Source organism: Lolium rigidum, chromosome 3 (assembly GCF_022539505.1).
Source record: "Lolium rigidum isolate FL_2022 chromosome 3, APGP_CSIRO_Lrig_0.1, whole genome shotgun sequence".
Classification (NCBI taxonomy): Eukaryota; Viridiplantae; Streptophyta; class Magnoliopsida; order Poales; family Poaceae; genus Lolium; species Lolium rigidum.
In genome coordinates this window covers 86,800,848-86,872,161 of record NC_061510.1, presented here as the reverse complement: position 1 = coordinate 86,872,161, position 71,314 = coordinate 86,800,848, and the positions used below count along the sequence as shown (strand labels likewise).

Here is a 71,314-nt window from a genome sequence, read left to right as displayed (position 1 = left end):
ACTGAACATACATATACAAAGGTAAGAACGTGGCTACCGCACGCTAGTAGGGGCTGCTTAACGATCTGAGGACGACTAAACATCGGCAACGTCAGGCACTGCGGAGAAGGGGTGGCAGCTGAAGCCGCAAGAACATAGTCCCAATTTATTCCCTCATATGCTTTTTCAAAACTGAGTTCAAGAAAAAGGTCCTTCACTTTTTTCACTCGAACCTGGTAGAACTTGCAAAGTTTCAAAGCCATGACCCGGCATGTAACTAGCTCCGCTTGATAAACTATATTTTAACATCAATCGAAACAACTTTATCGTAGTTCCGCCTCTTTCGTCCATCTTACCCATTTTATTAGGTGGAACCTTTTGTCAAGTCCATATGATGATCCCACTCAGCGGGACAAGTAGGGGACTTCGCCTCAAGATTTCTCTATGGTGCGGGCCAATAAGAGATGTTATTATCTAGAATTCTACATATATACATTACAAACAGTTTTAGTTATGAAAAAATGTAAAGATGTTACAAATATTATAAGCTCAAGAATATAATATTTTATCTGCAACATTATTGTGTTCATATAAATTGCAAAAAATGTTCATGCGTATTGAAGAAAGAGTTCTTTTATTTTTAGATTAATGTTCATATAATAATATCTAAGTCTTATTTATTTAGAAATATTTTTATATACATAGATAAATGTACATATACATCAAAATGTATGTTAATTTAATTTTTAAAATTTTGTATACATAGGTTCACATACTTCAAAAAAAATTCATGTATGTACACAAAACAAAAAATTTAAAGGGACCAAAAAGTTAAAAAAAAGTAACAAAAACTCCACGTATCTATGGGGAAAATGGAAAATATTCATGTATTTGAAATGTGTTCATATTTTTGCTTAAAAATAAAAAATGGAAATTAAGGAAAGGAGTGAAAGAGGACTGGGTATGAAAAAAAAAACGGAAACACGGGAAAAATAGAAACAAGGAAATGGAAGAGGAAGAGGAAAAGAAAAAACACGGAGGTGGGCCAGCCCACTACAGACTTCCTTCATGCGTTGGCTGCACTACGTGCTGCTTGAGGTGTCAAACTAGAATTGCCCACCTATGATTTATTTGTAGGGCTTGTGATTCATGGGCCATTGACCACACTTCAACTTTGAAAGTCAGAACTTGGGGCCCAACACCACTAGGCTTGGTCCTACACTTTCTTTTTTGGATTGGAGGTTAAGACCCCTATTCTTTGCACTAAAGTGCACACAATATTTTTTTATTGTGTTATTCCACAAAATTTGACAAGACTAATACAATTAATTTGAAGCTACTATTCTGTCCAGATCGTGCATCAGCCATGTGCCCTGCTTCACACCAACGTGCATCATGTAAAATTGGATATCCCACCAAGCCGTTCAATGGCAACATGATAGCATTACCGGTTCAGCGGAACCTCAATTTACCATATACGCATGCTCCAGTAGTCTTCGTCGTCGTCCTCCGCGAGCTTGCCAGGCCTACCGTCGACGCAAAAACACCATCGTCCTACATCTGTCTGCCGCACCATGCCATTGAGACATGATGTCTTCAACACGAAGAAAACAAACGCTCCCCCTCAGACCCGCTCCAGCCAACACATGCTCCAAAAATAAGCCCTCGGGTGGGAGAGTGACGTCGAGCACCGATGTAGACTAAGATCTAGGGTTTCCCCGAAACAGCGTGAGCGAGGAGACGAGAGCCGAAAAATAATGTCTTCATCAAGGTAATGGCGCATACATGTCGCCATCTCCCACCATGACCGGACTCGGAGGTAAGTTTTCATTGGCTAGCATGCTTTCCCAACTCGCAGACCGATTGGAGGCCTTGCCGACGATGGATCTGGGTGGGTGCCTAGACCCATGACCCGCTACTTCCGCCCGCCATTGTTTCCCCCGCCCGTGATGGTGACTAATGTGGAGGGCTTTCACAGGCGTCTTACCCGCCACACTTGGATCCCTCTGTTGACAGCACACCATTAGTCTGAAGGAAGTCGCCACATCATCCTTCTATTCCAGCACCTTCGGCGTTGGGTCCCTCGCCACCGCAACCAATACACACAACAACGGCGATAGGTAGGGTCGTAAGGTGTGATTGTTGGTGGCTAGAGTTAGGCCCTCAAGTTCAAAATGAACCTCTCTCTCCACCCGAGTGAATGCCCTGCCACACCAGGCGCCCTGTTGGGATTCGTAGCATAGAAAACAAAAAAATTCCTACCGCGAGAACGAAATCCAAGCCAAGATGCAATCTAGTAGACGGTAGCAACGAGGGGATAACGAGACTAACCCTTGAAGATTTCCAAAGCCTACGAGATTAGATCTCGTTGTTGCAGAAGATGATCACTTGCCGCTTTCAAAAGCGCGTAGAAGATCTTGACGGTGCCACAATCGGGCAGCACCTCCGTACTCGATCACACGTTCGGTGTTGATGAAGACGACGTCCTCCTCCCCGTTCCAGCGGGCAGCGGAAGTAGTAGATCCTCCTCGGAATCCCGGCAGCACGACGGCGTGGTGGCGGTGGTAGTGGAGAAATCCGGTAGGGCTTCGCCTATGCGCTGCGGGAGTATTATGTGGAGGAGGAGAGGCTAGGGTTTGGGGAGAGGGGAGGGGCACTTGGGCGCCGGCCCTTGGATGCCCTAGGTGGTGCGGCCAAGCCATGCGGCAGCCCCCTTCCTCTCCTCCTCATTATATAGGTGGAACCCCAAGGGTTTGCCCAAAGTCTTCGAATAAGACCCCAACAGAAAAACTGCCTTATGGACGAAACCTAGAGGGATAGGGACTCTCCCCTTCCCCCTTTACTTGGCCGGCCAAGGAGGTGGAGTCCATCCCACTTGGTTGGCTGGTTAGGGTTTGTGGAGTCCCTCCGGGACTCCTCCTTTCATAGTGATTTATTCCGGATAATTCTAGAAACCACCTTCCATAAATTCACCGGATCATTTCCAAACATGGAAAGTGACTTCCTATATATGAATCTTATTCTCCGGACCATTCCGGAACTCCTCGTGATGTCCTGGATCCCATCCGAGACTCCGAACAAAAACTTCGAACTCCATTCCATATTCCATATCTACTTAAACAACATCAAACCTTAAGTGTGTCACCCTACGGTTCGCGAACTATGCAGACATGGTTGAGACCTCTCTCCGACCAATAACCAATAGCGGGATCTGGAGATCCATAATGGCTCCCACATATTCAACGATGACTTAGTGATCGACTGAACCATTCACATACGATACCGATTCCTTTTGTCACACGATATTTTACTTGTCCGAGGTTTGATCATTGGTATCTCTATACCTTGTTCAATCTCGTCTCCTGACAAGTACTCTTTACTCGTACCGTGGTATGTCATCTCTTATGAACCATTCATATGCTTGCAAGCTAATTAGACGACATTCCACCGAGAGGGCCCAGAGTATATCTATCCGTCATTGATGGCGTGTAACTCACACGTTCGTTGGGAACCCCAAGAGGAAGGTATGATGCGCACAGCAGCAAGTTTTCCCTCAGAAAGAAACCAAGGTTTATCGAACCAGGAGGAGCCAAGAAGCACGTTGAAGGTTGATGGCGGCGGGATGTAGTGCGGCGCAACACCGGGGATTCCGGCGCCAACGTGGAACCTGCACAACACAACCAAAGTACTTTGCCCCAACGAAACGAGTGAGGTTGTCAATCTCACCGGCTTGCTGTAACAAAGGATTAACCGTATTGTGTGGAAGATGATTGTTTGCAGAGAAAATAGTAAAACAAGTATTGCAGCAGATTTGTATTTCAGTATTAAAAGAATGGGCCGGGGTCCACAGTTCACAAGAGGTGTCTCTCCCATAAGATAAAAGCATGCTGGGTGAACAAATTACAGTCGGGCAATTGACAAATAGAGAGGGCATAACAATGCACATACATGTCATGATAAATATAGTGAGATTTAATTGGGCATTACGACAAAGTACATAGACCGCCATCCAACTGCATCTATGCCTAAAAAGTCCACCTTCGAGGTTATCGTCCGAACCCCTCCGGTATTAAGTTGCAAAGAAACGAGACAATTGCATTAAGTATGGTGCGTAATGTAATCAACAACTACATCCTCGGACATAGCGCCAATATTTTATCCCTAGTGGCAACAGCACAACACAACCTTAGAACTTTTCGTCCATCGTCCCGGTGTCAATGCGGGCATGAACCCACTATCGAGCATAAATACTCCCTCTTGGAGTTAAGAGCAAAAACTTGGCCGAGCCTCTACTAATAACGGAGAGCATGCAAGATCATAAACAACACATATGTAATAACTTGATAATTAACATAACATGGTATTCTCTATCCATCGGATCCCGACAAACACAACATAGAGTATTACAGATAGATGATCTTGATCATGTTAGGCAGCTCACAAGATCCAACAATGAAGCACAATGAGGAGAAGACAACCATATAGCTACTGCTATGGACCCATAGTCCAGGGGGTGAACTACTCACTCATCACTCCGGAGGCGACCATGGCGGTGTAGAGTCCTCCGGGAGATGAATCCCCTCTCCGGCAGGGTGCCGGAGGAGATCTCCAGAATCCCCCGAGATGGGATCGGCGGCGGCGGCGTCTCTGGAAGGTTTTCCGTATCGTGGTTTTTCGCGCATCAGGGATTTCGCGACGGAGGCTTTAAGTAGGCGGAAGGGCAGAGTCGGGGGGCTGACGAGGGGCCCACACCACAGGGCGGCGCGGGCCCCCCCTTGGACGCGCCGCCATGTGGTCTGGCCACCTCGTGGCCCCACTTCGTATGCTCTTCGGTCTTATGGAAGGTTCGTGACAAAATAGGACCCTGGGACTTGATTTCGTCCAATTCCGAGAATATTTCGTTACTAGGATTTCTGAAACCAAAAACAGCAGAAAACAGCAACTGGCACTTCGGCATCTTGTTAATAGGTTAGTTCCAGAAAATGCACGAATATGACATAAAGTGTGCATATAACATGTAGGAATCATCAATAATATGGCATGGAACATAAGAAATTATCGATACGTCGGAGACGTATCAGTCATCGGGATGGACAATATCCCACTCTTGATCCATATGCCTCAACTCATACTTTTCGAATACTTAATCCCACCTTTATAACCACTCATTTACGCAGTAGCATTTGATGTAATCAAAGTACCCTTCCGGCATAAGTGATTTACATGATCTCATCGTCGAAGGACTAGGTAACTATGTATCGAAAGCTTATAGCAAATGAACTTAATGACGTGATCTTATGCTACGCTTAATTGGGTGTGTCCATTACATCATTCATCAATGACATAACCTTGTTATTAATAACATCCAATGTTCATGACCACGAAACGATGATCATCTATTAATAAACAAGCTAGTTATACAAGAGGCTTACTAGGGACTCCTTGTTATTCACATAACACACATGTATCAATGTTTCGGTTAATACAATTATAGCATGGTATGTAAACATTATCATAAACTCAAAGATATATTATAATAACCATTTTATTATTGCCTCTTGGGCATATCTCCAATACACCCAACATCCCCTCATATTCTCTCCCTGTGCCCCCTTCCCCGTGTCGTCGCTGCCGAGGATGCCATCGAGCAAAACCCACGAGGCCCGACAGCGGTGGATCTGCTTGTGCACCAATCCAGGGCGCAATGGCGGTGCCCATTTGGAGACTGTAGTGATGGTGTTGTGGATGGTGGCGACCCGGGCGTGGCGGAAAATGTGCAAGTGGTGCATATTGTGGTGGTGGCGGCAAGATGGCGGGTCTAGGCGGCATGGCGCGATAGGGCCACGGTGACAGACGCGGTGTGATAGACTTGCGTAGGGTGGGGGTGATGTCTGGCGCCATGGCGCGGTGATGTTAGAACTGGCTATGCAGGTCTTTGCCCTGAAGACGGACCAAGGGTTGATGGTGGTGATGGCTTCTGAAGTGAGTGCACGAGATGCTCGACGAGAGTCTGCTAGGTGATGGTCCTGGTAATTAGTTGGTGGACGTTGTTTGTGTTTTTCGGCATAAGGCTTTTATGACACGTTCTTCACCTATTGTTGGGTTCATAGATGCCGAATGGTAGATTCGGGTTTGGCGATATATGATCTTAAGAGATCTTTAGTAAATAAAATCTAAAGAAAAAAATATGCATCATTTTGATGCAAGAGGCCGGATCTCAACGTTCTTTTTGGATAAAAGAATGAATATTTTCCTCGGATGAGGGATTACGTACCACATTTTCCACTATACCGGAGATGAACGGAACACATATTCGTGGGTGGTGTGTTCCTTTGATCTTCGATCTCTACAAGTCCTTAGATGTTTAGCGCGGTGCTCAAGCTCAAGGAGAACACCTATGGATGAGTGGATGCCATTGCGGCCCAAAGATGTTAGAGCATCTCCAGCCGCGTCCCCCAAAGCGTCTCCCAAACCGCGCCGGATTGAGCGTTTGGAGAACGTGTTTTGTTCGTGCCGTCTTTGGGGGACGTCGCTCCTCAGTCGCGTCCCCCAAACGCCGCCCCCAAACATTAAAAATAATTTAAATAGATAGAATAAAACTCTTTACTAATATTCAAATCGGTTCAACATAAACAAAATACATATAAAACTTCGAAAAAAGATAATTAAATTACATATAAATTATTTTAAACTACTACTTCTTCTTCGATGATGGCCCCGCCTCGTCGTCGTCGTCACGGTGGCGCTTCCTGCTTGTCACCTCTTCCGAAGAGGCGGTGTCGGCCGACGCGTCGGAGTCCTCCTCGTTGTCGCCGGTGCTCGCCGGCTGCGCCTTGGCCTTGGCGGTATTGGCCTTCGCGTCCGCCTCCGCCTTCGCACGGGCCACCGCCGCCTCCTCTGACCCTTCTTCCTCCGCGTCCTCCTCCACGCCCAGCCATTCCTCCGCGGCTGTCAAGTGGCGGGAGGGAATCGTCGTCGTTCGCCGGGCGTCGGAGCTTTCTCCCACCAATGGCGCCATCCAGCGAGGCTTTCCCTCGCTGGAGGTGTCGGACGGGAGCTCGGAGATGTAGCTCATCGTCGGCTCGGAGGTTGATACGTCTCCAGACGTATCGATAATTTCTTATGTTCCATGCCACATTATTGATGATATCTACATGTTTTATGCACACTTTATGTCATATTCGTGCATTTTACGGAACTAACCTATTAACAAGATGCGCAGAAGAGCCGATTCTGTCGTTTTCTGCTGTTTTTGGTTTCAGAAATCCTAGTAACGAAATATTCTCGGAATTGGACGAAATCAACGCCCGGGGTCCTATTTTGCCACGAAGCTTCCGGAAGACCGAAGAGGAGTCGAAGTGGGGCCACGAGGCGCCGCCAACATAGGGCGGCGCGGCCCGGGCCCCGGCCGCGCCGACCTGTGGTGTGGGGCCCTCGTGTGGCCCCCACGTTGCCCTTCCGCCTACTTAAAGCCTCCGTCGCGAAAACCCCGGTCCGAGAGCCACGATACGGAAAACCTTCCGGAGACGCCGCCGCCGCCAATCCCATCTCGGGGGATTCTGGTGATCTCCTCCGGCACCCTGCCGGAGAGGGGATTCATCTCCCGGAGGACTCTTCACCGCCATGGTCGCTTCCGGAGTGATGAGTGAGTAGTTCGCCCCTGGACTATGGGTCCATAGCAGTAGCTATATGGTTGTCTTCTCCTCATTGTGCTTCATTGTTGGATCTTGTGAGCTGCCTAACATGATCAAGATCATCTATCTTCAATACTATATGTTGTGTTTGTCGGGATCCGATGGATAGAGAATACTATGTTATGTTAATTATCAAGTTATTACCTATGTGTTGTTTATGATGTTGCATGCTCTCCGTTATTAGTAGAGGCTCTGGCCAAGTTTTTGCTCTTAAATCCAAGAGGGAGTATTTATGCTCGATAGTGGGTTCATGCCTCCATTGATACCTGGGACAGTGACAGAAAGTTCTAAGGTTGTGTTGTGTTGTTGCCACTAGGGATAAAAACATTGATGCTATGTCTAAGGATGTAGTTGTTGATTACATTACGCACCATACTTAATGCAATTGTCTGTTGCTTGCAACTTAATACTGGAAGGGGTTCGGATGATAACTCTGAAGGTGGACTTTTTAGGCATAGATGCGGTTGGATGGCGGTCTATGTACTTTGTCGTAATGCCCAATTAAATCTCACTATACTTATCATGACATGTATGTGCATTGTTATGCCCTCTCTATTTGTCAATTGCCCGACTGTAATTTGTTCACCCAACATGCCTTTATCTTATGGGAGAGACACCTCTAGTGAAATGTGGACCCCGGTCCATTCTTTTATACTTGAAATACAAATCTGCTTGCAATACTTGTTTTTACTATTTTCTTGCAAACAATCATCTTCCACACAATACGGTTAATCCTTTGTTACAGCAAGCCGGTGAGATTGACAACCTCCACTGTTTCGTTGGGGCAAAGTACTTTGGTTGTGTTGTGCAGGTTCCACGTTGGCGCCGGAATCTCCGGTGTTGCGCCGCACTACATCCCGCCGCCATCAACCTTCAACGTGCTTCTTGACTCCTACTTGGTTCGATTAAACCTTGGTTTCTTCCCTGAGGAAACTTGCCGCTGTGCGCATCAGACCTTCCTCTTGGGGTTCCCAACGGACGTGTCAATTACACGCATCTAGCAAATTTCTGGCGCCGTTGCCGGGGAGATCATGACACGCTGCAAGGGGAGTCTCCACTTCCCAATCTCTTTACTTTGTTTTTGTCTTGCTTTATTTTATTTACTACTTTGTTTGCTGCATTATATCAAAATACAAAAAAATTAGTTGCTAGTTTTACCTTATTTACTATCTTGTTTGCTATATCAAAAACACACAAAAAATTAGTTACTTGCATTTACTTTATCTAGTTTGCTTTATTTGCTACTACTAAAATGGCCACCCCTGAAAATACTAAGTTGTGTGATTTCACAACCACAAATAATAATGATTTCCTATGCACACCTATTGCTCCACCTGCTACTACAGCAGAATTCTTTGAAATTAAACCTGCTTTACTGAATCTTGTTATGCGAGAGCAATTTTCTGGTGTTAGTTCTGATGATGCTGTTGCCCATCTTAATAATTTTGTTGAACTATGTGAAATGCAAAAGTATAAAGATGTAGATGGTGATATTATTAAATTAAAATTGTTTCCTTTCTCATTAAGAGGAAGAGCTAAAGATTGGTTGCTATCTCTCGCCTAAGAATAGTATTGATTCCTGGACTAAATGCAACGATGCTTTTATTGGTAGATATTATCCCCCTGCTAAAATTATATCTTTGAGGAGTAGCATAATGAATTTTAAACAATTGGATAATGAACATGTTGCTCAAGCTACGGAAAGAATGAAATCTTTGGTTAAAAATTGTCCAACCCATGGACTGACTACTTGGATGATCATCCAAACCATCTATGCAGGACTAAATTTTTCTTCGCGGAATTTATTGGATTCAGCTGCTGGAGGTACCTTTATGTCCATAACTCTTGGTGAAACAACAAAGCTCCTTGATAATATGATGATTAATTACTCTAAATGGCACACGGAAAGAGCTCCACAAGGTAAGAAGGTAAATTTTGTTGAAGAATCATCTTCCTTGAATGATAAGATTGATGCTAGTATGTCTATGCTTGTGAATGATAGGACTAATGTTGATCCTAATAATGTTCCGTTAGCTTCATTGGTTTCCCAAGAAGAATATGTTGATGTAAACTTCATTAAAAATAGTAATTTCAACAACAATGCTTATCGGAATAATTCTAGTAATAACTATAGGCCATATCCTTATAATAATGGTAACGGTTATGCTAATTCTTATGGGAATTCTTACAAAAATAATAGGAATATACCCCCTGGACTTGAAGCTATGCTTAAAGAATTTATTAGTACACAAACTGCCTTTAACAAATCTGTTGAGGAAAAGTTTAATAAAATTGATATTCTCGCTTCTAGAGTTGATAGTCTTGCCTCTGATGTTAATCTTTTGAAATCGAAAGTTATGCCTAATAGGGATATTGAAAATAAAATTGTTACTACAGCAAATGCCATCCAAGTTAGAATTAATGAGAATATAAGATTAATGGCTGAACTGCGCGCTAGGTGGGATAGAGAAGAAAATGAAAAACTAGCTAAAGAGAAAAATGTAGCTAAAGTTTGGACTATTACCACCACTAGCAATGCTAATGATTCACATGTTGCTGCATCTCCTACCATCAATGGTAAAATAATTGGTGTTGGCAATGTTTCTACTCCTAGTGCAAAGCGCGCAAAATTACCTGAAACTGCTAAAACTGCTGAAACTGCCTGTGATAAAACTGCTGAAATTTTTTCCAACCTTGGGGATGATAATCCCATTGCTTTAGATTGTAATGACTTAGATTTTCATGATTTCCACATCTCTGAAGTTATAAAATTCTTACAAAAACTTGCTAAAAGTCCCAATGCTAGCGATGTAAACTTGGCTTTCACAAAACATATTACAAATGCTCTCATAAAAGCTAGAGAAGAGAAACTAAAACTTGAAACTTCTATTCCTAGAAAGCTAGAGGATGGTTGGGAGCCCATCATTAAAATGAGGGTCAAAGATTTTGATTGTAATGCTTTATGTGATCTTGGTGCAAGTATTTCGTTATGCCTAAGAAAGTCTATGATATGCTTGACTTGCCACCATTGAAAAACTCGTTATCCGGATGTTAATCTCGCTGATAATGCTAAAAAGAAACCTTTGGGGAAAGTTGATAATGTTCATATTATGGTTAACAATAACCTTGTCCCCGTTGATTTTGTTGTCTTGGATATTGAATGCAATGCATCTTGCCCCATTATATTGGGAAGACCTTTTCTTCGAACCGTTGGTGCTACTATTGATATGAAGGAAGGTAATATTAAATATCAATTTCCTCTCAAGAAAGGTATGGAACACTTCCCTAGAAAGAGAATGAAGTTACCTTATGATTCTATTATTAGAACAAATTATGATGTTGATGCTTCATCTCTTGATGTTACTTGATATACACTTTCTGCGCCTAGCTGAAAGGCGTTAAATAAAAGCGCTTATGGGAGACAACCCATGTTTTTACTACAGTATTTTTGTTTTGAATTTGAGTCTTGGAAGTTGTTTACTACTGTAGCAACCTCTCCTTATCTTAGTTTTATATTTTGTTGTGCCAAGTAAAGTCTTTGATAGTAAAGTAAATACTAGATTTGGATTACTTGCGCGAAACAGATTTCTTTGCTGTCACGAATCTGGGTCTAATTCTATGTAGGTAACTCAGAAAATTATGCCAATTTACGTGAGTGATCCTCAGATATGTACGCAACTTTTATTCAATTTGGGAATTTTCATTTGAGCAAGTATGGTGCCCTAATAAAATTCATCTTTACGGACTGTTCTGTTTTGACAGATTCTGCCTTTTATTTCGCATTGCCTCTTTTGCTATGTTGGATGAATTTCTTTGATCCATTAATGTCCAGTAGCTTTATGCAATGTCCAGAAGTGTTAAAAATGATTGTGTCACCTCTGAAAATGTGAAGGAAGTTTTCAAGGATCAAGACAGGAGTATGATACAATATGATCAAGGAGAGTGAAAGCTCTAAGATTGGGGATGCCCCGGTGGTTCACCCCTGCATATTCTAAGAAGACTCAAGCGTCTAAGCTTGGGGATGCCCAAGGCATCCCCTTCTTCATCGACAACATTATCAGGTTCCTCCCCTGAAACTATATTTTTATTCGGCAACATCTTATGTACTTTGCTTGGAGCGTCGATTTGTTTTTGTTTTTGTTTTGTTTGAATAAAATGGATCCTAGCATTCACTTTGTGGGAGAGAGACACGCTCCGTTGTAGCATATGGACAAGTATGTCCTTAGGCTTTACTCATAGTATTCATGGCGAAGTTTCTTCTTCGTTAAATTGTTATATGGTTGGAATTGGAAAATACTACATGTAGTAACTCTAAAATGTCTTGGATAATTTGATACTTGGCAATTATTGTGCTCATGTTTAAGCTCTTGCATCATATACTTTGCACCCATTAATGAAGAAACACTTAGAGCTTGCTAATTTGGTTTGCATATTTGGTTTCTCTAGAGTCTAGATAATATCTAGTATTGAGTTTTGAACAACAAGGAAGACGGTGTAGAGTCTTATAATGTTTACAATATGTCTTTTATGTGAGTTTTGCTGCACCGTTCATCCTTGTGTTTGTTTCAAATAACCTTGCTAGCCTAAACCTTGTATCGAGAGGGAATACTTCTCATGCATCCAAAATCCTTGAGCCAACCACTATGCCATTTGTGTCCACCATATCTACCTACTACATGGTATTTATCCGCCATTCCAAAGTAAATTGCTTGAGTGCTACCTTTAAAATTCCATCATTCACCTTTGCAATATATAGCTCATGGGACAAATAGCTTAAAAACTATTGTGGTATTGAATATGTACTTATGCACTTTATCTCTTATTAAGTTGCTTGTTGTGCGATAACCATGTTTCGGGGACGCCATCAACTATTCTTTGTTGAATATCATGTGAGTTGCTATGCATGTCCGTCTTGTCCGAAGTAAGAGAGATCTACCACCTTAATGGTTGGAGCATGCATATTGTTAGAGAAGAACATTGGGCCGCTAACTAAAGCCATGATTCATGGTGGAAGTTTCAGTTTTGGACATATATCCTCAATCTCATATGAGAATAATAATTGTTGCCACATGCTTATGCATTAAAGAGGAGTCCATTATCTGTTGTCCATGTTGTCCAGGTATGGATGTCTAAGTTGAGAATAATCAAAAGCGAGAAATCCAAAATGCGAGCTTTCTCCTTAGACCTTTGTACAGGCGGCATGGAGGTACCCCATTGTGACACTTGGTTAAAACATATGTATTGCAATGATCCGGTAGTCCAAGCTAATTAGGACAAGGTGCGGGCACTATTAGTATACTATGCATGAGACTTGCAACTTGTAAGATATAATTTACATAACTCATATGCTTTATTACTACCGTTGACAAAATTGTTTCATGTTTTCAAAATAAAAGCTCTAGCACAAATATAGCAATCGATGCTTTCCTCTTTGAAGGACCATTCTTTTTACTTTTATGTTGAGTCAGTTCACCTATTTCTCTCCACCTCAAGAAGCAAACACTTGTGTGAACTGTGCATTGATTCCTACATACTTGCATATTGCACTTGTTATATTACTCTATGTTGACAATTATCCATGAGATACACATGTTATAAGTTGAAAGCAACCGCTGAAACTTAATCTTCCTTTGTGTTGCTTCAATACCTTTACTTTGATTTATTGCTTTATGAGTTAACTCTTATGCAAGACTTATTGATGCTTGTCTTGAAGTACTATTCATGAAAAGTCTTTGCTTTATGATTCACTTGTTTACTCATGTCATTACCATTGTTTTGATCGCTGCATTCATTACATATGTTTACAAATAGTATGATCAAGGTTATGATGGCATGTCACTTGAGAAATTATCTTTTTATCGTTTTACCTGCTCGGGACGAGCAGAACTAAGCTTGGGGATGCTGATACGTCTCCGACGTATCGATAATTTCTTATGTTCCATGCCACATTATTGATGATATCTACATGTTTTATGCACACTTTATGTCATATTCGTGCATTTTCCGGAACTAACCTATTAACAAGATGCCGGAGAGCCGCTTGTTGTTTTCTCATTGTTTTTGGTTTCGAAATCCTAGTAACGAAATATTCTCGAATTGGACGAAATCAACGCCCATGGTCCTATTTTGCCACGAAGCTTCCGGAAGACCGAAGAGGAGTCGAAGTGGGGCCACGAGGCGCCGCCACCATAGAGCGGCGCGGCCCGTGCCCCGGCCGCGCCGACCTGTGGTGTGGGGCCCTCGTGTGGCCCCCACGTTGCTCTTCCGCCTACTTAAAGCCTCCGTCGCGAAAACCCCAGCATCGAGAGCCACGATACGGAAAACCTTCCCGCAGACGCCGCCGCCGCCAATCCCATCTCGGGGGATTCTGGTGATCTCCTCCGGCACCCGCCGGAGAGGGGATTCATCTCCCGGAGGACTCTTCACCGCCATGGTCGCCTCCGGAGTGATGAGTGAGTAGTTCGCCCCTGGACTATGGGTCCATAGCAGTAGCTAGATGGTTGTCTTCTCCTCATTGTGCTTCTTTGTTGGATCTTGTGAGCTGCCTAACATGATCAAGATCATCTATCTGTAATACTATATGTTGTGTTTGTCGGGATCCGATGGATAGAGAATACTATGTTATGTTAATTATCAAGTTATTACCTATGTGTTGTTTATGATCTTGCATGCTCTCCGTTATTAGTAGAGGCTCTGGCCAAGTTTTTGCTCTTAACTCCAAGAGGGAGTATTTATGCTCGATAGTGGGTTCATGCCTCCATTGATACCTGGGACAGTGACGAAAAGTTCTAATGTTGTGTTGTGTCTGTTGCCACTAGGGATAAAACATTGATGCTATGTCTAAGGATGTAGTTGTTGATTACATTACGCACCATACTTAATGCAATTGTATGTTGCTTGCAACTTAATACCGGAAGGGGTTCGGATGATAACCCGAAGGTGGACTTTTTAGGCATAGATGCAGTTGGATGGCGGTCTATGTACTTTGTCGTAATGCCCAATTAAATCTCACTATACTTATCATGACATGTATGTGCATTGTTATGCCCTCTCTATTTGTCAATTGCCCGACTGTAATTTGTTCACCCAACATGCCTTTATCTTATGGGAGAGACACCTCTAGTGAACTGTGGACCCCGGTCCATTCTTTTATACTGAAATACAAATCTGCTGCAATACTTGTTTTTACTATTTTCTTGCAAACAATCATCTTCCACACAATACGGTTAATCCTTTGTTACAGCAAGCCGGTGAGATTGACAACCTCACTGTTTCGTTGGGGCAAAGTACTTTGGTTGTGTTGTGCAGGTTCCACGTTGGCGCCGGAATCTCTGGTGTTGCGCCGCACTACATCCCGTCGCCATCAACCTTCAACGTGCTTCTTGACTCCTACTGGTTCGATTAAACCTTGGTTTCTTACTGAGGGAAACTTGCCGCTGTGCGCATCACACCTTCCTCTTGGGGTTCCCAACGGACGTGTCAATTACACGCATTAGAGGTGTCGGATGCGGCCGGTGAAGATCCAATAGCGCCGACGTACGGGTCTTATTGAGCGCGGATGAACGGCGGCGCAGAAGTCGAAAAGACCAGCGGTTGCTCTTCCGAGGAGTCCCGACTCCATTCCGGCGGTTGCCGCGTCGTCGACGCGGTTGCCAATGCGACGGTTCCGCTTCCCGGCAACTGCACCGTCGCTACGTAGGCGGCGGCTGAGCTTCCGAGCCGCTGACGCGTCAGGCCCGCGTCGGTTCGCCTCGCTTTTCGTTGTGTCCGGCGTGCCCGGAGCGTCCCCTATGGGACGGGGACGGGCTCGGGGCGCAGGACACCGTATGGGGGCGCGCCGGACAAAAATGGGCTTTGGAGGACGCGGCTGGAACGCATTTTTGGTCCGGCGCGCCCCGGGGGACGCTCTGGGGGATGCGGCTGGAGATGCTCTTACAAGGGACCAGAGCCTCGGATACGATGTGAATTCTATGTCGGGTTTTGTGTCGCTGTGTGAGGGCATGTGGTTAGGGCATCTCCAACCGCGCGACCCAAACGGACGCGCTGGGCCGTCCGTTTTGGGCCGTTTGGGTGGCCGAACGGACACCCGGACAGCGGCCCGCGTCCGCGTGTCCGTTTGGGTCGCACGCTGCGCCCAACGCGCGGACGCACCGCATATGTAATTGAAATAACAAAAATAAAAATAAAAAAGGAAAACAGCCAAAAATAACATTAAAGTAGTGGTTAATTAAACTTAGCCCTATTTTGGGCAATTTTTACACAAAAGAAAGCCCTATATGGGCTTTAAACTAAAAAAAAACCTAGACAGGGTTTGCGAGCACGGTGGCCGCCAGCAGTACTACTCCCAGTAGTACTCGTCATCGTCGGTGTCGATGACGATGACGCCCCCCGGCGGCGACGCGCTGTTCCGGCTCGACGCGCCGGAGGGCACCGGCGACTCCGGCCGGGGCTCCCACCGCGCCCTTTCCCGTGGGGAGCGCGGGTTCGGCGGGCTCGCCGGCCCGGGCAGCCGTGCCCTCCGCGCGGACTCCCCGCCGGAGCTGCTCCTCCGCTGCGGCCCGCGCGGCCACGCGCTCCTCCTCCGCCAGGCGCGCGGCCCGGCGCTCCTCGTCCTCCCGGAGCGCCGCCTGACGCGTAGCCTCCTCCTGACGGCGCGCCAGCTCGAGGAAGGCCCACGCCTCCGCCTGGGCGTCCTCCTGGGCCTTCTTGGCCGTCTCCTCCAGCGCGGAGGCGCGCAGCGCCTCGGCGAGGTTCGTCCATTTGGCCAGCTCGTCGAGGTCCTGCTGCTCGCGGGACGCCACGAGCGCCGCCTGCAGCTCCGGGTCGTTCTCCTCCTCCTGGGGCTGCGGCTGCGGCTGGGGCTGGGGCGCGGGCTCGTTGATGTAGAGGCCGCCGGGGCGGCGGCCAGCCCGCCTAGCAGGTGTGCCCGGGCTGCGCGCGAGGCCGCGCCGTCGCGGGTGTGAAGCATGTGCGCCGGCGCGCATCGTGCTCCACCTCGAACCACAAGTCCCAGCTTGGGACTTGCGTCGCCGTACGCGGGGTCCTCGGCGGAGGTCCGCCGGCAGCCGAGCGCGGCGCCTCCGGATCTCGGCGTAGCGGGCGCGGCCGGAGCCCGGGATGGGCGGCACCGGAACCCGATCCGGGCTCAGGTGCCAGCCGTGGGGAGGTGCACGTCCCCCACGGCATTGGGACGCCGGCGTCCCGAACATCCGCGCCACCGCTACGGTGACGTAGATCCGCTCGCGTCTGGGAGGCGCCGGCGGCCCCATTGTGAACGCCGGCGGCGCGACTTGCCGGCTGCTGCCGGCCTCGTGGTCGTTGGCAGATGGCTCGAACTCGCGCTTCGGGGCCATGGCGGCGCGGAAGCTTCGAGCTCCGCGCGTGCGGCCGGAGTGGAAAGTGGGGACCGGATAGGGACAGTCCCCTTCCCCGATCCACATTTAATAGGGACCGGGGCACCGACAGGTGGGCCAGCCACGCGGACAGGGCGGACACGCGAGGACGCCGCGTGCCATCTGCGGCCACGCAAACCCGGCCCAGATTTGGGCCGGATTTGCGTCGTTCCGGACGCCGGGGCCGTCCGCTTTTTTTTTTTAGATAAAAGGCAACAGCGTGCCCGACTTTAAATTAATAAAGCCCTCAGGTTTAACAAGGTTTACAGTGCTGCGGCATACAGCTTAGCCAAAAGTAACACCAGACTAGGGGAAGGACATAGGGGAAGGACAACGGTGATAAGACGAAACACAGGAAAAGCAGGGGCAAGCGCCAGGGCCAAGATAAGCTAAGTCTTCACTGGCTTGGTTGTCCTGGTCTCACGGCGGCGTATAGCTCCCTCAGCTTGTTCTCCACCCACCGGAGGCCCTCCCTGTCGCTTGGCTTTGCCTTGACGCTCCATAGCTGTATAAAGAGAGCAGCTTTGAAAATCACGTTAGCGGGATGGTTAATCACTTTCTTTTCAATAGTGAGTTTATTACGAATGTTCCACAGGGCCCAAGATTGGGCAAGAAAGAGAAACCACGAAGCCTACGGGCCCTTCCCGCAAGGTTGGAAAGAATAGCATGGAACCGTGGGAAATTTCCAGGATTCCGATTACAGATCGAGGATCTCACGGATTGCACTCCGGGCGAATTTTGCAATAGAGCAAGCGAAGAAAATATGGCCCGCATCTTCCATTTGGCCACAGAGGGCGCAGTTACCCGAGGCGGGGCCGTGGCGCGTCGCGATTTGCTTGCTCGGAGGGAAGTCTCGTCGAGGATGAGCTGCCAAGCGAAAATCTTAATCTTCAGCGGGACTTTGGCTGACCAGACGTCCTTGTGGAAAGCAACCGAAGCCCCTTGCGAAAGTTTGGCATACAAAGATTGAACGGAGAACTTGCCCGAAGGTTCTAAATGCCAAGAAACTTTGTCTTTGTCACTCGAAAGGGAGAAGGGTTCAATGAGCCTCCCCAGATTGCTCCATTGCCGCCGTCCTTCCAGATTGAGAGAGCGGCGGAAGGTGATATTGCTGTCCCCGGCATCTAGGGCCGCAGCCACCGTGAGGTTTGGGTTAGAGCAGATGTTGAAGAGGTCTGGGAACAGCTCTTTGATGGGTTGGTTACCGCACCACCGGTCATACCAAAACAAAGTGCGACGTCCATCCCCAATGACGTGTTTCGCACCCAGCTTGAAGAAGTGTTTAATTTTGTGAAGGCTTTTCCAAAATTGCGAGCCCCCGTGTCCGGTGCCCTCGAACAGGTTATCGGCGTCGCGGTATTTGGCCTTGATAATCGTCGCCCAGATAGAAGCCTCGTCTTGATACAGCTTCCAAATCCACTTGGATAGCAGAGCAATGTTCATCTTTTTTGAGTTAAGCAAGCCTAATCCTCCCGCGGATTTCGGCCGGCAAACCGAGGGCCAGTTGACCATATGGTATTTACGTTTGTTGCCCGCTCCTTCCCGGAAGAATTTGGAGCGGTGTGAGTCAAATCTAGCATGAATCCCATCATGTAGAAGGAAGAGACCCATGGCAAAAATGGGAATACTATCAAGGCACGCGTTGGACAGGATCAGGCGTCCCCGGAGGTGAGAAGTTTGTCGAGCCACGGTTCAATCCTGCCGGCCAGCTTGCGGACCAAGAACAACCATTGTTCCAGACGGAGCTTCCTGTCCGAGATAGGGAGTCCAAGATACATGAAAGGGAAGGCGCCGCATTTACAGTTCAGCTTATTTGCGACTCTTTGCTGTTCCTCCAAAGGCTGGCCCATAACAATGACTTCACTCTTATGATAGTTGATTTTCAAGCCGGACATGTCTTCGAAGCACATTAGCAAGAATTTGAGGTTGGCTATGTTGTCTTCCGTGTTTTGGATAAGGATGAGCGTATCATCCGCATATCGGAGGTGTGAGATCCCGCCGGGGATCGGGTGTGGTACCACACCTCGAAGGTGGCCTGCTGCCCCCGCGGCGGAGAGGATACCCGACAGAGCCTCGCCGATGAAGTTAAACAGGAGAGGAGATAACGGGTCCCCTTGGCGCACCCCTCTTTTGTTCCTGAAGTACGGGCCAATCGCACCGTTGATTGAAATGGACGTCTGCCCGCCGGAAACGAGCTGCAGAACTCTGTGGATATAGGCTTCTTCAAAGCCTTTGCACCGAAGCACTTCGGCCAGGAACTCCCAGTTAACCCGGTCGTAAGCCTTCTCGAAGTCGAGCTTAAGGAGAACCCCTCCTAATTTCTTAGAGCGCAACTCGTGCACAATCTCAAGGAGTGCGAGAGGGCCTTCCAACAAGTTCCTTCCTTTGATGAAGGCCGTCTGATTCAAACTGATGGTTTTTTGCGCAATGGGGTCTAGACGAAACGCAAACGCCTTAGACACGATTTTGAAGATCACGTTAATGAGGGCAATTGGGCGAAGCGGGCGACGTTGTCCGCCCACGGGACTTTGGGGATCAAAGTGAGGATGGCGAAATTAAGGCGAGATATGTCTATGCGTCCCAGACATAAAATCATTGAGAATGTGGAGAACCCCCGTTTAACATTGGGCCGAAACGTTTGAAAAACGGAACCGGAAACCGTCGGGGCCCGGAGCCGTGTCGGATTTCATCTCCCGGACGATGAGATCAAGCTCCTCCTCGAGAGAAAGTCAGCATCAGCTGGTTGTTGTCCTCGATCGAAACTTGGGCGTTTGGCGCCCAGGTCCTAGGGGATAGGGTACAGGATCGGCTCCCCTCCGATCCGAGCAGGGCACGGTAAAAGTCATAAATGGCAGCTTGAATCTTCCTGGGGTCGTTCGTGATCTCGTTCCCAATATTAAGCGAGGAAATCGAGCACTTACGTCTCCGTCCATTGGCTACCGCATGGAAGTAGGCCGTGTTGGCATCCCCCTGGAGGGCCCATTTGATCCTTCCTCTTTGGCGCCAATATTCTTCCTCCGCACTCACGATTTGGAGGAGTTGATCTTCAAGATAGTATCTAAGCGCCCAATCATCCTCATCCAGCCCACTCGGAATCGGCTTGCACATCCAGCTGCATGATTTGGGCCATCAGGTTTTCTTTCTCCCTTTTGCTAGCCATGCCCACGTTGCGAGCCCAACCTCGAAGATGTTGGCGAAGGCTACCAGAACATGAACTGCCACCAGTCAATGATATCCCGGCCTCCCACTTTGGCCGAGAGATTGTGCCAGACGTTGTGGAGCATGGGCATGAAGTCCTGGCGTTCGAACCATCCCGATTCGAAGAAGAAGCGATTACTTCGCTCCGGCCGCCCTTCGCCGGAGTCAAAGATGAGTGGGGTATGATCAGATCCCAGGCTCGTTTCCGCAGAGAGAGAGAGCACAGAGGGAAAAATCCTTCCAGAGACGGAGAAATGAAAACACGGTCGAGGACCGAACGAACTGGGTTGAGCTGTCGATTCGTCCAGGTAAACCGCGCCCCGGAGCGCGGAATTTCCCGAAGAGCCCAGGTCGCAATGTGCTCGTTAAAAAGATCAATGAGTCTCCAGTTCAGACGATCGTTGTTCTTGTCGCAAGCTGCCCTGATAAGGTTAAAGTCTCCGCCCATGAGGAGGGAGAGTTGGTTCTGGCCACCTTGGCCGAAATTTCCTCAAGGAAAGCCCCGGATCGCCCATGATCCGCAGGTCCGTAAATCCCAATGATCGTCACGATGCGCTTGTTCGCCCGATTGAGGATGGAGGTGCTAAGGTAGAATTGACCCATATCCACCACTCCAACCTCAAAGCTACTGTCGCGGACTCCCATGAGCATGCCCCCGGAATGCCCATTAGCCGGGAGCCAGCACCAGAAGAACTTGTCTCCCACTTCCAGGCTGCGGAGTTCCAAGTCTGTGAAGTCTTGCCTGATTGTTTCCTGGAGGATCACTATGTCAATCTTGTGCTCACGGAGGTAATCCTTCAGGAGAGTCCGTCGCCCCCTACGACCGAACCCCCGGATATTCCAGAATAGGCATCTCATTTGGAAACCTTCCCTAGAGCCCGTGCTTGGCGGGTTAGCGGTCTTGGTCCCACAGGGTATTGTTTCTTCATCACCTTCCTTTTCTTAGCTGGTTTGTCCTTAGGATCAGCGAAGGAGTTATCCTCCCCAATTTGTGCCACGAGACCCTTCTTGTGGCACACGGGGGTCCTGTTCGATCGTGGCCGCCGCCTGGGCCTTTGCCGCCTCAATCTCTGCGTTGTGTCTTGCCGCTGCCAGATCAGCTTGAGCAAGCTCCCTAGCTTGTAACAAGGAGATAATTTTCTCGGGAGGGCCCAGAGAGGAGGAAGGGAAGATAACACAGCTATCGTGCGCCACCGAGAGCAATTTATCAATAGGAACGGATTGGAAAGCGAGTAAAGTTGGATGCGTCGACGTTACCTGGCTTGGCGAGAGGAGAAGCGTTTTGGACGGCGGCGTGGCGGATGGCTCTGTCCAGCGACCGGCTCGTCCGCCACCCCCGCGCTCCTTGCGCTCTTCCTTAGTGCTTCAGCGGTGGAAATCTTGGTACGTGGCGCACGGGCCACCGACGCCCCGGCCGCGGAATGGGAGATTCTTCCAGAAGAGCTTGCGGAGTTGCTGAGACGTCCTTGATGGCAGGAGCCTGGTGCAGCGAAGTCTTTGTCACGTCCGTCCCAGGGACGTCGGTTTCCTCCGCGAAGAGATGAGACCCAGCGGCTTCCGACGCATGAGCTTCCTAGATGGGCGGTCATTGTTGCTTTTGCTGCGTCTTTCGCTGGCCCGAAGAGCGGAGGCCGTGGATTCCCCCGAAGCCGGGCTGTGCCAACCTATCTCTTGTTTCTCCTCGGCCCCCAAGGCCAGTGCCTTCCCCGGCGTGAGATATTGTCCCTCCTCAGTTTCTTCGCACGAGAGAGGTAGAAAGCTGTATCTGTTCCAGTGTCCGAATGTCGAGGGGACGAGGCAGGCGGGGAAACGAGCACTTGCTTGATTATGTTGGCCACAAGTGGGAAATATGTCACCATTCTCCGTGAGATTCGAACCATACCGAGTGAAAGCAGCTTGCCGGGAGCGTGATCATCTTGGACTGAGAGTCCTTGGAGCGACAGGCAGAGGGTGAGCAGGGAGAGGGGTACCCTTCAGTGGTCATTTGCGGAACAGATTTCCTCGCAAAGCCCTCCTTTCCCCCTGCCGGAGCGGAAGCAGGGGTGTTCTTGCTCTTGTCGGAGTGTTTCTTGCGTCTCTGGTCCCACCTGTCTTCGTCAGTCTCTTCCTGGTCTTCCTCTTTGTCATCTTCTCCGTTTCTGGCCGGTGGAGAGGGTGGGTCGTTGTTTGTTTCCGCCGCCAAGTCCTTGATGGGGACGATACGGATCCGGAAGCCTTGCATGTTCACAAACAGCGTGATGTGCTCTTGCAACTGAACAGGGACTTGGCATCCAAAAGCCATCTTGATGGGGCCATTGGGATTGTCAAGTGACTCCACGTCCACCGCGATGGGCCTGCCCACTTCGCGGGTGCTAAGGAGGAGGCGGTCGCGCGGCGAAGGGGGCGGAACTCCAATGAGGTGAACCCACACCTCTTCCAGCTTCTCCACCACCCGGCGGGTCGTCCGTGGGAACGAGTAACGATGGCCTTGGTCTTGCTCATGAGCAGGGTGATGCCGCCGCCTCGGATCGCCATCCGCGGACTTTCTTTGGACGGGAAGACAACGGAATAATCGGAGCCGTTCAGCTTGCGCACTGCCAAGACCAATTCTCATCAACCAAATCTTTGAGTTCATCCTCCAGCTGTTCTTCATTGAGGCCCTCTTTCTCAAGGATGATAAGGGCGGCGTTGGTTGCGGGTTGATACATCTCCTCATCGGGAACCTCACAGCAGACGAAACCTCGGCGGTTTCCTCCGAATCCCGCCCAGTAGGGATCCAGGCTCTTGGAAAAGGAGGCGCACATAGCTGTTGGATGACCGTGTTTCTTGCACTTCACACAGAAAGCTTCCGCGGTACATTCTGCCTGGACATGTCCTTGATTTCCGCAGTTGTAGCAAGTAATGTGGGTTGCGTCCTGGCCAGCGCTGTTGGACCCTCCAGCAGCCGGACCGGGAGCCGCCTGGGCGGTGCCGCCCCCGAGGAAGTCGAGGCGCGCGATGCTGTCTCTTCGTCCTCCCCGAGCATGGTCGCGCCCTCGCGGTCCGGCTTGGGGAGGAGGAGGTGGCGGGGAGGATATTGCGTGTGCTCGGATCTGCGGGGTTGGTTGTAACCGGAGCGCTCCCCGTCTCTCGGTAAGGTCGCGATGGGCTTGCCGGCGACGATGTTCTTCTTCTTCGCGTTCCGGACGCCGGCGGAGATCGCGGTCCCTGGATCTCTCGCGGTTGTCGTCGATGGCCTCGAACGGGCGCTTGCCCCCGTAGCTGCGCTCCCGCTCCATGGGGCTCGGGGACCGGACAAGCTCGCCGGGAGGAGGGGTCAGTGGAGTGGTGGAGGGATTTGGCGTGGCGGCGATTTCTGCGGATGTCTCGACCGGGAGCAGGAAAGCCAAGACCTGGATCTAGGGTTCCAGCTCGGAGCCACAGCCACTTAAGTACCGGCGGCGGAGGGGTAGAGTTGTCCCAGTTACACACTTTATCCAAGGAGGCGATCTCAGCCGTCGATCCCAGCCCTAAAGACACGTGTGAGCCATCCACAAACGACGCAGGCGAGTTGGGCTGTGCACCTGGCACCGAGGCCGGAGGCCCACCTCGCCCTTGGCCCAACGAGCCCGGCCGGCCCACGAGACGCGGTCTGCCGAGACGGGCCCGCCCGCTTCCATGGGGAGCAGGAACCCTAGATCCCCGCCGCCGGGCGGCGCCGCCGTCGCCGGCGCGGACAGGCAAACCTCCAAGGGCACAGACACCGTCCCGATGCGGATCTCCCGAGGCGGAGGCGGTAGAGACGGAGATCTCCCCGCTCACCATGAGAGGGAGAGGAGGGAAGTCCGTGCCGGCCGAAACAAAGATCGGCGGCGGGGACACCCGCCCGTCGGGGTCGCCGCGGAATCCGGAGGAGCAGGAGTGCAACGCGCCGGCGACGTGGGCTCCTCAGCCCGGGTCCCGTGAAGAAGCGGCCGAGCGAGATCGGAGCAGGACGGGGAGAAAACCGCGTCGACGTCGTCTTCGGAGAGATCCCCATCGGAGTTGGCCAGGAGGGCGGCGTACCTGTTGCCGGCCATCGTGGAGGACCTGTCGAGGTGCAGCTCGTCGGAGCGCCGACCCCGGCGGCGGCCGTCCGCCCACCGGAGGCGCAGGGAGAGGGGGGAGCCCGTGTCGCCCCCCAAGTCGCCCGCGCGTCGCCCATGACGCTGCGTGAGGCACATCGTCCTATCTATCCTCAACCTCTGGATCACTTTTTCAGAGCTGCTTCATGGCATGTGTACTAACTTAGCCGGCCGTCCGCTTTTGCGGTGCGTCCCTGCGTTGGGCCGGGTTTTTGTCCGGCTGGACCCATCCGAACGCGCGGGCGCGGGATGGGTCGCCCCGTTGGAGATGCCCTTAGCTCCCAGTGTGTTGCCGGAGAATTTGTATGCAGCAGTTTATCTTCTCGAGTACTGGTGGATAAGTGTCAACTGACCAGTCTGTGGACAAGCGCGTCATGTGCAATGATCCAAGAAGTCCTGAGACACCTGCTAAAATTTCTGTCCGTTGGCATGTGCTGCCGACTAGTCTCGAGGCTACACGCCGAAGTGTTCAGCAAATGTTCAGCCGGGCAACATATTTTACCCAGTTTTTCATTGGATCGACACCTTTTTAGTGGAATTATGCGAGCTGTGTGGGGTAAGTTGTAGAATCTGCCGTGTGTTCTTAATTTGTGCTTCAGGTGATGAACATGCATCCGAATGGGCTACCCCACATACCATGTGCCCCAGAAGAAATGCTCGCAACGGATTTGTGAGATGTCGAAGAAAAACGAGGAACAGCATCCCTAGCTTAGCTAGCTTGTACATTTTCATGGGCGACAGTGACGGTAGCTCCTGCCTTCACGTACGGGGCTGCGAAGGAAGGAAGAAGCCTAGATACTGTCTACACGTCCCTCTCGGCTGTCGCGACGACTTGGAGTCTTTCAACCGGATGTGATCCAGCAGCAGCAGCAGTTCCTTTCTCTCAAAGAAAACGGGTGGAAAGTGTTCTGATTTCTGAATCATTCAAACTCGAGAAACCACAAAAGGATAAGTATACAATAACAATCACCATCTTCTGGGAGCTAAATAATCGTGGCTCTCAGCATCTCCACCTCACTAAGCTATCGCAAATCCTCTTGTCAAACAATCACCGCGTCAAGCCATGCATAAACTTCAATATAGACGGACGTCACACAGGCCATACAATACATGTTTAGGGTTTTTCTACAAGCCACAGCAAAGCGTGCCAGACTAATTGTACAGTTTTACTAGTAGTGGTAGACGATTCTAAGCAAAACAAGTACTCCACTCTTACAAGCTTGCACTGCTTATTCTAGAAGCGTAGTGACGCGGCACTAGCACAAGTCCACAGGTGAGCTAGCTGCGGGGATCTTTGCATTTCTAACTGCCCGGCCGGGGAGACACAAGAAGCTACTCCCGGCCGGCCGCGCGCAAAGATCGCCAGCTCCGATCGACCTTGACGATAAGGGGTGGTCACCAGCACTGGTCGGTCTCCCAGGTCCGGCGGCGGCTCCCGGGGAACGACGGCGAGCGGGTGAGGTTTGGCGCGCAGCGGCGGCCGACTGCGGAGGGGATCATGGTCATGCCGCGGTCGTAGTCGGCGCGCTTGCTGGGGTCGGAGAGCGTGCTGTAGGCGGCGTGCACGCGTATGAAGTCGGCGGCGGGGTGCGGGGACACGTCTGGGTGGACGGCGCGCGCCAGGCGGCGGTAGGCTGCCTTGATGTCCCGGCAGCTGGCGCCGGCGTCGAGGCCAAGAACGTCGTAGAAGGTGTCGGAGGCGCCGCGCTCCAGCGTGGAAACGGCGGTGGCAGAAGTGGAGAAGGAAGTAGAGCGGGAGAAGGTGGCGCTGGGCCGGGCGAACGGGGCCGAGAGGAGCGGCGGCGGCTGGGCAACCGGGGAGGAAGGCGGCGAGGGCGAGAAGGAAGCGGAGCGGGAAAAGGACACGGAGCGGGAGAAGAAGCCAGAGGAGAGTGTGGGGCGTGGGGAGATCATGGTGGAGCTAGCACTGGATAGTGGATATGGCTGTAGATCTGGTATCAGTTTCGGCTGAGTGCAGTGCAGGAGCCGGAGATCTGAGCGGGGCTAGCCGTATTTAACACTGGACGAGGAGGCAATCAGACAAGGCTTTTGAGGTGGACTGGCTATTTGTTAACGCCGGGCAAGGCTCGCGTTGCTGTCCTTTTGGCCGGCCGTTCCGTCAACGTTTCGCTCTGGCCTGCTCCTATTGGCTGCTCCGAGGGTCATGACCAATGCACGGCCCTAAAGGGACTGCTTCATACCTTTAACTAGGTTTGGATGCTCCAAAATAGATTTGGATGAGGAAGTAAGCTCCTCTTCAGGAAGTGGGATCTTAAGGGCATCTCCAACGGGGCGACCCATCCTGCGCCCGCGCGTCCGAATGGATCGAGCCGGACAAAATCCCGGCCCAACGCGGGAACGCACCGCAAAAGCGGACGGCCGCGTCGTCCGGAACGACGCAAACCCGGCCCAAATCTGGGCTAGGTTTGCGTGACCGGATGGCACGCGCCGGCCGCTCGCGTCCGAGCGCTGGTCTCCTCGTCTCCCTTGGGCCCACCTGTCGGTGACCCGGGAGGCTATTAAATGGGGACTGGAGGGGATCTGGCCCTCCACTCCCGCAGCGAAACCGCCGCCATGGCCCCGAAGCGACGGTTCGCTTCCGGAGCCAACGACGACGAGGTGAGCAGCAGCCGTCGTCGTCCTGTTGATTGCCAAAACCCACCGGCGGGCAGCGGCCTTGTCAACACTGTAGAGCCGGGGGAGCCTAGAGCTGCGGCTGGCCGAGACCCCCGAGCGACGGCCCGCAATGCTCTTCGGTCACACGCGGCGTTGCGAAGTGCAAGGGCGTGCCACCGACCTATACCCGGTCGGGAAGGTGATGAGATTGCCTCGCTTAGTTCCTGCAGGGCATACATGTAAACGTTAAATACGAGCCTCGATCGGCTCTCAGGTTATCCTGTGAATCGGCTCAAAGAGCCGATCCACCCATGATCCGTACGGGGTGTACGAATACTCGGTGGTCCTGCTTGATCAAGATGAAGCTAATGAGATCTACGACGATTTAGGGTTTTCACCACATAATCGGATCATCCTACTCCGAGGTTGGGCCGGATGGCCACGCACGGTGCTCGTAAGCCGATCCTAAACAAGGCCGAAAAACCAACATGAAGTTGATCCTAGGAACATCCCGTTTAGGACTTGCGAACGCCACCCTACGTGCCACAGGATCCCCCCCCTTTGTAAGGCCAAACTATTGCAGATATTAAACTAATCCTTGTAGAACAAGGAGCACTCGTAACGGATCAGATCTACTAAATAATGATCAAGCGGGGTGCCGCCCCCACACCTGAGATAGGCGTGAGGACGGCTAGATATGCAAGGGTTGCACTACGTAAGCATGCTTAAACGAAGAACAATGCTAACCCTAACACATCTAATGATAACTACGTTGCTCGCCATCAAAAGCGCTTCGATACGAGCAACGCATGAACAACATGGGGCTTGTGCTGCCTAGATCGCAAGATGCGATCTAGGCGAGCATGTCGCTACCCGATAGAAACCCTCGAGACGAAGGAGTTGGCGATGCGCCGAGATTGGTTTGTTTTTGGGGTTGAACGTGAGTTGTTGTTTATTCCATAAACCCTAGGTACATATTTATAGTCCAGGGGACTTTCTAATGTGGGCATGCACTAAACCGTGCACGACTCAGATTCTATCTCTTATAATAAACTGCTAAGTAAAGATACACGGGCAATTCAGCCCAAGACCCTTCGTGCTGTGCCGCCTTAGAATCCTTTCACAGGTAATCAAGCACAAGCCCGGCCCACCTCTGGATTCGTCTAAAATCTGGTGATAACACATGCCCCCTGGTTTTGGAAATAACATTTCCAAAATCATTATGCTTTCCCTTCGAGAGGTCACGTCGTAGCGAGTAGAGCCGTTACGGCATCCGTCATCATTATGCCCTGTCTTCTCAGCTTCTCTAAAAATCCTGACGGCTTTAGCATCGATCCCTTGGAAGTTGTAATGGCATTAATCCTTCGCCAGATTCATCATTATTTAACCGCGCCGACTGGTTAGCTCTCTCTCATATCCTCTATTCCATCCCTGCTATCGGCACCAAAAACCCCCTCTTCCTGTAGCAATGTCTTCCTCTTCCTCTTCTTTCTCCAAACTCTTCCCCCAATCTTCGCCGAAGAAGAAGACCGAAGGCGATCTCCACCCCGCAGTGAATCCCTTCTCCTCCGACAAGGAGAAAAAGAAGGAGAAGCAGCGAAGGCCAAAGCCCCTCCTTCGCCCAGCTCCCGCCGAAGAAGCGCCCCCGCATGTGGGCGGACAGCGAGGACGAGGATGATGACGAAGAGGAAGAGGAGGAGGACGACTCTTCCTCCTCCATCGGGTACCCGCCGACCAAGCGCTTCCGCTCCTGGGCGGACAGCGAGGATGATGATGATGACGAGGAGGAAGAGGCCCCGGCCAAGGGCTGGGGCAGCAGCGACGAAGAGCTCCTCGGGAGCAGCGCCGATGACGTCGGCGGCGGCGATGACGAGGACAGCGACGACTAGTAGTATAGGACTAGTAGTAGCAGTGCACTAGGCACCAGATCCCTCTTTTGAGAGCCATCGGCTCTTTCTTGTAAAGCCGCTCCTTGGAATTAATGAAATTGTTCTTTCCATTTATCCTTTAATTGCTCCAATTTCATTCCCTCCGTTTGCCATGCTAAGACCGACAGCAACGCGTCGGACTTCTTTCCTTTCTTGCAGCAACAGCACAGTCCAAGCCCTGTACTAGGCGTCGGCTTTTCCTTCCCAGTTCCTGCCTGAGACGGCCATGATGCAGCCGCAGCCGAGGTAATCCTGATCGGCTCCCAAGAACAAGGCATCTTCCAGGCTTGTTGCCCCCCGAGTTTCTTCAGTCCCTGCCGGCCAGACAGGCTCCCTGACATTGATCTGATCATTGATCTGATCCACGCGCCCATCGTTGCTCCCGACATTGTTCTTGAAGAAATCTCCCTTGAGTCGATGGCCCCGCATCGGCTTTCATGTCCTTAAGTCGATGCCTGCTTGCATCGGCTGTGTTCGAAAATTTTCGAATTTTTTCACTTTTTTGTTTTTTTTTACAGCCGACCTGTGCATCGGCCCCCATATCTCAATACCCGTCAACAAAAGATGAGATGCTTCTGTTGTATACCCTCATATTTCCATATACCTGGGCGCCCCCCCGAGCCGATTCTGTCAAGAAAATTGATGGTATCGGCTCCGTTGGATAACATGTTGAACCCGGGCGAGAGGTAGGTGAGGACAATTTTGGCCGATTGCTTGGAATCGGCCTCCACGTTGCTTGTTCGTTGAAGGTTTTGTAAGTTCCCTTCGTAAATTTTTTGGGGCCGATCACAAGGATCGGCCTCTCCTGGTTTGCCCATTGGTTTGATCTTGCTACTTTGTCGAGGCTGGATGAAACCAACCCAACCTCCGACTTGATGCGCCTGCTGTCGTCCACCTTGTGTGCTCCGTAGAGGCGTGGAGCGCTACGCTCCGTCGGCAAGACGAGTACCATGTTTGTGCCAGCCGATGTCTCATCATCGGCTCTCCTCTGTTTAGGCGCCACTCCATTTTCCGTGGACGACCCTCTTCATCCGGGGTTCGCTGAACCTTTGCAGCCGAGATCGGGCCGTGCCTTTCTTAGCGTATGCGGGTACAACCTTTCGGCTTCCTCCGGGCCGCGCAATCGCTGAACCCTCGCGCTTCGGGAATGGCTGAGTCCGTCGGGGCACCACCTTGGCCGGTGGTACTGTCTTCTTCCACTTCTCCCTCGTCTTCGAATCTTCAAGATCTGCCCAACGAGGTGACTCGGCGCATTTGCTTTGTGGTGGGAGAGGCCCTAAGCGCTCGAACACGGACACGTTGGCTGCCTCCTTCTTTTTCGATTGCATTACGGGCAATTGCCGATTGTGGGCAATCGGCTCATTCCTGAATCCCAGCGGTGTACGAAGAAGGGCGGTCCCAATGCTCGGCGTTGTCGTCTTGCTCCCTTGATGCTTCCGTGGCATAGCGCTCATGCTCCTCCTCATCGTGATCCTGCCGACGATATCTTCCGGCTTCTCTAGCCAAACGATTTCCTCTATCAGCTGTAATAGGGGCGCCGGCGTTGACCATGCTGATTAACATATTTGTTGAGGAGGTGATCGAGAGAGGGCCGCTGATATCTTATATTCTTCACCTCTCCCTCCGTGACATAGCGCTTGCCATCATGACGGAGCCGATCGCATGGAGCGGCCTCATCCGTATCCTTGCTTGTGAGAGCAGCTGCCCTCATCTCCATCTTTGCCGAGTGGTTTCCGGGCCCTACCATGTTGATGCTTGAACGAGGGGCCTGGCTGGCAACTTTCAGGGTAGGTGGTTCCTACCATGTGAACGGCGGGGAAGGGTTGGGTGTCGACCTTCATGGCGTGCTGGTTGAAAATTAGCCGCCCCTTCTCTATCGCCGCTTGGATGTGCTGACGCCACACCGGCGGTCGTTGGTGGCATGGGAAAGCGAGTTGTGGAATTTGCGATACGGCTTTCCGTTTAGCTCTTTCGCCGTGGGGAACTTGAGACCTTCGAGGAACCGTCAAGCTGTTTCTCCTTGAGCGAGGAGGTCGAAGATTTGTTCGGTCTTGGTCACGTCAAAATCAAATCCCCTGGGCGGCCCTGGTGGCTTTACCCATTTGCAGGCCACAGGGGTTCCTCCCTGAGTCCACTCAGCCACTGCTATCTCTTGGCCTCCCGCAGGCATTTCATCCTCCTCCGTATCGACCATGACTACTGCACGCTTGAACTTGTCTTGGTACAGGTCGGGGTGGCGCTGTTCATATGCCGATAGTTTCTGAACCATGTGCGCCGGTGAGGGATAATCTGCTTGGGAGGCCATGTCCTTGAGCTGTGTTGCAAGGCCTGCTACTGCCAACTCGGCTGCTTCCTTTTCAGTTATACGAACCGAATAACATCGGTTCCTAAGATTCCTGAAGCGCTGGATGTATTCTGTCACCGTTTCCCCGCGCTTCTGACGTAATTGTGCTAGATCGGCAATGCCAGACTCGGAAGCTTCTGTATGGTATTGCATATGGAACTGTTCTTCCAATTGCTTCCAAGGCTGGATGGAGTTCGCTGGTAGAGAGGTGTACCATCCAAAAGCCGATCCCGTGAGGGGCTGTGAAAAGAGCCTCACGCGTAGCTGATCCGACACTGAAGCCGGTCCTAGTTGAGCCAAATATCGGCTGACGTGCTCGATGGAGCTGGAGCCATCCGATCCACTGAATTTGGAGAAGTCAGGGAGCCGATATTTTGGTGGCAGCGGGATCATCTCGTAATCGTCAGGGTACGGCTTGGAATAGCCGACCGCCCTTCTTTTCGGCATCATGCCGAACTGGTCTCTTAGTATGGTACTGATCTGATCCGCCGTGCTGGCCGTAGGAGTTGCACTGCGAAGATTTGCCGGGGTGGCGTACTTGGCCTGCCACGTTTGCTTTTCCGGCTACGAGCCGGCTGCGGGAGGCTGGGCTCGGGAGTTTCGTCGGTGTGGCGTATTTAGTTAGCCACGTACGCTCTGTCGCCGACGTTCCTCCTGTCTTCGCCGGAGTCCCCGATGTTGTGGCCTGGTTTGTGAGTGCCCGATCACCACAATCCGGCACATACATGCATGCGTACCCATGAGGGATCTCCTTAGGCGCCTCCATTAAGAGCCGGTAGTCACCTGGGGTCGCCACCAATTCGTAGACGAGGAATGCCGGTGTAGTCGGCACTTCAGCGAGGTGCTGCCAACGCAAATGGCAGCGGTGGACGGGACTGGAATGGCAATTCTCCTTGATGCGTCCCGAGAGCTGGTCCCGACGGCGAGTGCTGGTGGCTCATGATCTCCTGGATCACGCGCGAGCGACACGCTCCGGCACGTTAACCAAGTTCTCGAGTGGCGGTGTAGCGAGTGAGCCACCGGGTAGTTGATCTCCTCGCCGCGGACCCTGGTGCGTTCCTCCGACGGGGAAGAAAGGTCTATCCCATCGAGTGCACCTTCGGTGAGAACCCCTTCCATCCGATGCCACCGGAACGGGTTCTGCGAAAGAGCCGATGAGGTCGGCTTCGAGGGTAGCCTTGATCTCATTGTATTGCTTCTTGAGGTCGTCGGGCGGATCCTCGTAGGTGACTGGCGTGCCGTCCGCCATCGCGGATGTAGATGGCGATGTGGTTGATGTAGACGATGGTCCCACCGGGCGTGCCAGAATGTGTTGACTGCCAAAACCCACCGGCGGGCAGCGGCCTTGTCAGCACCTGTAGAGCCGGGGGAGCCTAGAGCTGCGGCTGGCTGAGACCCCCCGAGCGACGGCCCGCAATGCTCTTCTGGTCACACGCGGCGTTGCGAAGTGCAAGGCGTGCCACCGACCTATACCCGGTCGGGAAGGTGATGAGATTGCCTCGCTTAGTTCCTGCAGGGCATACATGTAAACGTTAAATACGAGCCTCGATCGGCTCTCAGGTTATCCTGTGAATCGGCTCAAAGAGCCGATCCACCCATGATCCGTACGGGGTGTACGAATACCTGGTGGTCCTGCTTGATCAAGATGAAGCTAATGAGATCTACGACGATTTAGGGTTTTCACCACATAATCGGATCATCCTACTCCGAGGTTGGGCCGGATGGCCACGCACGGTGCTCGTAAGCCGATCCTAAACAAGGCCAGAAAACCAACATGAAGTTGATCCTAGGAACATCCCGTTTAGGACTTGCGAACGCCACCCTACGTGCCACGAGGATCCTCCCCCTTTGTAAGGCCAAACTATTGCGGATATTAAACTAATCCTTGTAGAACAAGGAGCACTCGTAACGGATCAGATCTACTAAATAATGATCAAGCGGGGTGCCGCCCCACACCTGAGATAGGCGTGAGGATGGCTAGATATGCAAGGGTTGCACTACGTAAGCATGCTTAAACGAAGAACAATGCTAACCCTAACACATCTAATGATAACTACGTTGCTCGCCATCAAAAGCGCTTCGATACGAGCAACGCATGAACAACATGGGGCTTGTGCTTGCCTAGATCGCAAGATGCGATCTAGGCAGCATGTCGCTTACCTGATAGAAACCCTCGAGACGAAGGAGTTGGCGATGCGCCGAGATTGGTTTGTTTTTGGGGTTGAACATGAGTTGTTGTTTATTCCATAAACCCTAGGTACATATTTATAGTCCAGGGGACTTTCTAATGTGGGCATGCACTAAACCGTGCACGACTCAGATTCTATCTCTTATAATAAACTACTAAGTAAAGATACACGGGCAATTCAGCCCAAGACCCTTCGTGCCAGGCCGCCTTAGAATCCTTTCACAGGTAATCAGCACAAGCCCGGCCCACCTCTGGATTCGTCTAAAATCTGGTGATAACACGTCCGCCGGCGCTGCGGCCATCCGGCCGAAACCGAGGCGGCCTCCACTTCGGAGAGGCCGCCCGCGGCGGCGCGGCATTGCCGCAACCGCCGCTGCTGCTTCTCGAGCCCAAGCCCGAGTCCTCGGAGGAGGACCCGGACCTCCGCGCCGCGCTGCTCATCTCGGCGGCGGAGGAGGACGCGAAATGGTCGCACCTCCATGCGGCCATTCGCACCTCCGAGATGGAGGAAGCGGCCCGGCAGGCCGTGGAGGAAGCCGAGGGCTGGGAGCTCTACGCCCGGGCCCGCCGGGCGCGACGGGAGGAGGAGGAAGCGGCGCGGCGGGAGGAGGCCGGGCGTCGCGCCGACGAGGAGCGGCGCGAGGAGCAGCGGCGGCGGAGGCCGGCGCCGCGCGGAGGAGCGGCGGCGCCGGGGAGGCCGGGCGCCGCGCCCGGCGGAGAGGCAGCGGCGCCTCGGGGAGGAGGCGCCGCTCCGTGCGCCGCCGCATCCTCGGGTCGCTCCGGACCCCCGCTCGGCCTGGGAGGAGGCCTCGTGGTCTCCGTGGCCGGAGTCCCCGGCGCGGTCGAGCCACAACAGTGCCTCGCCGCCCGGGGACGTCGTCCACGACAACGACGACGCCGACGACGCCCACAGGGGCTAGGCGGCGCACCGGCGGCCACCGCGCCGCCGACCAAACCCTAATAGAGGGTTTTTATTAGTTTAAATTTTAAAGCTCATATAGGGGCTTCTTTTGTTAGTTATTTGCCCAAAGTAGGGCTATGTACAAATTTGCCCAAAATAGGGCATATGTTTAATCAAATTTCGTTTAAATTTGCTATTTTTCTTTTGTTTCGGTTTTTCTCCGATTATGCGCTGCGTCCGCGCGTTGGGCGCAGCGCGCAACCCAAACGGACACGCGGACGCGGGCCGCTGTCCGCGTGTCCGCTCGGCCACCCAAACGGCCCAGAACGGACGGCCCGGCGCGTCCGTTTGGGTCGCGCGGTTGGAGGTGTCCTAAGCCTGAAAAGTATGGTTTTTGGAGAGAGAAAGATACATAGTGTCATATTTGTGGAGTCCCTCTCTCTTTTTTCTAACTAAAGTCGTACCTTCCATTGAAGAGATAAAAGACAACTTTTTTACATGGAGCCCAACTAGTTATGCATGCCACCGTTGCTCATGCCCTTAGCGGCGTGCCTGTCATGTCATGTGGCCCTGGCTCTCCACTTTGTGAATTGTGACGCCGGGGACGAGTGTGGTTGAAGATGTCTGTCTTTTCGAATCCATTTGGTCTGCAGGCATGATCTATCGTTGCCACATCGTTGCCATTATCTGTAAGCATATAATATCAGCATAGTGGTACTCATGTGGGTGGGACTAATAGTTCCGCCTGCAATTACATGTTACGTAAGGGCCGACATCTGCATGCGCCACTCAAGATTAGGAAACACTTTCAGCTCAATTAACTTTAAAAGATAAACAAGTCACCGTCACTTTTACCGTTTCCTTGTCATACAAACAAACAAATTTGACAAAAGGAAACTGAGATTATTATATGGGAACCGAAATGGATGTACCCCTAGGGGATATGAAGTGGCCAATTTCATGTTGGCTCCTTTGTTTCTTATATTGCTATTGTTTTGTTTAGCACTTCCTTTTCTTTAACCCTCTTAATATGGAGCCGAGGCGCCGATTCCAGATATTTATCCATTCGCCTATGCATATAAGGTCAAATCTTGTCTCCAGTGAAATCTTTTCAAGTTTGATCAAGTCCATAACATCTTCATACTCTAGTCTACACATTTCCACCACAAAATATCCTCAACTTGGTGTCTTTGTCATCATGCACGCTAAAATACACCTTATAAAATAGAACCCATGGAGTATCAAATTAAGCACAAAAATAATCTTTAGAAAACAATAGAATAGTTTTGAAAATAATCTAATAACGTAGCAATGGACTTTACATATTGATGACTATGGATTTTATATAACTTATAAAAGCAAGGATAAGAGCAGTCCCACGGGTGTTCTTAAATGTTGTATCTATCACTCCACATCACATAGATTCAAAAAAAAAATACAATACCTCTCATAGAAGATACATAACACACACCAAAAATATATACACCACAGAATTTACATGTCACACGCAGACACTAACCGTAGTTCACCGAACTCCAGTTTAAATTGATGAACATGTCTTAGGGTTAGTTTCAGTATCTAATTACCATGCCATGTCATCATACTTGTATGCGCATTGCATTGTGCGATGTTTTGATTGTTGTTTTACCTTTCCGGTAGTTGCTTCTTCGCGATCAATAGAGAACATGTCCGAGACGATGAAGATCGACAATGATACAAATCAATAATTGTCCACCGACGAACAAGTCAAGTACAAGATCATCGAAGATCCATATTTTGTTTATCAGTGACAAAGGCAAGCCCTAACCTGGATGAAGGCGTTCCCCAAATCGGTTAACAGTTATTGATTTGTGTCATTATCGGTCTTCATCGTCTTCTAAGCCTATTTTTCGATAAAAGGGTATTTTATTACTTAAAAAGTTTAAGTGTTATACCCGACCTCTGCATAACTAAGATGCACACAGCCTCACACAATCCAAGGAATAAAGTGTATAAAAAAGCTCGATACATGAATATCGTGATGCAGTATCAACCCCTATGGTGGCGACGGACCAATCCTAAGATTATGCTGCCACCCATGTTGAGTAATAATAAACTCCATATGAGCACCAACAGGGACGCAACCAGGAATGTAACACAAGACATAAATATCTTGGAGGAGACCATATACTAGGTAAATTTGGGGGTCAAACATACATATTAACTAGGGGTTTGGGGGGGGGGGGGGTATGGAAGGAACTTATGCCCTACTAAATTTACCACTTATCGTCAATGGGAAATAAAACATCAAGTCTGATAAAAAACAATTTGTGGAGTTTGAAATGGACGTACGTACCTACAATATGAAGCGGAAAACTTCATGTTTAGCTCGTGTGTAGTTGGACGATAATAGGTGTAGAATGCTCGAGTATGGAACTGCTTCTATTTTTTTTGGTTTAGATGAGAATGGTATTGCTCATTGTGCAGCTTATAGTTACATTTTGTTTTATACCTTGCACATTTGTTGTACTGAAGTTCAATTAGTTATAAAATTTAATTATTTGATACCCGTTGGATTAAAACAACATTTCAGATTGTCAACTTTGAATTGAGTATCAAAATCTTAACTATATGATACACATGGCGTACAAGCCTAAAATTAAGAATCGGCCTTTCAATTGTTAACTGTTGACTTCTATCGAAACAAACAAATTTCTGTGGACGCCTCACTTCGTAAACAAACTCAACCAATTGATATAATAAGTTCGAATCAGGCTCTCCTCGCAAAAAAGAGAAGAAACAATTTCTTTAAGCATTGATGAGTTATTTGAGCTGTAGATTAATACTCCTATATTCTTAGACAAGATTGTGGTAGTCTAATCCAAGATCCTAGAATGTCCACGCTGAGATCATGATTACATAGGGAATATCATGTACAAATCATTTATAACAATAATTAAAGAATAAACAAACTTGTTACTTTAATATATATGCATAAAATCCACCAAATATACTGGGCTATGGTGTGAGTTCCCTCCATTGTTCTCAATTATTAAATTTTTAGAAAGCACAAATAATACCCATGGCCCAAAAGATACTATTGCTCAAACAACATGAAATGATTACTATGTAGTGCCAAATACTCGTATTTGCTACAAAGTTTTTTTTGTTTCACGGTCGGGGGAATTTTTTGGTATATGGAAATTGCATTGCATGCCTAATACATGAAAAGTGCATCATGAGTCTAGAAGACAAATTTACACACACCTAGCAAATACTCCAAAAGAGGTTAGTGGCATAACACCGGCCGATAAAACTCAAAAAACCATATTGCATAGAGGATATACGGAGTGTGGATGGAAGACGACATACCATCTTTTCCGAGGGCTTTATGTGGCTCCTTTGTCATATACGTAGACTAAGCTGGACAGATGCCCCCCCCTCCCTTTACCCCTCTGTCTCGGCTTATAGAATCTATGTGTATCCCTAGATCATCATTTTGACCAACTTAATATATAAATTGTACAACATAGAAATTATATTATTACAAAGTACAATATCTAAATTTTCTAACAATATATCTTGTATTATGTTGGTTAAATTTACAATTTAGAGACACGTGTAACTCCTATGAACCGGGGTGAAGGGAGTAGATAGCACGATCCAAGAAACCCGTATTAGTGGTCCGTTGATATGCGAGAGGAAAATTGTATAGTTGGCTTCTCGTCTCACTCCACATCTGATGGTTAACACGAGATTTACTGCGCAAAAATCACTATTCGACATTTGTTGTTAATCTTATGTGAATAGAAACCCAGTTTCACACCACATATTCATATTTATAATTGTAAAAGTAAATCTTTGCTTTTAAATACATGAATGATATGAATACTACTTTGCAAGTAATTGATAAAAATAACTAAAAGGCATGAGTTAGTGATGAATTTTCCTGGTTGACTAAAATCCAAATTCTAAAATAGCATCATCATCTGGTAAGAATAAGTTTAAAGAATTGGCGAATACACTATAATGCATAAGTGTGAGATGCAATCATTCTAAACGTAACTTAATCCCGATGATGTAGGAATAGTGAGTTGTAATAATTTCTTTATAATGTATTACACCACTTGTATATAATACCAAATTAACCAAAACCTTAATAAAAACCTTATTTGCGAAGCCACTCTAAAAGGGAAGTTGCGTCCAATTTGATGTGCAAGTCAGAACGATTCAATGGCAAACGTAAAGCGATAAAACCAAAAACTCACAAAATATGCATCTAGGCAGATCCATCTCAGCGAGCCGTTCAGCATGACTTCCGTCTCATCTAAGAGCATCTCTAGTGTCATCCTCCAGACAATGTTCGATAAACAAGTTGTACCAAGTGAATAAGGGGCGTAGGTGCATGTTGCCATTTTTGGGATGCATATGCCAGTCGCTTTCCCCAAACGGGATTATTGAGAAACTCCAGATTCAACAGAAATTTAAAATTTTATTATACATTAAGTTAAATAAAATTCAATTAAAACTTAATTTAAACTAAACCTAGACTAGACTAGTCCCTGTTGGTTGTACAACACGTTGCTAGGAGACTAGGGGCATGTTTGGTATTCTAAGCTCTCCTTGGCTCGTATGGGGAACGGCAGTTTTTGACCAGTTTTTTCTTTTTTTTAGCTCTTTCGGGTTGTTGCATAAACCGCTTCTCAAAGCACCCTCAGGCTAGGCCATAGAAAACCCCCCAAATCGGTTGTTTCTACCAGATGGGTTCTTTTCACTCGTGCGTCCAATGGATGCAACCTTCATGCACTGAGGACAGGTTATACTCACTCCCCCTTAAACTACTTCACACACCCTCTCTTCAAATCAACACAACCATACTCTTAACCAAAATAAGTTTTATATGAAAAAGATGTGTGTCGATTGTATGAATCAATTCCAACAATCATTTTAGAGTTTCGCCAATTGTAAATCATCAATTTTGCATCTGAAGTTTTGAGCGAATTTTTCCAAATTCGTTGCACACAACCAACCTTTTGAAATTTCCTTTAAGGAGTAGGTTCATCTCACCATTCCGCATGACTCTCGTGTTGAAAGATTTTTATTTCGGTGGACATAACGGATAGATAAATGACTCGCTAGTATACTGTAATTCATACGTACGTGTGAGTATACTTAAGTACTCTTGCTCAAATTCTCACTTATTATCTTCATAGACGGCGACGTGGTGATGATAGGTGAGAAGTGAGAGGTGATAATCCATGGTGGTGGCCATCCTCATCGTCGGTGGCGGCATGGCGTTATTTCCCCGCGCCGTGATATGTCCGGCTAACGTGAGTGACGACATGAACGGAGGCGTCAAGGTGATGCTTGTGACCGGCGTGAACGGCGGTGTCATGGTGGCGTACGACGACGTGGTTATGTTTGTGACCGGTGTGACCGGTGGTGTCATGGTGGTGTTTGGCGACGTTGCCGGCGACATGGTGATGCTTGTGACCGGCGTGAACCACGGTGTCATGTTGCTATATGGCAACTTGGTGATGCTTGTGACCGGTTGTGTCATGGTGGTATTCGGCGACGTCGTCAGCGACATGGTGATGCTTGTGATCGGCGTGAACGACGGTGTCATGGCGGTGTATGGCGACATCATGGTGCTTGTGACCGGCATGAACAACGGTGCCATAGTGGTGTCTGGATTCGTGATCAACGTAGCGATGCTTGTGATGGATGAGGTAAGATCACCATATTATCAATAAATAAGGCTACAAAGAGTATGCGACCAACCAAACAAAGTGACACTTAGATATTCACTGATGCAGCCAGACTATACCTGGCCATGGGCAGCCCGGCCCGGCCCGAAATTCCCAGACCAAGCCCGACCCGACCATGCCTGTGGGCCGGGCTTGGGCCAGATTTTTTGGCCCGATGGTCAGCATGGGCCGGGCCTGGGCCATCATTTTGCACCATTTAAGGAAGCGGCCCAGCCCGCGGCCCGACGGGCTTTCCTTATGATGGGCTGGGCTTGGGCCAAGATTTCCGACCCGACGGTCGGGCCGGTCCGGGCCTGGGCCGAGATTTTCCGCGTCGGGCCTTGGTCGGCCCGGCCCAAGGCCCGGCCCGAGAAATGGCTGAAATGCTCAGGTATAAGCCAGACCACTGAACGAAGAGCGTGCGGGAATCCGGCTGAGGTAACCAAACAGGCCCTATGAGTCTATGACGCTCCAAATTGCCCTTGCAGCCCTGTGGATAAATCTTCAGTTCGGCCTCTTCCATCCCGCAAACCGTACCGTGCAACTGTGCAGCCGCCGGCCGCCGCCGTGTGCAACCGTCAGCAGCTCAGGTCAGGTCCCTCTCCGGTTCCACCCCCGCAAACGGTACTGCGCAAGCAGCCACCGCCGGGCAGGAGGATGCTCTCGCTGCGGGCGCCGCCCCGTACATTCTCGCCCGCACCGTGGCGGCGACGGGGCCGCCACGGCCGTTTCGCCGCGCCGCGTTGTGCCAGTGCTGCAGCACCGGCGGCAACCCTAGAGACCGTTTCATCGCCGCCGGCAAGCCTCTCCTTTCCGATACTGGTACGCTGGCTGTACTTATGACGCCACCACTAACCTGTTCGGCGGTATGCCTCTGAGGGAACCATTCTTCAGTAATGTGCAGTCAGAGCTTTTATCATAAGTCGTTTGTTTAGGTTTTTTGGGCTACTTGATGCACAACAAGGTACCAGATTTGGTCAGCTACAAATTTGAGTTCCCGCTTGTCATTAGTATTTTACTGAATTCGAATTTACATGCTGCAAGTGCAAAGGATGCCTGTTTGGATTGTTAGGCATGCCACTCTTTCAGCAACCACTAACCTGTTCGGCTGTATGCCTTGGAGGGAACCAGTCTTCAGTAATGTAATAATGTGCAACCAGAGCTTTATCATAAGTCGTTTAGTTTAGTTTTTTGGCTACTTTGATGCACTACGAGGTACCATATTTGGCCAGCAACAAATTTGAGTTTCCGCTTGTCATTAGTATTTTACTGAATTCGAATTTACATGCTGCAAGTGCAAAAGAGGCCTGTTTGGATTGTTAGGCATGCCACTTTTTCAGCAAAGTCAACCCTGCCCATAACATCACTATGATGCCCTATCTAGCCATCTAGGCCTTTCGAAGGATAAAGACTGCTGGAATAGTTGATGCACTCGTTAAATGAACAGAAGTATAGCTGCTAAAATGACAGAAATAAGTTGAGTTAACCTACCTAAATTTGATTACTTAGTTTGATTGAATGTGCCCATGTGTAATTCTGTAAAAGATGAAGGTTGGCCTATTTGGTTTATATCCGATCTTGCGTTACAACAGTTTTCTGATCCGAAGCTTTATGTTTAGAATGCTCTATCAGGCCAATTTGCCACCTCCCTACTCTTACTTATTAAGGTTGCCACATGGATACTCAATACCAGTGATTACAGGCCCGCCACCCAATCAAATAATTCTAGCTGCACAGGACAAAGTGACTAGAGTTACTGAATCTCTGCAATTTCCTGCAATTTCTTACTAGATGATCGATTCAAAATTGTTCTCATGCTAGACTAATTTATTAAATGTATTTGTTTAGTATTATTTATTCGTTCATTTCTTCAATTCTGTAGGTGAATGGCTGCACTGGTAAAATGGGGGTATCTGTTGCTGAAGCAGCTACTAAAAGGGGCCTACACCTAGTTCCTGTTTCATTCAGTAGTAGAGAGAACCTTGATAAAACAGTTCAAATCGGTGGTACAGACATTGAGATATATGGTCCTTCTGCAAGAGAAGATGTTCTTGCATCCGTGATTGATGAATACCCAGATGTTGTGGTGGTGGACTACACGGCTCCTGATTCTGTGAACTGTAAAAGTTTTATCTTATAATTGGCATTTTTTTTTTTGCTTTATGATGCCATATAACTTGCTTAGGATGTTTATCACCACATTAGCTTCTGCAATCATGAAATTACTGTTCCAGAAATTCCTTTTCCAGGTGGTTATGCAAGTTTGTACAAAACATGCTTCTGTGTGTCTAATATCTGCAGAAATTGCAGCTGCTTGGTTCTCTTGGAAATTATTTGCAAGAATTTTGATGCATACGTTGTTGTTTGGTTTACATTAGGAAGTTAACCTTCAGCTTATATGACATGATATTACATTATTCTGATAAACTTGACAAATTTTACCTAGAATAGCTTAACTATTGTTTTGGATCTTGCTGGAAGTCTCAGGTTCTTAATCTGAGGTAGTTCCTCTCTATTGCCGAAGAGGGGTACAGAAAACAAACTAAAGACGCTTGGTTTTGGAGTCCATGTGTTGTTTCGTCTCCATCATTGCATCCGTCTTCATTTTTCTGGCTGTAAACACAAAGTACTATTGCCTTATGCAGCTAATGCTGAGCTTTATTGCAATCTTGGGGTGCCATTTGTAATGGGCACAACTGGCGGGAACAAGCAGTTACTATACAAAGCAGTGCAAGATTCAAATAACTATGCACTAATATCTCCACAAATGGGCAAACAGGTAAGCACTATCTAATCTAATGAGTATACTATTATCGCTTCTAAGTTATTGAAAACATAACCACACATATCATTTTCTTTCTCAGGTTGTTGCACTGCTTGCTGCAATGGAAACAATTGCAGAACGGTTTCCTGGGGCTTATTCAGGCTATCGCTTAGAGGTGCGATTCTACCTTGAAAAGTATCTTGGAAACTCAAGGTTCCGAAAGGAAGTGCCTGACAATATTAAATTCCCTTAAGATTCTAATTCAAGGACCAGTACTTTATCATTAGTCCACCTGAATGTCTTCAAGAGCAACTACTCAGTAATATAAGCTCCTTCGCATGTTTTGGAACTTTTTGTCTGGCCTGAGACATTTTGTTACTCCCTCCAACCCATATTACTAATTTGTACTAAATCTGCGACAATAATTAGGCCAAACACTGAACCTAAACTTGCATGTGGCATTGTGGAGTTCTAACTGTGAGAATGTTTGCAGGTGTTGGAATCCCATCAAGCTGGCAAGCTGGACACATCTGGTACAGCTAAAGATATGATTGCTTGTTTCGAGAAGTTAGGCATGTCGTGTGACATGGATCGGGTAAGCTTGCATTTTTGGGCTTGACAATGTATATATGATAAGTATTTTTAAACACATAGGAATGTGACCCTTATAACATACATCGTAGCCTTAAACTAGTCATTCTCAAATCCACTGTGAATTTGCCATACTTTTTTTTTTACGGAATTATAACTTTTCCTTGGAATGTCACTGATCTTCTCTTGAGCTTCTGTATGTTTAGACCTGATACCATAAATACTTCGTTGTTGGATTTTGTTGATATCATGTTAATGCAATGTAGATGAGAAATTATCTGTTCTTTTGACAAGAAGGTGGCATAGTATGTATAAGAAAGGCTGCTCTTACTGACTACTCTTTGGACTCCAGCCAAGCTGTTTCATGGGCTGCAGGATAAATTCTGAAACTGAAAACTCTATACATGATCATGGCTGCATCTCCTTGTTATATTCTTGGAAAAAAAATTAGTACATCAAATGGAGGGTATAAGTTCCCACTTTTGTCTCATTGCTCTTAAATGCTTGATAAGTCTTCTTGGGATTAAACATTTGATGATTGTATGTACTAGACGGTATGATGATTGTATCTAGGTCCATATCTTCGTCTATTTATACATTTCAAGCAATATTTAATATTTACCTGTTAGCGTCCTGAAGCTAGGATTGCAGGAGATGTATGGCGGTGCATGCTTTCTTTCTTCCTATTTTGTTGGAAAGGCAGACAGTCTGATGATTGATGAGGTTCACGGGTTTATTTTTCCTTCCTATCAGTAGTACAGTCAGCTCTTTGGATGTGCCACTTGCCACCAGCTGACTGGATATAAAGGATAGAATGAAAAAATGCGTTAAACTTATAGAAGTACCAATCCAGGGACTATTTTCCTGCTAGCTGCTGTCTTTTCCCTATCCTGATACTACTTATGGATATCATTGTTTTGCTGATTGTTACAACTAAGCAATAGACTTGTTAATTTCTGAAAATCATGAAAGCTCGTGTTATATTTAATATTGGTCATTACCTCTTATGCTAGCAGATAGTTAAGATTAGGGATCCTGAGCAACAGCTTTATATGGTGGGTGTCCCCGAAGAACACATTGGAGGGCATGCATTCCATTTGTATCATATGACTTCTCCGGATGACAGGTAATTACCATCCTCCTGAAATGCCATCTTTCCATTCAGGTTTGCTGATTATTCTATTTTCTCCTGTCAGTGTTTCACTTGAGATCCAGCACAATGTTTGTGGCCGTTCAATATATGCTGAAGGGTCAGTTGATGCTGCAGTATTTCTGTATAAGAAGGTTTGTGTATATCTTGCTTCATATGACTAGTGTCACGTGTTGCTTCACCTTACTCTTTCTTTGTAATTTAGGTACAATCAATGGATCCTAAGAGAATTTACAACATGATTGATGTCTTGGAAGCAGGCGATATGCGGTGAAGTTGACTGACTACCTCTTCATGAATATTTGCGAAATTTTGAATAGACTAGTGAGTAGCTGTGAAGTACTGGAGATGAATATAACCTAGTCGCACGGTCCTAGACTCCCAGTGAATGTTTTTTTCTAGTGAATCCCCATTATGTTTATTGAATTGCATACACCTGTATAGTTAGTCCAAAACCTTAAAACTGTACTAATGTTGGACAACGCAAGTCATGGCAGGCCGCAAATACTGTCAGCAGTGGTAACCAAGCTTGTAGTTTTTCTTGGCACCCCTGTGCTCATTGATCTACCCAAATTGTTTCACATATTTACGTGGCTACCGTCAGAGGGGTTAGCAAGAAGGGGAATGTACCAGCAATTAGGAGGTAAGAGGCCGGAGTAGCTGGACACATCAAGAAAAGAGAAGTAGGATACTATATATAAATGCCAATCATATTTCCAACTCATTACAACATATTAGTACATCAGAGTGAGAAGTAACAGTTCACACAAAATAGACTAGATTGAAGAACATACAATGCATAGCATCACACTCCTAACCCAGTAACACAAGTGCTCTCGAGCCGAACCAAGAATCAGCCTCACAAACTTATTCAGTAGAAAACAAAACCCCTTAGGGCCAATGAAACAATCCTGCATGGCCGGAACTGAAAGACCGAGCAACAGCTCAAACTGTCTATGGTTTCCCGTTCTGCATGGCAGGAGGGAAGAAGGGCAGTTTCTTGAGGAATGGGAGCATCTTCTTGAAGAGCTGTGGGTCGGTTACAGCATTGCGCTCGGACGGGGGGCCGTAGATCGGCGTGGGCGTTGGTGGCTTGGCGACAGGCGGGAGTGCGTGATCGTGGTCATGGTCATGGTCGTGGTCATGATCGTGATCGTGCTTGGGTGGGATGGGCTTACCAGGCAGGTGAGGGTGATCGTGGTCATGCTTGGGCGGCTTGATGCCAGGCAGGTGAGGGTGATCATGATCATGCTTGGGCGGCTTGATCATGGGCGGATGGCAGAGGAACGCCGAGGCGCATTCCGCTGACGGTTCGTGCACCTTCCCAGCGAGCGCCATGAAGGTCGTCTTGCTGCCGTGGCTGGGCTCTGCGGCGACGATCTTGGAGGGCTCCTGCCCGGGGCACGGCAAGTTCGACGCGCTGTGGAGCTGCGCTAGGCAGTCCTGCTGCAGCTCTCCGTCCTCGCCCACAAGGTCAGCAGCGAGAGGCACGCTGAAGGCGCCAGACTTGTCCAATTGCCCGACGACCTTGCTCTCGTACTCGCCCTTGCTGCTCTTGCACTTGACAACCACTTGAAGACCTGAGACAAGTTGATAACAAATCGATAAAACGGCTAATTAGATTCTGATTCCTTTGTGAAATGTGATGCTGTTGATCGCAAGCAAATTAACTTTGGCTTAGTTCTAGTGTGTCTTAACACTAGGAGTAGCTGAGTGAGCAGGTGTACCTTTGAAAGCTGCCTCGGCATTCATGTTCTTCCTGGTGCAGTCGGAGCACCTGGCCAGGCCGACCACCACTGGCGCTGTCTCGACGTGCGCAGCATCTGCGAGACCGATGACCAGCGCCACGGCGCAGACTCCGAACAGAAACTGCCGAGGCAGGAACTCCATGGTGTAACTCAACCACTCGCTGGGACTACGTAAGGAAACGGAAAGCTGTTGATGGATGTGGAACGCAGCGGGCATCGTTTATATAGGCGTCAAACGCCGGCGACAGGAGCGGCCCGGCGGTGAAACGAGTGAAGTCCGGCTAAAATTTGCGCCGGTTTTACAGATTACCCATTAATGTCGCCTCAATGTGATCACCGTTGCTTGAGTTCTACTCTTCCAGCCTACCTAGTACTGGCCGTTAAATGTTGAAGCGGGGTGCACTATTTGTGCACATGGATTGCCCCTTTCTATAAGGGCGCTGCTTGAGTAGTTGAGTGTTGTTAATGATTCTTCAATTTTGAGCAGCCAGTGGAGTTTAGTTTTCCCTGTTATGCATCTTCAGCAACGAGTGCACGCAGGAGCAGGGAAACCTGCTCAAATCAGCGCCACACAAACGACGCCCTGTTGCATTCTCCGCCTTCTCTCGCGTTATAGATACACTGGTGATTAGCCATCACAGGTTGCACTGAGTCACGTTACCAAGCTAGAAGAACGGCACGTCGATTTTCTTTATACAAATGGCACGACAACTATGGTGTCGTATATATAACAGTAAAAATGGCGGAAAGTTTGCAACTCATGACCAGACCAAAGCTGATAGGGCAAATGTGTTCGATCTTTCGATGAGAATATGATAGTGTCAATTTGTTGGTGGAATTTGTGCTTGACGATCCGACTACACGTGCAAAGCTCGTGCGCCAATGCAATCGCTAGGACAATCTCCGAGAGTTACTGATCTTGCGGATGCATGATCAGCCCGACCAGCGAGGGTCTTAATTCCTACCTGAAATCGAGAACAAGTAAGAACTAATATTGCAATCAGAATATCGCGGATGAAAATTGAAAGCTTTATTGAATAAGGTGGGTTTGCGAATAGTTGGTCTTGTTTTGGGTGTTGGCCTCAAAAGAAGTACAGGAGAGTTGCAACAATGGCCAACTTTTAACCTAATCAAAATCCGAGTCTAAACGTGACGGCTATGCGGGTATTTAAAGGAGGAAATGGTGGGGTTTCGACCAGCCATGCATATGGTGGCCGAACCAAATCCTAGAAGGCCTTTCCCCCTTCAATACAGACTCTAAACGGGGGCTGACTTAATTCCTGCGAAAATTACATGGACCTGCCCAAACTTAAAAGTGGCGCAGCACCATGTAACTATATGGACGAAATTATGAAGTGGAAAGCTATATATTTCGTCCATGTCTTCATCTCTTATTATGATGGCTTCAAAGTTCTGAAATCTCCAGTTGCAGCGTCCTCTTCAATCCTCATATGTTTACTGTCATCTCCTCCATGTGTGATTATGCTCCAATGCTTGTCCTTCTCATCCATGCTAGGTCCATCATTCCTAAGAGTAACAAACACATCTGATTTAGGAAGCATCATATTCACATGTATGTGAGGAATAGTTTCAAGAAACGAAAGTACCTGATAGTTAAGTTGTTTGGCACGAGCTCGAGTGATTGGTCCTTGTATTTGTGTGGTTGTAGGTACAGTGGTTGTATCAACAGATGTGATGCCCTCATCATGCTCCCCTTCTTGAATTGAAGTTGTCCTCGACGCAAGCTCATTTTCTTACCAAAGTAAGGCTTTAAATCTGCAATGTTAAATATAGGACTAACCGGAATTCTGCAGGAAGCTCAAGTTTGTATGCATTATCATTGATTTTCTCTAACACCTTAAAAGGACCAGCAGCGCATGACATTAACTTAAACTTGCGCAATTCAGGAAAACAATTTTTGCGCAAATGCAACCAAACAAGATCACCAACATCAAACACAACATGCTTTCTTCCTCTATCCCCAGCAATTTTATACTTAGCATTCATGCGTTCTATGTTGTTTTTAGTAGTCTCATGCAATTTTAATATCAGTTCAGCACGTTGTGTAGCATCCAAATTATTTTGCACCGAAGATGGTAAAGACAATAAAATCAATAGGTGCACGTGGAACAAAACCATACACAATCTCAAAAGGGCAAATCTTAGTGGTAGAATGCAGCGAACGATTGTAAGCAAATTCAATATGAGGCAACCATTTTTCCCACAATTTTAAGTTCTTCTTCAAAATAGCCCGTAACATAGTAGACAATGTTCTATTTACTACTTCAGTTTATCCATCAGTTTGGGGATAACATGTAGTACTAAACGGCAATATAGTCCCCAACTTAGCACATAAACATCTCCAAAAATGGCTAAGAAAGTTAGTATCACGATCAGAAACAATAGTATTTGGCACACCATGTAAACGAAAAATTTCGCGAAAGAACAAATCAGCAACATGTGTAGCATCATCAGTCTTGTGACATGGAATAAAGTGTGCCATCTTAGAAAACCGATCCACAACAACAACGATACTATCCCTCCCCTTGTATGTACGAGGCAATCCCAAAACGAAATCCATAGAAATATCCTTCCAAGGTACACTAGGAACAAGAAGAGGCATATATAAACCATGTGGATTAAGTCAAGACTTAGCTTTTTGACATGTAGTGCAGCGTGCCACAAATCTCTCAACATCTCGACGCATACGTGGCTAAAAGAAGTGTGAAGCAAGTACATCCTCCGTCTTCTTCACACCAAAGTGACCCATCAATCCTCATTCATGCGCCTCCCGCAACAACAAAAGACGAACGGAACTATGTGGGATGCATAGCTTGTTAGCACAGAACACAAATTCATCATTGAGGATGAATTTGTTCCATGTTCTACCATCTCTACAGTTCAGCAACAATTCTTTAAAATCAGCATTATGCAAGTATTGTTCCTTTATAGTTTCTAATCCAAAAATCTTGAATTCAAGTTGAGGCGCGACAAAGCATCAACAATAACATTATCTTTACCCTTTTTGTGTTTGATAACATAAGGAAAAGACTCAATAAATTCAACCCACTTTGCATGGCGACAATTCAACTTAGTTTGACTACGAATATGCTTCAAAGATTCATGATCACAATGTATAAAAAATTCTTTAGGCCATAAATAATGTTGCCAAGTTTCTAATGTCCGAACCAGCGCATAATTCTTTATCATAAGTAGAATAGTACAGACTAGGCCCACTCAATTTCTCACTAAAATATGCAACAAGTTTGCCCTCTTGTAATAACACACCTCCCAAACCAATTCCACTAGCATCACATTCAAGCTCAAAAGTCTTATTGAAATTAGGAAGTTGGAGTAATGGAGCATGTGTTAACTTATCTTTCAGTATCATGAATGCGTCTTGTTGTGCATCGCCCCAAACAAAGGGCACATCCTTCTTTGTAAGCTCATTCAGCGGCGCAACAATGGATCCAAAATCTTTCATAAAGCGCCTATAGAAATCAGGGAGGCCTAAAAAACTCCTCAGTTGTGTGACCGTCTTGGGATGCGGCCAACTCTCAATTGCCGCAATCTTGGCTGGATCAACTTCAATACCCTGCGCTGTAACAACATAGCCAAGAAACGCAACTCGATTGGTGCAAAATGTGCACTTCTCAAGATTACCATACAAACGTGCATCACGTAAAGAATTAAAAACAACACGTAAATGATTCAAATGATCCTCCAAAGATTTGCTATAAATTAGAATATCATCAAAGTATACCACCACAAAATGTCCAATAAAAGCATGTAAAACTTCGTTCATCAGTCTCATGAAAGTACTAGGAGCATTAGTTAATCCAAAAGACATTACTAACCACTCATATAAACCGAACTTAGTTTTAAACGTTGTTTTCCATTCATCTCCTAATTGCATACGAATCTGGTGGTAACCACTACGCAAATCAATTTTAGAGAACATAATAGAACCACTCAACTCATCAAGCATATCATCCAAACATAGTATAGGGTGACGGTATCGAATGATAATATTATTATTAGCTCTACAATCAGTACACATGCACGAAGAACCATCTTTCTTAGGTACCAAAATAATAGGAATAACACATGGACTAAGAAACTCACGAATGTAACCTTTATCTTGTAGAACTTGAATTTGTCGCTGAATATCTTTGGTCTCTTCAGGATTGGTACGACATGGCGCACGGTTGGGCAGCGAAGCTCCTAAAATCAAGTCAATCTGGTGTTCTATACCACAAATAGGTGGTAGTCCAGGTGGAATATCTTGTGGGAACACATCAATGAATTCCTGCAAAAGGTTAGCAACCGCAGGTGGTAAAGGAGGCATATCCTCAAATGAAAACATAACTTCTTTGAAAATAACAACATACATTGAGTAGTGTTCACATCAAGTTCAGCAATATCAGATTTGCTACCAAGAAAATAAGGATTTTTCAAACGAATTTCAGTAGCATGGTTCGAATCAGATGTAGTATTAGTCTTATGTGGCACAAAATCTGCAGCAACAATATGATTTTCACTCTTATGTTTCTCCTCGTTTTTTTCTCTACTAGCTCTACCAAGATCGTCTTTTAATATTTGTTCAGGAGTCATAGGTTTGAGACCAATTTTCTTTTCATCATGCATAAGAGAATACTGATTAGTTTTACCATTATGAACAGATTCTCTATCAAATCGCCAATGTCTACCAAGTAACAAAGAACAAGCTTGCATATGTATAACATCACAATCAACAAAATCAGAATATGTACCAATAGTAAAATGCACACGTGTAGTTCTTGTTACCTTGAGCTTCCGAGAGCTCTCAAACCATTGAATGTAATATGGGTGTGTGCGTTGTCTCATATGTAGAGAAAGCTTCTCCACTGATGCGCGTAGATGTACACGTCCGTTGGGAACCCCAAGAGGAAGGTATGATGCGCATAGCGGCAAGTTTTCCCTCAGAAAGAAACCAAGGTTATCGAACCAGTAGGAGCCAAGAAGCACGTGAAGGTTGTTGGTGGAGGAGTGTAGTGCGGCGCAACACCAGTGAAACCGGCGCCAACGTGGAACCTGCACAACACAATCAAAGTACTTTGTCCCAACGTGATAGTGAGGTTGTCAATCTCACCGGCTTGCTGAAAATAAAGGATTAAGCGTATCGAGTGGAAGATGGTGTTTGTTTGCAAAGAACAGTAAAAGCAGTAGAATGTATTCAGATGTAAAAGAATGGACCGGGGTCCATAGTTCACTAGAGGTGTCTCTCCAATAAGATAACTAACATGCTGGGTGAACAAATTACAGGCGGGCAATTGACAAATAAAGATTCAATACATATCAACGATGATTACTATGTGATTTAATCAGGGCATTACGACAAAGTACATAGACCGCTATCAAGCATGCATCTATGCCTAAATAATCCACCTTCAGGTTATCATCCGAACCCCTTCCAGTATTAAGTTGTAAACAACAGATAATTGCATTAAGTATGGTGCGTAATGTAATCAACACAAATATCCTTAGATAAACCATCAATGTTTTATCCCTAGTAGCAACAACACATCCACAACCTTAGAACTTTCTGTCACCGTCCTGCATTCAATGGAGGCATGAACCCACTATCGAGCATAAATACTCCCTCTTGGAGTTACAAGTATCAACTTGGCAGAGCCTCTACTAGCAACGGAGAGCATGCAAGAACATAAACAACACATATATGATAGATTGATAATCAACTTAACATAGTATTCTCTATTCATCGGATCCCACCAAACACAACATGTAGCATTACAAATAGATGATCTTGATCATGTTAGGCAGCTCACAAGATCTATAACAATGAAAGCACAAGCGGAGAAGACAACCATCTAGCTACCGCTATGGACCCATAGTCCAAGGATGAACTACTCACGCATCAATCCGGAGGCGGGCATGATGATGTAGAGCCCCTCCGGTGATGATTCCCCTCTCCGCAGGGTGCCGGAGGCGATCTCCCGAATCCCCCGAGATGGGATTGGCGGCGGCGGCCTCTCGGCAATGTTTTCCGTATCGTGGCTCTCGGCACGTGGGGTTTCGCGACGAAGGCTATTTGTAGGCGGAAGGGTAGGTCGAGGGCGTCACGAGGGGCCCACACAACGGGCCGCGCGGCCAGGGCCGGGCCACGCCGCCTCGGTGTCCGGCCACCTCGTGGCCCTACTTCGTCTCCCTTTCGGTCTTCCGGAAGCTTCGTGTAAAAATAGGCCCTCGGGCGTTGATTTCGTCCAATTCCGAGAATATTTCCTTACTAGGATTTCTGAAACCAAAATCAGCGAAAAACAAAGAATCGGCACTTCGGTATCTTGTTAATAGGTTAGTGCCGGAAAATGTATAATAATGTCTGTAAAGTATGTATAAAACATTCAAGTATTGTAATAAAAGTAGCATGGAACATAAGAAATTATAGATACGTTTGAGACGTATCAAGCATCCCCAAGCTTAGTTCCTACTCGTCCTCGAGTAGGTAAACGATAACACAAATAATTTCTGAAGTGACATGCTACCAACATAATCTTGATCAACATTATTGTAAAGCATATGAGATGAATGGAGTGATCTGAACAAAAGATTGCTAACAAAGATAATGACTAAACAAATGAATCATATAGCAAAACTTTTCATGAATAGTACTTTCAAGACAAGTATCAATAAGACTTGCATAAGAGCTAACTCATAAGCAATAAATTCAAAGTAGAATGCATTGAAGCAACACAAAGGATGATTAAGTTTCAGCGATTGCTTTCAACTTGTAACATGTATATCTCATGGATATTTGTCAACATAGAGTAATATAACAGGTGCAATAAGTAAACATGTAAGAATCAATGCACACAGTTAACACAAGTGTTTGCTTCTAAGATAGAAAGAAGTGGGTAAAATGACTCAACATAAAGTGAAAGAATGGCCCTTCGCAGAGGGAAGCATTGATTACTATTTTTGTGCTAGAGCTTTTGTTTTGAAAACATAGAAACAATTTTGTCAACGGTAGTAATAATTCATATGTGCTATGCATAATACTTCCTACAAGTTGCATGTCTCATGCATAGAGTACTAATAGTGCTCGCACCTTGTCCTACTTAGCTCGAAAACACGGATTATCATCGCATAACATATGTTTCAACCAAGTGTCACAAAGGGGTACCTCTATGCCGCATGTACAAATGTCTAAGGAGAAAGCACGCATTGGATTTCTCGCTTTTTATTATTCTCAACTTAGACATCCATACCGGGACAACATAGACAATGATAATGGACTCCTCTTTTAATGCTTAAGCATTCAACAACAGCTTAATATTCTCATAAGAGATTGAGGTTGTATGTCCAAACTGAAACTTCCACCATGATACATGGCTTTAGTTAGCGTCCCAATGTTCTTCTCTAACATATGCATACTCAAACCATTTGATCATGAAATCGCACTTACTTCAGACAAGACGAACATGCATAGCATCTCACATGATATCCAACAAAGGTAAAGTTGATGGCGTCCCCAGAAACATGGTTACCGCTCAATAAGAAACTTATAAGAATTAAGACACATAACTACATATTCATCACAACAATAGTTTTTAAGCTATTTGTCCCATGAGCTATATATTGTAAAGGTAAAGGAATGAAATTTTAAAGGTAGCACTCAAGTAATTTACTTTGGAATGGCAGAAAAATACCACATAGTAGGTAGATATGGTGGACACAAATGGCATGGGTTTTGGCTCAAGGTATTTGGATGCACGAGAAGCATTTCCTCTCAGTACAAGGTTTGGGCTAGCAAGGTTGTTTGAAGCAAACAAAAGTATGAACAGGTACAACAAAACTCACACAAGAACATATTGCAAGCATTATAAGGCTCTACACCGTCTTCCTTGTTGTTCAAACAATTTACCCGAAAAATATCTAGACTTAGAGAGACCAATCATGCAAACCAAATTAAACAAGCTCTACGGTAGTTCTTCATTAATAGATTAAACTACATGATGCAAGAGCTTAAACATGATCTATGCGAGCTCAAACAATTGCCAAATTGCCAAATCATATGCAGCATTTTCCGATTCCAACCAAATAGCAATTTAACAAAGCAATTAGCTTTCGCCATGAACATTAAAGCACAATTAAGAACACAAGGGTTCCATATGAAAAAGCGGAGCGTAATATCTCCAATATAAGAATGGTGGGATTCAACTTTATTCAAACAAAACGAAAATAAAAACAAACCGATGCTTCAAGTAAAGAACATAAGATGTGATGGAATAAAAATATAGTTTCACTAGAAGTGACCTGATAATGTTGTCGATGAAGAAGGGGATGCCTTGGGCATCCCCAAGCTTAGATGCTTGAGTCTTCTTAAAATATGCAGGGATGAACCACCGGGGCATCCCCAAGCTTAGACCTTTCACTCTTCTTGATCATAGTATATCATCCTCTTCTCTTGACCCTTGAAAACTTCCTTCACACAAACGTCAAGCAAACTCATTAGAGGGTTAGTGCATAACCAAAAATTCACACATTCAGAGGTGACACAATCATTCTTAACACTTCTGGACATTTCACAAAGCTTCTGAAAGTTAATGGAACAAAGAAACTCATTCAACATAGCAAAAGCGGCAATGCGAAATAAAAGACAGAATCTGTCAAAAACAGAACAGTCCGTAAAGACGAATCTTAAAGGGGCACTTAACTTGCTCAAATGGAAAAAATCAAAACTAATGAAAGTTGCGTACATATCTGAGGATCACGCTCGTAAATTCGCAGATTTTTTCGATTTTTTTACAGAGACTTCTGCGAGAATTCGTGACAGACAGCAATGCTGTTTCTGCGCAGCGATCCCAAATATAGCATCAACTTTAACATAGAAACTTTACTTGGCACAAAAACATGATAAGGAGAGGTTGCTACAGTAGTAAACATCTTCCAAGACTCAACAATACAGTAAATAAAATAAAACATGGGTTATCTCCCAAGAAGTGCTTTTTTTTAACGCCTTTCAGCTAGGCGCAGAAAGTGCAAATCAAGTAACATCAAGAGAAGAAGCATCAACATTATTACCTCGGGAGTTGGGAGTATCCTCTATAATGCATGTTATCTTATCTATGTAAGTTTCAGAGGCTCCCTTTTCATTACTCTTAGGCTTGCTATTCTCATCAAATAAATTTTCGGGAACAATCCAATCGTAATTCTTTTCTAGTGCTTCGAACATTCCTACAAGCTTGCAAGGTATTGATGTCTTAATGTCCCCTCCATCATTAACATTATTACTGTACTTTATCCTATCAATGTCCATCTTCTCAAGGGTACTAGCAAAGTTGGTGTAAGAACCAAGCATTTTATATTTAGTAAAGACTTTTCTAGCCTCTCTTGCTACACCACCAAATTCTTTTAGAAGAGTTTCTAAGACAAAATTTTTCTTTTCTCCTTCCTCCATATCAGAGAGTGTAAGAAACATATGCTGAATTATAGGATTGAGATTAACAAATTTAATTTCCAACATGTGTACTAGAGAAGCAACAGCAATTTCATAAGTAGGAGCAAGTTCTACCAAGTGTCTATCTTCAAAATCTTCAGCTATACTAACATGAGTGAAAAAATCTTCTATATTATCTCTTCCAATTATAGACCCTCGGCCTACCGGTATGTCTTTTAGAGTGTACTTAGGAGGAAACATGATGAAATAAGCAAAAAGTAAACTAAACAAGTAAAGCAAAGACAAGTAACTAATTTTTTTATGTTTTGATATAAAGAACAAGATAGTAAATAAAGTAAAGCTAGCAACTAATTTTTGTGTGTTTTGTTTAAGTGCAGCAAACAAAGTAGTAAATAAAATAAAGCAAGACAAAAAAAAAGTAAAGAGATTGGAAGTGGAGACTCCCCTTGCAGCGTGTCTTGATCTCCCCGGCAACGGCGCCAAAAAAAGTTGCTTGATGCGCGTAGATGTACACGTCCGTTGGGAACCCCAAGAGGAAGGTATGATGCGCACAGCGGAAAGTTTTTCCTCAGAAAGAAACCAAGGTTATCGAAACAGTAGGAGCCAAGAAGCACGTGAAGGTTGTTGGTGGAGGAGTGTAGTGCGGCGCAACACCAGTGAAACCGGCGCCAACGTGGAACCTGCACAACACAATCAAAGTACTTTGTCCCAACGTGACAGTGAGGTTGTCAATCTCACCGGCTTGCTGAAAACAAAGGATTAAGCGTATCGAGTGGAAGATGGTGTTTGTTTGCAAAGAACAATAAAAGCAGTTGAATGTATTCAGATGTAAAAGAATGGATCGGGGTCCACAGTTCACTAGAGGTGTCTCTCCAATAAGATAACTAACATGCTGGGTGAACAAATTACAGGCGGGCAATTGACAAATAAAGATTCAATACATATCAACGATGATTACTATGTGATTTAATCAGGGCATTACGACAAAGTACATAGACCGCTATCCAGCATGCATCTATGCCTAAATAATCCACCTTCAGGTTATCATCCGAACCCCTTCCAGTATTAAGTTGTAAACAACAGATAATTGCATTAAGTATGGTGCTTAATGTAATCAACACAAATATCCTTAGATAAAGCATCAATGTTTTATCCCTAGTAGCAACAGCACATCCACAACCTTAGAACTTTCGTCACTCGTCCCGCATTCAATGGAGGCATGAACCCACTATCGAGCATAAATACTCCCTCTTGGAGTTACAAGTATCAACTTGGCCGAGCCTCTACTAGCAACGGAGAGCATGCAAGAACATAAACAACACATATATGATAGATTGATAATCAACTTAACATAGTATTCTCTATTCATCGGATCCCACCAAACACAACATGTAGCATTACAAATAGATGATCTTGATCATGTTAGGCAGCTCACAAGATCTATAACAATGATAGCACAAGCGGAGAAGACAACCATCTAGCTACTGCTATGGACCCATAGTCCAAGGATGAACTACTCACGCATCAATCCGGAGGCGGGCATGATGATGTAGAGCCCCTCCGGTGATGATTCCCTGCCGGAGGCGATCTCCTGAATCCCCCGAGATGGGATTGGCGGCGGCGGCCTCTCAGTAATGTTTTCCGTATCGTGGCTCTCGGTACAGGGGGTTTCGCGACGAAGGCTATTTGTAGGCGGAAGGGTAGGTCAGGGGGCATCACGAGGGGCCCACACAACAGGGCCGTGCGGCCAGGGGCCAGGCCGCGCCGCCCTGGTGTCTGGCCACCTCGTGGCCTCACTTCGTCTCCCTTTCGGTCTTCTGGAAGCTTTGTGTAAAAATAGGCCCCTGGGCGTTGATTTCGTCCAATTCCGAGAATATTTCCTTACTAGGATTTCTGAAACCAAAAACAGCAGAAAAACAACAACTGGCACTTCGGCATCTTGTTAATAGGTTAGTGCCGGAAAATGTATAATAATGCTGTAAAGTATGTATAAAACATTCAAGTATTGTAATAAAAGTAGCATGGAACATAAGAAATTATAGATACGTTTGAGACGTATCATCCACCATGTCAACACTAGCCAGATTATTGTAGCTCCCTCCATCAATGATGATCCATATAGCTCGATTTTTTACAACGCCTCTTGTTTGAAATAGATTGTGGCGTTGATCATGCTCAGATTTGCTCAATTGCACGATCAACACACGTTGTGCAACTAAGCTCTTGTACTGATCACCATTGTCAACTTCCATTACCTCCATCTCTCTCTCAGAATCAGAATTGGCGCCATCACGTGCAGCAATAAGGGCCAATGTATCTTCATCAAAGTCACTTGCAGAATTATATTCTCCATCTTCATGCACCAACATGACACGTTTGGTCCTGCATTCTCTTTCTATGTGACCAAAACCCAAGCATTTGCGACACTGAATGTCGCGCATCTTCCCCGTGGAAGCCATCGAAGAGGAACTCCGAGGAGGACCAGAAGATGGTGGTGGAGTAGCAGCAGGTGATGTCCGTGATGCAGGCCCAGTGTACTTGGAGGTAGTAGGTGCTGGTGCAGCTCCACGAGATGGTGGCGCTGATTGTCGCGGAGACCATGACGATGTACGACCTGCAGAAGTATTAGTTATTCTCCATGATGGTTGACGATCCTGCACTTCACGTTCAGCTTTGCAAGCAAGATGAAACAAGCGAGTAATAGTGTTGTACTCCTTATAATCTAAAATATGCTCAATCTCTTTATTCAAACCACCAAAGAAACGTGCAAGCATAGCTTCATTATCCTCTACAATAACACAACGAATCATGCCAGTTTGCAATTCTTGATAATAGTCTTCTACTTAATTTTTTCCTTGTTCTAAACAAAACAATTTTCTAAGAAAATCACGTTGATAATGTGGAGAAACAAAACGAGTACGCATAGAAAGTTTTAAACCAACCTAAGTAGTAGGAATATTAGCATGATGTACTCTACAATGCTTAGACCACCAAATAGAAGCAAAATTTGTAAACTCACAAGTAGCAGCACTAACACGCAAATGATCACGGTAGCGTAAACATGCAAAGCGTTGCTCTACTTCCAATTCCCAAGTAAGATATGCATCAAGATTATATCTACCCTCAAACGGCGGAATATTCAATTTAAATTTAGCAACATGATCATCATCACGTACCGGCGTGGAGGTGGCCGAGCGTTGCGGTTCAATTGTCGTGGACGACCATGTGCAGGTTGTTCGACCTCATCGCCGTCCAGCACGTTCTCATCTACCAGCTCGTCGTCCCCTCCATAATCTTCATATCCTTCATCAGAAGGCACGTCAGGTGCGGCTGCAGCCGCAGGAGCGGTACCCGCAGGAACCTCCGCACGAGGAACGCGGCGTGCGCGTCGTAGCACGTTGTCACGAGGCTGCGGTAACCGAGCGAACACCTCCTGGAACTTGGCGTCGAGCTTGGAGTTGAAAGCTTCCTCGGGGCCATCCATCTTATCCAGCGCGTCAGTGAGTTTGGCGTCAACGTCACTAAGGCGCGCATCTACATCGTGGGCATGCCCACCCAAAAGGTGGGTGAATTGATCATGCAACTCTGCACTCGTCATCTTATCCGGGTCAACGGTCGCCGAATCTGTGCATGTCATGGTTAGTATGCAACAAGCAACAATGGATATGCCTATAAACTACGGAATATGGTGGTTCACGTGTAATCCGTCAAGCAAAATACGAAGCTCTTACAAGTTCTTACCAACAGGAGGAAGGCGATACAACAACCAACAATGATCATCGTTATCCCAAAGTTTGCCAAAGAGATTATTGGGTGTCGACACAGAGCACGTGGAGACAATATGTAGAGCTGTAGGCAGGCTAATATGGTAGCAAAAACAGCAATTATCAAAACATTAATGCAATATTCAAAGTATGCTCAACAACGGTACTGTGCTGGTCCTAGGCTAGATCGTACTAGAGACGCGAGCCTAGAACACTAACGAGGTCACGGCGCGACACACAAGCAACTTGCAGCGATGATGTGGCGAACCGAGATGCGAAATATCACTATGATGGCGAGTGTCTCAAACTGATTCCCGAGGTCTAAATTAAAACAGTATAGCCTTAGAAAAAAAATTGTCGAAATTTCTAGAATGTGCTCCAAAAAGCGCGCAGGCGCCAAAAAAATGTCGCTATAACGGCCACTGGCGAAAAGTGATCGCCAAGGTCAAAAACTAGTGTAGCCAGAAAAAATTTCGGAGGCGTTTCCAGACTTTTTTTTTGCTCTCCGTCACAATTCTTTACCGGCGACCGAAACTTATCTCACGGAAGTTTTTTCTACAGCACGAACGAAATTAGAAGGCAACAGCTATTAAGGAAAACAGAAAAACCTTAGTCTACACGGACTCTTTTGCGGCAGAGAAACAGGACGAAACCGTTTCAAGGTAGGAAACATGGTATATAGCAGATGTATATGGCGGTGGCGGAAGTATATGGCGGGTGTATATGGCGGTGACAGTGGTGATCTGCGTATCGTGCGAGTGGGCGGCGACGGCGTGACTAATATGACCAGAACTCGAAACTCTAAAGGAACTATATGCTAAGACCAGCAACTCGACACGAAGATGCAGACACAAATTTAACTGTACAAAACTGAAAAGACAATGCAAGGCGTGGTAGGAGCTATGGGGCAGATGATCTAAACCTAATAGATTTTTGGCTTTTTCGTGGGTTTATGGGTATGAAGGCAGATGCAATCTACACTAGGAAAACTGTAAAATCACACCGAGCAACCTGAAATCTGATACCACTTGATAGGGAAAAGGTGTCCGATCTTTCGATGAGAGTATGATAGTGTCGATTTGTTGGTGGAGTTCGTGCTTGACGATCCGACTACACGTGCAAAGCTCGTACGCCAATGCAATCGCTAGGACAATCTCCAGGAGTTACTGATCTTGCGGATGCACGATCTGCCTGACCAGCGAGGGTCTTAATTCCTATCTGAAATCGAGAACAACTAAGAACTAATATTGCAATCAGAATATTGCAGATGAAAGATGAAAGCTTTATTAAATAAGGTGGGATTCCGAATAGTTAGTCTTGTTCTGGACGTTGGCATCAAAAGAAGTACACGAGAGTTGCAGCAATGACTAACTTTTAATCTAATCAAAATCCGAGTCTAAACGTGACGGCTATGGAGGTATTTAAAGGAAGAAAAGGTGGGGTTTCGACCAGCCATGCATATGGTGGCCGGACCAAACCCTAGAAGGCCTTTCCCCCTTCAATATGGACTCTAAACAGGGGCTGACTTAATTCCCGCGAAAATTACATGGGCCTGGCCCAAACTTAAAAGTGACGCAGCACCATGTAACTATATTGACGAAATTATGAAGTGGAAAGCTCTATATTTCGTCCATGTCTTCATATCTTATTATGGTGGCTTCAAAGTTTTGAAATCTCCAGTTGCAGCGTCCTCTTCAATCCTCATATGTTTACTGTCATTTCCTCCATGTGTGATCATGCTGCAATGCTTGTCCTTCTCATCCATGATAGGTCCATCATTCCTAAGAGTAACAAACACATCTGATTTAGGCAGCATTATATTCACATGCATGTGAGGAATAGTTCCAAGAAACGAAAGTACCTGATAGTTAAGTTGTTTGGCACGAGCTCGAGTGATTGGTCCTTGTATTTGTGTGGTTGTAGGTACATTGGTTGTATCAAAAGATGGGATGCCCTCATCAAAAGCCTTGTCCTGGAAGGCCGACTGGGACCATTGTCAGTGACGCCCTTGGGTGCCAAGTACTTGTTGAAGGCATCATCATGGCGGTGTTCTTCCTCCGCTCGAGATTCTCCCGGGAAACCCTAGATCCAAATAAGGCAAGGCGGCGCTCTTGCGTCGTTTTCCTTTTGGGGTCTCGCCTTGGATGTTCAGCTAGCTTGAGGGACCAGTGTAGTAAATTGGTAGTTGGCGGCAGCAAGCTGCAGGGCCGATGCACCTACGACGGACAAGCGGATGCAATTAGGGTTTTGTTGAATTTCATGTGAAAATCCTGCATCGACAATGTTGGCGATGGCGTTGCTCTCGGTCCTCCTCCCCGGAGGCATCTTGTGGGGGCCCTTTGCCTCCCATGTTGGTGCTTCCTCTGCGTCTGCGATGTTCTGTTTTCGTCTTTGGCTAGGCGGTGAATGGCCCTAGAGCCAGCGTGGATGTTGCTCCGAATTTTTTCGACCGCCGTATTGTGTTGAGGTGTTTGGTTGTCGTCTTTAATCGCTAGGGCGACTTGGTCTTCGACTTGTGTGGAGGTGCAGCCTTGGGGCCGATGTGGTATGTTGTGTGTTGTATTGCTTTCAGCCAGGTTTTCTTATAAACTGTCCAACCTTTTGCGACTTAATCAATGAAAATGTATTGCCTAGGTTAGAAAAAAACAGAGGCTAAAAGTGATCTTTAATTGCCTCTCAAGTGGAGATTAATTTGGGGAGGTGCTCGGATGCATGTTCCTTCTAGCTGCACCTGGCTGTGGGCAATACTTGATTATCGTAGGCTTGTAGGGCATCTGATTAATTAGCTGCTGAACAAGACCTTGATGTATAGAACCACCATGTCGCCTTGTCCCGCTAACTGGCAGCGTGCTATCAAAACTCCAGTTTGGCACTGGTCGGGAACGCGTGGCCTGTCGCCACTCTGTATGAGAAGTTCCCCTGTTTACTTCTCTTTTCTGAATGCTCTGCTACCAACAACAGTGTTAAACAGGTACAACCAGTCTACCACTGATCTCTTGACAAATACTAAGCCCCTCCAACGACAGTACAAAAGTCGGAAGTGTTACCGATGAATTCTTCAGCTCCGAAATGCAAAGCTCTAGTTAGAATAGATCAGGACATCATTATGGAATAGCTCACACACTTTCTTTATTTCACAAACAAATCAGCGAACTAAAACACCAATGCCAACACAATGGCACAAACTAAACCAAACAACAAATCACTAAACAGAAAACAACATCAACAGAATCAACTAACATCACAGACATATCGATCCGCAAATGTCTGAGGGACCGATGCTCCCTCCTCGACGCAGGAGGCAAGTGTAGTAGTAGACCAGATCAGTTCTTGGGCTGCTTGTCCTCCTCGCCTAGCGGCGGGCACGGCTTCTTCTTGTGCATGAGCTTCTTCATCTTGGGGTGCTTGTGGAAGAAGGGCTCCGGCTCGTCCTCCGCCGGTGGCGCCGGAGGCTTCGGCGTTGGTGGCCCGTACGAGGGCGTCGGATCAGGAGTGGGCGTGGGCGTCGGGGGGCCGTAGGACGGCTCCGGCCTGGGCTGCGGCGGCGGCGGCGGGGGACCCATCATGAAGTGCTTCTTCTTCTTCTTGCACAGGCACGCGACGGGCGAGAAGACCGTGCCGTCTGCGACGGCGAGGTAGCCGGCGCCTTGGCTGCTGGGGCCGATCTTGGGAGGCGCCAGCCCGGCGCACGGCGTGTCGGGCGCGCTGTGGAGCTGGGCGAAGCAGTCGTGGCCCAACTCGTCGTCGTCGCGCTGGATGCCAGGCACGAGCGGGATGCTGAAGGCGCCATTGTCGTCGAGGAGTCCGAACATCTGCGTCTGGTAGGTCTGCCCAGCGCCGGACCTGCACTTGACGGCGACTAGAAGCCCTGCAGTGCGGGATGTGCAGAAAAAAAACAACTATTAGTAGAAGTTTGTGGTCGCGCTGTGGGCCGTCTAAATTTGAGAACTAAACTGCACTGTCGAGTTGATTATGATACGGCCCAACCTTGTATGCACAATAGCAAAGATGATACCCAGCTGGGCATTTCTGCTTCTGCAGCCTGCCTACTATGCATACCGGAATTGTGTTTTGGGCATAAAAACTTCTGCTACAGCTACATCTTACAGCCTATGTGAAAACTCCTAGTGAGTTTCTTGGACTAATTAAACTAGCACTACATTCACTACATGAATTGGTAAACTGCCGTTTTGTGAGAAGGCCAAAGTTTCCAGGGGCACACCGAGATGTATAGAACCAATTGCGCTTACCCTTGAAGGCATCCTCAGCGTTGACGTCGTTGGGGGAGCAGTCCAAGCACTTGACGGAGCCAACCACGACCGTCGGCGTCAGCGCGGCCGCACCGAAGCTGACGACGGCCGAGAGCACAACCAAGGCACCGAAGAGCACAGCAGCTCCACGAGCAGGAACCAGCCGAGCCCCCATGATGGCAGAACTCCTAGTCCTGCAGAAGAAGTGATCTGAGGAAGAAACAATGACGAATTTGGATGAAGAGAAGGGGTGGTCTGCATGGGTATATATAGGACGGCGTGACAGTGTTAGTGTGACCGGGCTCATGAGCTCTTGATGTTGGTACTGGCTTCTGCTCACGTGAAACAGCTTGAGGGGAAAGAAAAACTAGCGGTGGATTTACGGATTTCCTAGTGGAACGTCAGTACTCACTAACCAGTAGTACTGATCTAGTGATCATTTCCTCCGTGATTCTACCTTTCTTCCTAGCGACCGAGCTGTACTGTAATCAGCTTTTCCGAAAAGAGCGCTGTAATTACCTAGGCCTGATTCTGCATCGCTGTCAACGAAATCAATCGATGCCACCTGCCAGATGATGAACGTAATACAATTTGACCCAAAATTGTCTTTGAGGCTCTACTGGTGGCTGGCTGGCTGCATCTCTCTTGGACAGATCAGTCATGTGTTTTGCGCTTCCGTTTTGAGAAGAAAATGTGGAGGGGGTTTCTTCCCCTTGAACGAAGCCGGTGAAGTTTCAAATTTTCAAACGGGACAGAGAGTCGGTGCGTGCGGCTCTTCACTGATGTGGTGTGCTTCATCTGTCAGGGTGGCTCATAAGCAACGCACGGTTCATGGTTTATGTATGATAAAAGGGGGTTGGTTGGGTTGCAGCAACCATGTCCATGTGCGTGCCATGACTATGGTGACTGATGGCCGGAACACGGAAAAGGATACAAGCCGGGATCACGTACATTGCACAAGAGAAAGAAAGAAAATAATGGCGTGACATAACTGGCGTGTGCATAAAACTGAACTCCCGGACAATATCGTTTCAGTGTTTATCATAGTAGTATTAGGTAAGTGAGCCAACATGCTAGGCAAGTAGGCATTATGGCTGAGTAGTATGCACCGCCATGTTGGTGCTTCACACCAAGATGGACAACACTGTGATCGTGCAATATTTCTTGGAGCTTGCAAATGAATGTTCAACGTACGCTTGTAGCAGCACACACTGAGCAAAAATTTCCACTGCCCACCGTTGCCTGCAAAAATGCTAGGCATTGATCATGACCGCGTAGTCTGCATTTGCCATCTTGGTGCTTCACACCAAGATTGTGATTGTGCAAAAATGGCGTTTATTTCTTGGAACTTGCAAATGAATGCTTGGCTTACGCTCCTAGCGCAGTCTGATTAAATTTCCACCGCCCACCATTACATGCAACAAGCCACTGGACAAGTTCACACACTTGCATAAAAATAAAATGTCCACACACTGCATTTTCTTTGAGTATTTGAAGTCAAGAGATCCGAGAAATTGATCAAGGAGAAACTCTAGACCCCCTTACATATTTTACTAATTCTCTTTAAAGATAGCAAAATGCTCTTAACTATATGTAGTGACAGCAGTAAACACCATTTTCCAACATACTGTTACCCTCCAAAACCCCCCGACGGGTTTCGGTTAAGCAACACGAAGAGCCGGGAAGCTCCCAGGGCCGCTTAGTGGATCCCTGGCACCTCGCGTCGTCCCGCAAATCTTCTGGCGCGCGTCCTGGCGGTTGCTAGGGCGTGCCACCTGACCTATACCTGGTCAGGAAGGTGTTAGTGCTTCGATTGTTCCTGCATAGTAGACACGTGCACATTAAATGCGAGCCTTATCGGCTCTCAGGTTTCCCTGTGGATCGGCTCAAAGAGCCGATCGCCCCATGGTTCTTGATGGATTAGCAATGGCATGGGGATCCTGCTTGATCAGGACATAGCTAAAACGATCCACGACAGTTTAGGGTTTTCACCGCATAATCGGAACGTCCTACGTGCGATCGGGCCTAGCAGCTACGAGAGACGATGCAAACTACCCCTACGAGAGGCCTAAAAACCAACATGTGTTGATCCTCGGAACATCCCTCGCAGGGACGGTAAACAACGCCTAACGCACCACCGGATCGTCCGACCCCAGCATAAGGCCTAACTATGCAGATATTAAACTAATCCTTGCAGATGCAAGGAGCAACTATAACGGATCGGATCTACTAAGCATGATCAAGCAAGATGCTGCCCTTACGTCTGGATAGACGTAAGGGCAGCTAGATATGCAAGGGTTGCACTACGATAGCATGTTACGTGAAGAACAATGCTAACCCTAACACATCTAATGATAACTACGTTGCTCGCCATCAAAAAGGCTTCAGTACGAGCAACGCATGAACAATACTAAGCTTTACGCTGCCTAGATCGCGAGATGCGATCTAGGCAGCATGATGCTTACCGGTAGGAACCCTCGTAGGAAAGGGGTGGCGATGCGCCAAGATTGGTTTGTTTTGGTTGAACGGTGATTGTCCTCCTTTTCCGATAACCCTAGATACATATTTATAGTCCAAGGGACTTTCTAATTGGGGCGTGCACCTAACCGTGCACGGGCTAGACTCTATCTCTTTAATCTAAATTACAACACGATCTAATATGTTACAGATACATGGGCAATTAAGCCCGAACTCTTAGCGCCAGGCCGCTTCAAAGATGCTCCACGTGTGCGTCCTTCAAGTCCATCCTCAATTACGGCCCACCTCCTGATTTGGCCAAAATCGGGTGGTAACACATGCCCCCCTGGTTTTGATAATGATAATTGCAAAACCATCTGTTTTCCTCGAAGGGTCATGTCGTGGCAGAGCAGAACCGTCGCAGTTTTCTTTATGATGACGTTTTGCCTCCTCGCCTTCTCTGCACGACTTGACGGTTCTGGCACCACGTCCTCGGGAACTGCTTAAGCATTAAACCGTATATTCCCCCTTTTTATTCGGCCACTTCCTGTAGTTCTCTCCCTCATCCTCCTGGCACTAGCACTTCCAAAAAGCCCTCCTCTGCCGCCATGTCTTTCTCTTCTTCCTCTTCATCGGGTCTTTCTACCCAATCCTCCACCTCCCGCGAGCCGACGCCTGAATGGGACCCACAGGAGGCCCACGCGGCCAACATCCGCCGCGCCATAGCCGACGGGGACGAGTCGACCCATGACTCCTCCGTCTGGTCCGAGGACGACCAGTCCTTAACGGACGGGGAGAGCGACCTTCGCTTCCTTGCCAACGAGGAAGCGGTGGAGGCAAGCGACGACGACCGCTTTTCTTGGGACGGGGTCACCTCTTCTGAGGAGATGAAGGAGGAGGAGGAAGACGACGGCTCCTCCGACGAGCCGCCGGCCAAACGCCATTGCCCCTGGCCCGGGCACCTCAGCGACTTCGATAGCGAGGGCGATGATGCTGGCGAGGAAGATGAAGACAACGAGGGCCCTGCCGGCGGCCGCTACAGCGACGACGAGCCGGTCGGGAGCAGCGCCGACGGCGGTGATGGCGACGACGACGATGAGGGTAGCAATGACCCCTAGATAGGAGCTTAGCTTAGGGCCATCAGTAGTAGACGGGGCAATGTATCCCCTAGGACCTTCTTTTGAGAGCAATCAGCTCTTTATGTAAGAAATCTCGTTTATCAACGAAGAATTTCCCCAATGTGATCTTCCCGATTTCCTTTTATGATAATTTAGCCGATTGTCAATTCAGTCCATGCTCAATGAGCCGATGGCAGCACATCGGTCTCTTTCTTGATAATTCTCGAGATAAATCCATCCGGACCTCCATACTCCCGGTTAAACAGGGCCAAGCCACAACCGTGCAAACCCCAGAACTTGGAAATGCAGATCCAACTGAATGGGATGTTAGGCTTAGCGGCAAAATTCTTGCAATAATGTCCAGTCTCCTCATTAACTTTAAACTTCAGACATTCTTCTGCCGCATCCTTCTCATCCAGACCCTCTTTGCCTTCAGGAGGTCCCTAAGACCGTCGCTCGGATCAACTTGACTGTTGAAGCTAACACTTTTGCAGAACAGGCACCTTTGCCCTTAACTGCCCTTGCGATGCTCCATTTCTTTGCAGCAATAAGCTGGTCCAGAGCCCATCAACGATCATAGCTCCCTTCTCAGATTCCTCCTGCCAACAGGAATAGCCGATTTCGACACTATCGGCTCTTCAGAGTGAGGAATTTCCAAGGCCATCTGCCCCCCGAGCCTTGGTCAAGGCGAGAATGAAGGTGCACCAGCCGCATCGGACCACTATCAGCTTCTCAATTGTGGTGCAAAGAACCTTCGAGGTGAGCTGCCCCCCGAGCTTCTTCAGTCCAATAACGCAACCTCTGGTGAGAATGCAGTTCAGTTTAACTGGACGACCGTCGGTTGTTCTCATGATCCTGGCCTGATCCGCACGTCCATGCTGTTCTTGCTGTTGGCCGGGGCTGCGATCTTCAAACTTGCCGGCAAACACCAAAGGCTTAAACGAGAGAAAGGGCCGTCTTGGACGCCCAAACTGATGCTTCTATTGGTGCTGCCGAGCTCGAAGTCTTGCAAAAGGAGTTGGAAGTCCCTGAAGAGCGGGCCCGAATCGCCAAGCAATCCCAATGAGGGGTTCCTCCAGCAGATGACTGCTCTATTAGGCTTCCGCTTATCTATTAGGCTTCCGCTTATATCCCTTGAGTCGATGGCCGTGCATCGGCTTTGAATCCTTAAGTCGATGTCTACGCATCGGCTGTGCTCAAAATTTTTTGGATTTTCCATTTTTAAACCTTGAGCTGCTGGGTATTTGGCACCCGTTCCCAGCTTGGTATCCTCGTGTCTCCTCCATCTATGTGCCCCCCCGAGCCGATTCTGTCAAGTAATTGATGGTATCGGCTCTTCAGGCATCTTAGGATCAATGCCGAACACAGACGAAGGTATGTTGAAGATAATTTTGGCCGATTGCGGGAATCGGCCTCCCTTCTTGTTGCAATGCTTTGGCGATGATTGGCAACTTCCTATATTTTCATTGTAGCTACGTGGCCTTGGAGATAAGATCCTTTGCTTTTCATTTTTTTGAGGGCCGATCTCAGGGATCGGCCTTGCCACGTATGTCCAATGTCTTGGACGTGCTACTCTGTCAGGACTGCGGACACCATGTTTGTGTCAGCCGATGCCTGTGTATCGGCATCATCCGATGCCTGTGCATCGGCTTTCGCCTGTTTTGGGCGCCATACTTTCTTTGGCGGGCGCGCCTTCGTCTTCATGGTTTGCTGGATTTTCGCGGCCAGATCGGGCCGCGCTCTTCTCAACGTGTACAGGTACTGTGCCTCGGCTTCTTCCAAGTTTCGCAGCCGCTGCACCCGACGCTTCTGAGAATGGCTGAGTCCATCAGGGCACCACCTTGGCCGGTGATACCTATCTTCTTCTCCATCGGACTCCTCGAAGTCCTCTTCTTGAGATGACTCAGCTCGTTTACTCTGATGTGGTGGGAGAGGTCCTAGGCGCTTGAACACTGAAACTTCGTTGGCCCTCCTCCTTTGCTGCGTGCATTCTGGGCAATTCTCGATTGTTGGCAATCGGCTCATTCCTGAATCCCAGCAATGTTTGAAGAAGGGGCAGTCCCAGTGCCTGTCCACGTCGTCTTGCTCCCTTGACCTCCCTCTAGCGCGACGTTCGTACCCGTCGTTGTTCCTATCGTGCTGACGATACCTCCTGACTGCATCAGACCGACGATGTCTTTCATCGTCTTCGTCGTAGCGCCGACGTCGGTCGTACTGCTGATCATGTTTGTTGAGGAGATGCATCACCTCTTCCTCAGTCAGGTTCCGTCTGTCATCACCTTGGGGCCGGTCGCGTGGAACGGCCTCCTCTTTATCTTTTCCACGAGAGTGGCTGCTTTCTGCTTTGTCCTTACCATGGCGGCTCCCAAACCCTGCCATATTGACATCGAAAGAGAACCCTAGTTCTCTTATGGAGTGGCTTAGGTCCACCATGTTGACATCCGGAAACGGACGCCTGTCTACCTTCATGGCAAACTGTCCGAAAGTTAATCGGCCTCGCTTCTATCGCCATCCGGATTTGTGCGCGCAGTACTTTGCAGTCGTTGGTGGTGTGCGTGAACGTATGATGCCACTTGCAGTATGGCCTCTTGTTCATTTCCTGTGCCGTAGGGATCTTGTGGCCTTCGGGTAGCTTCAACTGTTTCTCTTTCAGCAGCAGATCAAAGATCTGCTCAGTCTTGGTCACATCGAAGTCCAACCCTCTTGGAGGCCCTGGTGGGTTCACCCATTGGCAGGACACAGGCACTGGCGTCCGAGTCCACTCGGCTACTGCAACTTCCTGATCTTCCGTAGAATCTTCATCTTCATCGGCATTGACCAGGCTGATCGCGCGCTTGAACTTGTCTTGGTACGGTTCCGGATGGCGCTGCTCATATAAGGTCGGTCTCGCTGACCAGGTGCGTCGACGAGTTGTACTCGACTTGGAACGTCGGATCCTTGAATGACGCCGCAAGGCTCGCCACGGCCAGCTCGATCGCTTCCTTCTCGGTTATATGAACCGAATAGCATCGGTTCTTGACGGTTCTGAAACGCTGAATGTACTCAGCCACTTGTCTCTCCTCGCTTCTCGCCGAACCTGTGCTAGTTCGGCAATACCAGCTTTCGGTAGTTTCCGAATGGTATTGGGTGTGGAACAGTTCCTCCAGCTGCTTCCATGATTGCACCGAATTTGGCTGCAAAGAAGTGTACCACCCGAAAGTCTGGACCGGTGAGGGATTGCGAGAAGCACCTCACCGTAGCGATCTGATGCCGAAGCCATGCCCAGCTGGGTCAGGTATCGGCTCACGTGCTCGATGGAGCTAGACCCTTCTAACCCACTGAATTTGGTGAAGTCCGGGAGCCGGTACTTAGGTGGCAGTGGGATCAGGTCAAACTCATTGGGGTACGGCTTGGAATAGTCGATTGTCTTCTTTTTCGGCAAAATGCCGAATTGGTCTCTCAAGACCGCGCTGATCTGGTCTGCGGTGGAGGTAGTAGCAGCTGAGTTTTCATGGACTGGGGTAGTGGCATACTTGGCTAGCCACGCTTGTTTCTCAGCTTCTGCTCCTAGACTCCCCGCTGCTGCAGTTGTTCTTCCTGCCGGAACAAGTGCTCCTGCTCCGGCAATCCCTCCTGGTGGAGCCTGGATCGCCTGCGTCCAGTTGTTGCAGTTCGGAACGTACGTGCACACGTATCCGTGTGGGATCTCCTTGGGCGGCTCGTGTAGGAATTGATAGTCGCCCGGGTCGCCCCCAATCTTGTGGACGACGTATGCCGGTGAGCCTTGTTGCTGCGGAGCCGCTACTGCGTACGGCAGAGGCGGCCTGGTGTGGAGTTGCATCTCTCCCTGGTGAAGGAGAGTAACGACGCTCCATGATCTCTTGCACCACACGGAGCGCAACGCGCTCCAAAGTGTTCACCAGGCTCTCGGAGTGCCGATGCAGTGAATGGGCCACCATGTAGTTGATCTCCTGACGCAGGGCTCTGG

The 71,314-nt window shown here is 47.8% G+C and overlaps 4 protein-coding genes across 4 annotated transcripts; 1 reads left to right on the top strand and 3 right to left on the bottom strand.

The window, feature by feature from the left end:
• Positions 1-25,391: 25,391 nt before the first annotated feature.
• On the bottom strand, positions 25,392-26,371 carry LOC124697311 (chaperone protein dnaJ 11, chloroplastic-like). The gene is made up of 2 exons (XM_047229920.1): positions 25,697-26,371; positions 25,392-25,664 (listed from the first exon to the last, which is right to left on the bottom strand). Exon 1 carries the CDS (start codon positions 26,257-26,259, stop codon positions 25,741-25,743), a length of 519 nt encoding a protein of 172 aa, XP_047085876.1. The 5' UTR covers positions 26,260-26,371; the 3' UTR covers positions 25,392-25,664; positions 25,697-25,740.
• Positions 26,372-40,690: 14,319 nt separating this feature from the next.
• On the top strand, positions 40,691-45,120 carry LOC124697310 (probable 4-hydroxy-tetrahydrodipicolinate reductase 2, chloroplastic). Its single transcript, XM_047229919.1, has 8 exons — positions 40,691-40,870; positions 41,931-42,168; positions 42,694-42,827; positions 42,913-42,987; positions 43,306-43,407; positions 44,420-44,529; positions 44,600-44,687; positions 44,759-45,120. The coding sequence occupies exons 1-8, from the start codon at positions 40,706-40,708 to the stop codon at positions 44,825-44,827; spliced, it is 981 nt and encodes a 326-aa protein (XP_047085875.1). The 5' UTR covers positions 40,691-40,705; the 3' UTR covers positions 44,828-45,120.
• A 387-nt stretch (positions 45,121-45,507) lies between these two features.
• On the bottom strand, positions 45,508-46,443 carry LOC124697319 (proline-rich protein 4-like). Its single transcript, XM_047229927.1, has 2 exons — positions 46,281-46,443; positions 45,508-46,133 (listed from the first exon to the last, which is right to left on the bottom strand). Exons 1-2 carry the CDS (start codon positions 46,441-46,443, stop codon positions 45,508-45,510), a joined length of 789 nt encoding a protein of 262 aa, XP_047085883.1.
• Positions 46,444-62,845: 16,402 nt separating this feature from the next.
• LOC124698627 (proline-rich protein 4-like) lies at positions 62,846-63,947 on the bottom strand. The gene is made up of 2 exons (XM_047231107.1): positions 63,773-63,947; positions 62,846-63,390 (listed from the first exon to the last, which is right to left on the bottom strand). Exons 1-2 carry the CDS (start codon positions 63,945-63,947, stop codon positions 62,846-62,848), a joined length of 720 nt encoding a protein of 239 aa, XP_047087063.1.
• Between the last annotated feature and the right edge of the window lie 7,367 nt (positions 63,948-71,314).

Excerpts from the sequence above, each read along its gene's own strand:
- LOC124697311 (XM_047229920.1), bottom strand. The coding sequence starts at position 26,259 with ATGATCTCCCCACGCCCCACACTCTCCTCTGGCTTCTTCTCCCGCTCC.
- LOC124697310 (XM_047229919.1), top strand. The coding sequence starts at position 40,706 with ATGCTCTCGCTGCGGGCGCCGCCCCGTACATTCTCGCCCGCACCGTGG. Across the intron at positions 42,828-42,912 it reads CTCCACAAATGGGCAAACAG|GTTGTTGCACTGCTTGCTGC; the intron begins GTAAGCACTATC and ends TTTCTTTCTCAG. Across the intron at positions 42,988-43,305 it reads ATTCAGGCTATCGCTTAGAG|GTGTTGGAATCCCATCAAGC; the intron begins GTGCGATTCTAC and ends GAATGTTTGCAG.
- LOC124697319 (XM_047229927.1), bottom strand. The coding sequence starts at position 46,443 with ATGGAGTTCCTGCCTCGGCAGTTTCTGTTCGGAGTCTGCGCCGTGGCG. Across the intron at positions 46,134-46,280 it reads TGCCGAGGCAGCTTTCAAAG|GTCTTCAAGTGGTTGTCAAG; the intron begins GTACACCTGCTC and ends AACTTGTCTCAG.
- LOC124698627 (XM_047231107.1), bottom strand. The coding sequence starts at position 63,947 with ATGGGGGCTCGGCTGGTTCCTGCTCGTGGAGCTGCTGTGCTCTTCGGT. Across the intron at positions 63,391-63,772 it reads CGCTGAGGATGCCTTCAAGG|GGCTTCTAGTCGCCGTCAAG; the intron begins GTAAGCGCAATT and ends CCCGCACTGCAG.